Source organism: Hyaena hyaena, unplaced genomic scaffold, assembly GCF_003009895.1.
Source record: "Hyaena hyaena isolate Hyena2069 unplaced genomic scaffold, ASM300989v1 scaffold_102, whole genome shotgun sequence".
NCBI lineage: Eukaryota > Metazoa > Chordata > Mammalia > Carnivora > Hyaenidae > Hyaena > Hyaena hyaena.
This window is the reverse complement of record NW_024080734.1, coordinates 1,684,802-1,755,358: the sequence shown is the minus strand read 5'-3', so window position 1 is coordinate 1,755,358 and position 70,557 is coordinate 1,684,802. Positions and strand designations below refer to the sequence as shown.

The 70,557-nt window shown below is 52.3% G+C and overlaps 1 protein-coding gene and 1 long non-coding RNA gene across 2 annotated transcripts; one reads left to right on the top strand and one right to left on the bottom strand.

Annotated features, from left to right (window-relative positions):
* The first annotated feature begins 17,742 nt into the window (after positions 1-17,742).
* On the top strand, positions 17,743-23,319 carry LOC120234088. The gene is made up of 3 exons (XR_005528982.1): positions 17,743-17,826; positions 21,848-22,059; positions 23,199-23,319. It is a non-coding gene; the product is annotated as an uncharacterized LOC120234088 (long non-coding RNA).
* A 10,877-nt stretch (positions 23,320-34,196) lies between these two features.
* On the bottom strand, positions 34,197-66,453 carry FGF18 (fibroblast growth factor 18). The gene is made up of 5 exons (XM_039235741.1): positions 66,363-66,453; positions 66,153-66,189; positions 52,980-53,160; positions 42,048-42,154; positions 34,197-35,285 (listed from the first exon to the last, which is right to left on the bottom strand). The coding sequence occupies exons 1-5, from the start codon at positions 66,392-66,394 to the stop codon at positions 35,019-35,021; spliced, it is 624 nt and encodes a 207-aa protein (XP_039091672.1). The 5' UTR covers positions 66,395-66,453; the 3' UTR covers positions 34,197-35,018.
* Between the last annotated feature and the right edge of the window lie 4,104 nt (positions 66,454-70,557).

The following is a 70,557-nucleotide window of genomic DNA, read 5'->3' as shown; positions in this document are numbered from 1 at the left end:
GAGTGTGTGGGGGGATAGAGAGAGAGGGAGAGAAAGAATCCCAAGCAGGCTCCAAACTGCCAGCACAAACCCCTAGGGGGTTCGAGCTCACCAACCATGAGATCATGACCTGAGCCAAAATCGAGAGTCAGACCGTTCACCGCCTCAGCCACCCAGGAGCCTCTTCATTTGATACAACTTTAAGAGGTTGATATTCGGACGGAGAGTATAAGAAAACAGGACCTTTCATATAGTATTAGTGGGAATGCAAATTGAATAAACATTTCTGGAAGATAATTGAGCAAGTTCACACCCAGAGTTCATCTCAAAGTAAAACTTGGGAAAACACATGAAGATAAGAATTTTAATAGTATTTATTAGAAATTTAAAATAATACAAATGACCATCAAGAGAGGATTGATGAAATAAATGATGGTACAATATTCACCCATTGAAGAGAAAGAGGGGATGGTAATGGCGATGAAAAATGTTTGAAACAAAATAATGTTGTAGAAAAATCTACAGTGCATGTAATATTAATGTAGATAAAACGAAAATATTTTGTAAAACATTCCCGAAGAATATATGCTTCTCTTGATAGTTATTCATTGATGAAATGGTTTTTTAATTAATAAACATCATTATTTATTAGAGCAGTTTCAGGTTCATAGCAAACCTGAGCATGAAGTAGAGTTCTCATACACCCCCACCCTCCCCCATACAGGCACAACCTCCCCCACTATCAACATTCCTACCAGAATGGCGCATTTATTCCAACTGTTACAATGATGAACTTACATTGACACGTATTTATTATTCAAGTCCATAGTTTCCATTACAGTTCACTCTTGGTGTTGTCCATTCTATGGATTTTAACAGATCCATGCTGACACGTATCCACCATTACAATATCACACATGGTAGTTTTACTGCCCTAAAAATCCTCTGTGCTCCACCTGTTCATCCCTGCACTTCCCTAATTCCTGGCCATCATTAACTTCTTTACTGTTTCCATAGTTTGGGCTTTTCTAGAATGTCATATAGTTGGAATCACATGGTACATAAGCTTTTCAGAGTGGCTTCTTTCACTTAGTCATAGCATTTAAGATTCCCACATGTCTTTTCATGGCTTGCTAGCTCATTGCTTTTTAGTGTTGAATAAGTTCCATTGTATGGATGTACACCATTTAGCAATCCATTTGCCTACTGAAGGGCATCTTGGTTTTCTCTAAGTCTTGGAAATCATGAAAAAAGCTTCTGAAAACATTCACGTGCAGGTTTTTGTGTGAGCATATGCTTTCAGTTCATTTGGGTTAATATCAAGGAGTACAGTTGCAGGATCATATGGTAAGAGTATGTTAAGTTTTATGAGAAGCTGCCAAACTGTGTTCTACAGTGGTTGTACCATTTTGCACTCTCACCAGCAACGAATGAGTTCATGTTGTTTCCCATCCTTGCCAACACTTGGTGTTGTATTTTGGATTTTGCCATTCCCACATGTGTATAGTATTATCTCATTGCCATTTTAACTTGCAATTCCTTAATGATATATGATGTTGAATATCTTTTCATGTGCTTAATTGGCATCTGAATTATCTTCTTTGGTGAGATGTTTATTCGGTGGATCTTCTGACTATTTCTAATTGGTTTGTTCATTGTCTTACTATTGAGTTTTAAGAGTTCTTTCTATATTTTGAATAAAAATCCTTCATCAGATGGGTGTGTTACAAATATTTTCTCCCAGTCTGTGGCTTATCTTCTCATTCTCTTTACATTGTCCACAGAACAGAAGCTTTCATTTTAATAAGATACAGCCTATCAATGACTCATTTCATGGATTGTACCTTTGGTGTTACATCTAAAAAGTCATCGTCATACTGAGGTCATCTAGGGTTTCTCCCATGCTCCCTTCTAAGAGTTTTATAGTTTTGCATTTTACATTTAGCTCTATGATCAATTTTGAGTTGACTTTTGTGAAGGGTATAAGAGCTGTGTTTAGATTCTTTTTTCTTTCTTTTCTTTTCTCTTTTCTTTTTTTTTTTTTGCATGTGGACATTCAGTTGATCCAGCATCATTTGTTGAAAAGACTATCTTTGCTTCACTGTATTGCCCTTGCTCCTTTGTCAAAGGTCAGTTGACTACTGTCATGTGGGTCTATTTCTGGGTTCTCTGCTCTGTTCCATTGATCTATTTGTTCTTTCAACAATAACACACTGTCTTGATTACTGTGGATTTATGGGAAGTCTTGAAATTAGGTAGTGTCCGTCCTCCAAATCTGTTCTTCTTCAACACTGAGTTGGCTATTCTATTATTCTTTTGAACAAAGTGTTACCTGATGGATCAGTTAAGAATAAGAAAATAAAAGATTGCTATCACTTATTCACTCTCCAATGCTCTTCTTTTCTTTATGAAGATTGAGTTTCTGACCTCCATCATTTTCCTTCCCTCTGAAAAAGTTCTCTTAACATTGCTTGCAAGGCAGATTTGTTGGCATCAAAGTCCCTCAATTATTGTTTGTCTGAGAAAATCATTATTCCTCTTCGTTTCTGAAGGATAATTTCGCATGATGTAGAATTCTAGGTGGGCGGGGGTTTTCTCTCAACATTTAAAATTTTTCAGTCCACTTGCATGCATGATTCCTGAGGAGAAATCTGATCCAATTCTTATCTTTGTTCCTCCATAGGCAAGGTGTTTTGCCCTCTGGCTTCTTTCAGGATCTTTTATCTTTCATTTTGCAAAGTCTGAGTCTGATGTGTCTGGCTATAGCTTCTTGGCATTCATTCTGCTTCATGTTCTCTGAGCTTTCTGGATCTGTGGCTTGGTGTCTGACATTAATTTGGGGGAAACTCTCAGCCCTTATTCCTTCAAATCTTGCTTCTGTCTGTTTCTCTCTTTTCTTTCCTTCTGGCATTCCCACTGTGATATGGTATAACTTTTGTAATTCACCCCATGATTCTTGGATAACCTGTTCTGGGTTTGTTTAAATTTTTTTTTTTTTTGGTCTTTTTTTCTCTTTGCTTTTCAGTTTGGGAAGTTTCTATTGTCATAGTCTCAAGTTCAGAGATTCTTTCCTCAACAGTATCCGATCTACTAATGAGCTTCATTTCTCTTAGCATCTTGGGTCTCTAGCATTTCTTTTTCATTCTTTCTTAACATTTCCATCTCTCCGCTTACCGTATCCATCTGTTCTTGCATGTGATCCACTTTTTCCATGAAAGACCTCAGCATATGAATCATAGATTTTTTTTTTTTTTTTATCCCAACATCGCTGCCGTATCTGACTCGGCTTCTGATGCTTGCTCAGTCTCATCAGGCTGTCTTTTGCCTTTTAGTGTGCCTTGTAATTCTTTGTTGAAAAGCAGACATGATGTACTGGACAAAAGGAACTGCAGTCAATAGGCCTTTACTAATGTGGTGGTAAGGTGCTGGGGAAAGGGAAATATTCTATAACCCTATGATCAGGTCTAAGCCTGTGTCCCTGGACATGTGAAATTGACCAGCACCTCTCAGCTTGTCCTTCTTTAGTGGGACAGGAGGGCTTGGGGGACTCTAGTTGTATGTATTTCCCTCTCTTCACGCAGAAGACCGGAAAAAACAGAGTTAGAGATCTCCCTTCCTCTGAGTCAGTTAGGTTCTGATAAAATCCCAACAGGTTAAGCTTTGGTGAAATAATTTCTCTGGAGGGCACGCCTGTTAAGAAAAACATTCTAGCATATCTCAAAATGGTTCCTTTTCTCGTCCCCCTGCTGGAAGGATGAGGAGTTTTTCTGAGTTGTGAGGACCTCATAGAGCTCCTGGGGCCAACACTCACGAAAGTTGGGGGCCCCTCGGGGACTGAGTTCTCCCTGGTGTTTTAACGCTCAGAACTATCCACACTGAGCCCGCAGTCATTCATCGATTACAGTTCAGGTCTTACCCCAGCACCGGGTGCTGCGGAGACTTCAGTTCAGGGTTTTCTGCTCCAGCAAGTCGCGACTCTGTAGCCACCTGCCTGTGTCTCCAAATTTGGGGTGGCGGTTCTCCCTGTGGCCTCACTTCTCTGAAAGATCCAGGAGGAGTTGTTGATGGTCTGGTTTTTCACTTGTTAGGATGGAGTGGGGACTTCTAAACTCCTTACAGGCTGGGCCAGAGATTGAAAGTCCCTGGATGGGATGATTTTAAAGAGTATTTTTGCTTTCCATCTGTATTAGTCAGGGTTTTCCAGACAAACAGAACCAATAAGATGTATCGTGAGAGAAAGAGATTTATTTTAAGGAATTGGCTCACACGATTATGGGAGCTGGCAAGGCCAAAATCTGTGGAGTGGGATGGCAGGTTGGAGACTCAGATAAGAGCCAATGTTGCAGTTCAAGCCCAAAGGCTGTTTGTTGCAGAATTCCCTCATGCTCAGAAGCTCTTTCTTTTCAGGTCTGTGCAGGCCTTCAGCTGATTGAATGAGGACTGCCCACAGTACGGAGGGTATCTGCTTTATTCAAATGCCACCAATTTAAATATTATTAATCTCATCCCCAAAACACCCTCAGAGTAACACCCAGAATAATGTGTGACCGCATATCTGGGCACAGTGGCCCAGCCAAATTGACAATAAAATTAACCCTCACACCATTTTTACAAGACCGCATTTTCTCGAAACGTTTAGTGTGTCTGTTTCACTTGTAACCAGAAGAAGAGGAAAAAAGAACACAACAAAATTAAATAAAAAGCAATAAAATGTGGCGAAAAATATGTTGAAAATTCTAGGATGTGCTTGTAACATGCTGCTTTAAAATGTGATGTCTGGAAACTCAGTAAGAAATAATGCTCAAATCGCGTGTAAAGCGCGCGCTACGTGAGGATCCCAGGTGGGAAGACTCGCCAGTGAGTAAGGAACGTGAACTTGATGCCTTCTGTTCTGGTTGCCCAGACATCCTTGTTTTTGCTTCCATCCAACTTGCCCTCTGTGTCCAGATACATGAGGTGCCATGTTTCAGGGAAAATGTTCCATCTGGAGCTGGAAACTGCTGGTGGAGCTCAGTGGGGATCAGGCAGGAGGAGGAAAGAAAGAGGAGGGTGGTGTAAACACACGGGAAGCAGAGAGCAAGGGAAAGTATGGCTGAGGGAGGGAGGGACTGGCTGAGGGAAGGAAGGCAGGAAAGGGCGTTCAGTAAATTGGAGCAGACGGGAAGCTGCACCACACCTCACAGAGCTGGTGTGGAAGGGAGGGTCCCAGGGGTGCCAGGGCCATAGTCAGTGTGCCAAAGGATGTCCCAAAGACGTCCCTTCAAGTGACTCCCCAACGTTCTCGTTTCCCAGACGTGAGTCTCACCAGGTCTCAACCCCCTCCATTTTAAGACTTTTGCTGACTCTCCGTTGCTCTCAGAAGACAGCCTCAACCTCGTAGCCTGACACGCGAAGCCATGACGATGCAGCCCCAGGTTTCCCCAGCTGTACCTCCGGAGGCAGCTGATCTGTGAAAGCTCATCGGTCCCCTCAGCCTCGAAGTCTTTCCAACGCCCCCAACACCCTTGAGTGAGTCATCCCTCCCTCTGGGCTCAGCCCAAACTTTCCAGCACCGGGTGCAATGACTTGGGTCATTGTGTCTGCCTCCTCCTAACACCGTGCTCCTGAGGTCAGGGATCGGGTGACATTCATTCTGATGTCCCTGGAGGCAGCACTTGCCATAGCCATGTGCTGCGTGTTTTGAAGGCATTCACCCACCCCTGTCTCCCCCACCTACCCCCCACACAGGCTACACCCACCACCATGGTCACTGTCCGTGGACCTCACGCTTAACTGGGTAGCAGAGTGGAGAGAGGACCCACAAAATGCCGACAACACCAGCTCCCAGGTTCTGCCCGTTTGCCATGTGCCATGTGCGTTTCTAAACGCTGCATATGAATGACCTCATTTGATTTTCATTAAGAACTGTATAAAGTCAGCACCACTATGAAACCCTTTTATAGATGGTGAAATGGAGGCCGGGAAGGTTGTCTTTGCCCTAAATCACATAGGCGGGGCCAGGATCTGCACCCCTGCTATTTGACCTCCCAGCCCACACTCTTAAGCAGTAGACGCCATAAACTTATAGAATAACCCAAAGAAGATCTCATTTCTGGTCGCAACTTCACGAAATGATCCCAGAGTTCGTCTGGATAATTGTTCCAGATGAAGGATAATTGTGACGACAGCCATGAAATATTCGAGAAAAAAGAATGATTGGCATGGGGAGCGGTCTTGCTCTACCAGATATTAAAAAGCATTGTAAAGTCACAATACTTAAAATGGTGGCATTGAGTCTAATCTCGTAGACCAGCATTTGTGAGAATGGGAGCATATAAAAAAGAGGTCACTTTGCCTTCGCAGCATCTTGCAAGATAAACAGGGAGGAGGTTACTATGACTGGCAGCATTGTATTGCCCTTTTACAGATGTGGAAACCGAGTCCCAGAGGGTACGGTGAGTCATACGTGACAATCAGGCCGTCCGAGGGGGAAATGTCTGAAGTCTCAGAGGGAGGGGAACTGGGGTCAGAGCAAAAACAAGACCTTCTTTTCCTTCGGAGGTGAGAGCAGGCAGTGAGCCAGGAACAGAAATGGTCCCCACATCTGCACCCTTAGCAGGCGTCATTAACCCCTCTCTGTGCTCTTCCGGGCTGAAATTCTTATTAATGCAGAGTGGTGGCCAGTCGGCAAGGACTGACTCATGAGATGAAAATACTTGCCATCTTAATCTGGGTCAAACCACCTTCCCCTGCAGACGATGATCCAGGGTGTGGAATGGGGCTCTGTCACACCATGCTATGTCTGGAGCCCTCCCGGCTGCTCAACCAAACGTCATCTCATCCTGTGTGACCCTAAGTCAGCTGGGGCCGCCCTTCCCCTCAGTCTCCGGACGCAGCCCCTCCAGCCCCACTGCACGCGGGGCTGCAGGAGACCCGTGCCCTCCCGAAGGCTTCTGAGGACACCCAGAGCGCACGCCTCCCTTCCACCAGTCGCTCTCTGTCTCCTCCAAAAAGCCACTGCCCGCTGCTCTGGGTAGCTTTGCCTCTCTGATCACCTCAGCTGCCAGCCCCTGGCCCCTCTTCACCCCACTTTTGCACAAGAGTGGTCGCAGCCCCCTCTCCTCCAGTCCCCAAAGGTCCCCAAATACAGGTCTTTGGGCCGTGACAGAGGAATATACCTGCAAAGAACAAAGCTCAACTTAAAACTAGGGACAGAGAATTATTAGAGTTTGTTGGCCCTTTGTCCCAACAAAAGGCATCCTTGGCATTTTTTCTTGGGAGACCCTTCTCTTCCTCTCTTTTCCCCTAAAAAAAAACCCCAACTGGTGCTTTGGGGCAGTGTCCCGGGGAGGAACATTCAGTCAGGGCTCTGCCACGGACGGAGCCTGTGCCTTCAGGAAAGTGGCCGCCACACCGGGGCTCAGGCAGCTCCCCGTCCCCTGCCCAGCCCGAGTCACTAACTCTTCTATTGCTCCCTCTCCTCATCTCTTCTTGCCCTCAGGATAGTTTTCCCTTTCCCCGGGACCTTCCTAGGCTGAGTTAGGAGCCCTGCCTCGAGGACGTCACCGGCCACTTACGTTATCAGGTTGGAGTTGGAATCTGGGCTTGTTTGAACTGCACAGATTATTACTATCATTTGTTTTGTTTTGTTTTTGATTCTTTAACTTTTCTGATCTGCCTTTGTCTCTCTGACTGGACCGTGAGTTCCAGCTACTCACCTGAATCAAGGGGGTAGAAGTGCGGGAGGTCCTACGTCACGGGGTTGCTGTGACGATTCAGTACAGCCGTGCTAAGCCCTGGCCTGCTCCCCAGCGGTGCACACATTACTGGTTTCAGTGCCCCCAACCCCAGCCTGAGTCGCCAAACCTGCCCCAGCTGCAGGGGTCTGGTGTCCACACTGCAGCTGACCTCAGTCCCCCCATTGTCGCCACACAAGTGAGAAAATCCCAAAGATTCAGCTCTTGAAGGACCAAGGTGGACCCAAGGCTGACCTGGGATTGGGACGTTATTATGCCAGAAGGGAGCCTCACACAGTGCAGGGTGCTTCTGTCCTGCACACGCCACCGTGGGACCATCTGTTAACCCCACAGGACCACAGGCTGCTCCGCCATCTTACCCAGGAGCAGCCGTGGGGCTGAGGTGGGGCTGGGGCTGCTTGTTCGGGATGCTTTGGGAGAAAGACTGATAGGCATGGTGGGGGCCCAGGTCGCCATGCCCCAAGCCACTTCCACCTCTTAGCTGCCACTGCCTATGACAGTCCATGTGTCCCAGAGATCTCCAGTCAGGGCTGAGGGGTCCTCTCCATGGGAAAGACATTCACCGTTCAGTCACCAAGGCCCTGACCAAGACAGGACTCGCTTGTCTAGAAGTCAGTGCAGCACACAGAGCGAGGAGGCAGCAGGCAGGGGCCCAGGAACTCTGGGATCTTCTCCTGCTCTGCCCCAAACCAGGTCTATGCCCTTGGCCAAGTCCCTGCTCCTCTCTGGGACCCAGAGAAGAGATGCGTCCAATCAAGGGTCTTCCAACTGTGGCCTGGGATGTCTCAGGCTTCTGTGTCCCCACCTCTGCTTCCTTTTTCTCTCTTAACTATTGGGATTCTGGACAAGATAGGTGCAAATGAGCGAGTTTGGGCGAGTCTGCTGGCTTTGCTGAGCCTCAGTTTCCCCACCTGTAAAATGGAAATCACACTAGAACATATCCCCACTGGGTAGTTTCAAGAGTCAGGTGCACTCACGTATACAGAACACTTGATGTTGTCCCTGGCACATGGTAAGGACCTCATGGATGTTACCTACTGGCATAATTAATAAAAGACCCTGCTGAATGTTTAAAGTTTGCAGCCATTCACTTTGATGGTCTCTGATCACCTCAGTCCTAGCTCCTATCTCTGGTTTCCATCCCAGCCGCCATCCCCCACCTCAGTGAATGACCCTGGGAACCATGGAGCCCTCAGCCCCCGGCCTGAGACTGATCCATGAATGCTGGCCCCAGCCCTTCATGGTCTAGCTGGGTGACCTTGGGTAAGTAATTTCACTTCTGCCAACCTTAGTTTATCATCTGATAAGTGGGGATGATGGCACTGTGTACCTCTTAGTGGTGTTGTGGGGATTGAGATAGTACCTGACACATAGAAATACTCAATAAATGGCTGTTATCATTAAATGCAGTTGGGGTAAGCATTTTGCTTTTGTTTTTTAATCATGTTTTGGGGAGTGATGGGCGCCCTCTAGTGGTGGAGCCCCACACGGAGGGGTGTCTTCGCCTTCGGCCAGGGGGTAGGACAGTAGTGAAGGGAAGTCAGTTGGGACCTGGATCTTAGAGGAGGACCTTCTTGAGACAGGGGATGAGCCTCCACCCAAGGCCACCACAGGTGGGCCTGGGACCAGTGATCTGTAAGCTGGTGTGGCAGGGATGGCAGAGTAGAGAGGTCCAGGTTAGAACCCTGGGAAACCTCTGCAAAGAAAGAATGGTGCCCAGCACGGAGCTAGGGGACGGGCATGAGAGAGTGCAAAGGCAGTTCCCCTTCTTCCTTCCTCTACTGCTAGGTGCTCCATTGTACAGATGGAGAAACTGAGGCCCACAGGGGGCAAGGGACCCTCGTGAGGTCATGCAAGACATCCAAGGCAGCGGTCCAGAACCTGGACTCCAGGTCCAGTGCTCTCTTCCCTACAAGGTCAGCTTGGCCAAACCAGGCAATGGGAAGCAGAGGACATTTCACTGAATCATGGAGTGAGGTTTCGAAGGAGAAGGAAAAAAGAAGCAGCAGGCGGAGTTCCCAGGGCTGGAGCCCTGCCCAGCTGGTCCCAGGGCTCAGGGAGGGTGGGAATGACGCAGCCTGGGCCCGTGGCGGTCTCAGGAGCACCATTCGCCGGGAATCTGCCTGTGGCGGCAGCCAGAGGGCCTATAGAGGCTCCTGGAAGGATAGCTGAGCCGGCAGCCCAGACTGACTCCGCGGGGGCTCGGTGTGGGGGGCGCAGTGTGTGCTCAGGATCTCCTCACTCCTCAGCACCTCTCAGCACCCCACCCACCCACACACACACGTGCACACACAGGCACCCAGGCCCAGCAAGGAGGGTGTGCCTGCATGGGCAGCAGAACCCTCCTCAGTAGGGAAGGGGTCAGCCTACAGCAGGCCCATGAGAGGGGGCGGCCATGAGCAGGAGTCCAGGCCCAGCTGTCGGCTGAGGCCCAAGTCTGAGCCTGTGGATGCAGCCAGCTCGCTTCCCCCACTCCAAAGGGCCCCCATCCTGTCCTCCAACCTGGAGACCTCGCCCTCTGTGTGTCCTAAAAACTCTCTCACTCATTACAGTTCAGCTGAGATTCACACTGCCTTTGTCAGGATCTTCCCAGCCCACAGACAGGGAGACTGAGGCCCAGGAAAGGGGAAGGGACTTCAGGGCTCTGGGAGTTATTTCTACCGCCCCCAACTATCCATCATTCTTGAGATCTGTGGAATTAGGCCAGTGGGAGGGAAGAGTAGATTCTGTTCAGCCAGCGAGGGCCCCTGGCCTCCAGGACCCCGGCGAGAAGCCCACACTCACCACCCACCAGCTCCCGACGCATGCGCGATCCCAGGGCAAGCTATGGAAGGGTCCAGCACATGATGACAAAAAGAAAGCAGGCTTTGGCACCAGGTGGACCTGAGTTCAAATCCTGGCTATCAGTTATTGTGCCTGTTCTAATCACTGTAGCCGCAATCACTGATGGGATCCTTACAATAATCTGCTAATATAGTACCACCGATGGCTCCATTTACAGATAAGAAAACTGAGACACAGCTGGAAATGGGCAGAACGGGGATTTGAGCCCTGCCTGTCTGGTCCCTTCAATACAAGCTACGATGTCCATTTATGAAGTACGAAAAACAGACCGTAGATGTGAGATGTGCTATGGGGCTGGGAACTTTGGGTTGAGTGGAGGTGACGTCCCCAGAAGGGAAGAAGACATTGGGAGTGCGAGTGCTCAGAAGACAGCCCAACCTGGGAGCACACATCCCTGCCAGGATCCACTCTGACCACCAGATATGCTGGGTCTGGGGGACCAAAAGGAAACTGAGTCAGGGCAGGCCTCTGGTTGGAGTCTGGGGTCCCAATTCACAGCCCCAACCCGGTCCCTCACCAAAGTCCTCTCCTCCTTACTAATTACTGATGCACTTCTTTGGGCCTGGCCCAGGTCTGGACACTGAGGAGACGGCCGATGAAGGACCCTACACAGTGCCCTCTCAAGTGAGAACTGGTCAAGTGGGATGCCACTGTGGTGAGGAGGCAGGACACCACTGCATCTCCATGAAGGGCAGTCCCTCTGCCTGTGGGAAGGCCATGAGCTCTGACCTTAGGGCTGAGAGGCTGAGATCTCTCACCCCGCCATGCCCAACTCAAGAGTTGCCCCTTTAAAAGATCTGCCCCTGGGGCGCCCGGGTGGTTCAGTTGGTTAAGTGTCTGACTTCAGCTCAGGTCATGACCTCGCAGTCCGTGAGTTCCAGCCCTGCATCGGGCTCGCTGCTGTCTGCACAGAGCCTGGAGCCTGCTTTGGATTCTGTGTCTCCCTCTCTCTCTGCCCCTCCCCTGCTTGCGCTCTGTCTGCCTGCCTCTCTCTCTCTTTCAAAAAGGAAATAAACATTAAATAATAATAATAATAATAATAATAAATAACAGGTCTGACCCCATCAAGAAGAGAGATGGGCAAGGCCATTTCCCACCGTGCGCCCCATGGACTGCAGCTACAAAACTCCCGATGTCTACACCCTCAGGCAGAGCTGGGGATGGGGAGCCACTCTGCTCCTCCCTCAACCTCTAGGCCACCCCCCGGGTCCCTGCTGGCTGGCCCCGGCCTCTCGCCAGCCCTAGTTGTCCCATGTGCTCTTGATCCTGTTCCCTGGCTGGGGCTCCTGGCTGGGCTGCCGCAGCCCTTCCCTTCCCACTCCGTGCTTGGCAAAGGGGCGAGTGTCTGTTCTCGAGCCGGGCCCAGGGGGGATGGCCAGGGCCAGTGATGGGAAAGGGGGTGGAGGGCAGGGCCGTCCAGGGGGAACCCCCTTTCCTGAGGAGCCTGCTTCGCCCGCCACGGGACTGTGGGGTTAGGGCAGGAGGAAGGGAAATGAGCCCATGCTTGAGGGCTAGAGAGCACCTATCTCCACAGAACATGAAGCAAGTGGTTAGGCTTTGCGAACTGATTAACCAAGGTGAGTCCAGACTCCTGCGAGAACAGGAAGACCCCGTCTTCTTGAGCAAGCTGAGTCTTCTATCACCAGGAGCCCAGGTGAGCCCCACTCTGCCCCTGGGAACCTGAAGGCCCATTCTAGGCCTGACACCAGTCCACACCTGTACCCGCCACCCTTCCCTCCAGTGCTCACCCAACTAGGAAGACAAGTTAGAACCTGAGCTTTGGAGTCTGACAAATGCTAGCTTCAAATCTTGCTTCCACTACTGACTACCTGCGCGATCTTGAACAAGTCATGTCACTCTCTGGGCCTTGCTTTTCTCATCTATAAAATGGTGATTACAGGACCCATCTCAGGAGGCTGTCATAATGAATGGAGAATGCACTCACTCCATTCGTGTTCCTCTCTGTGGATCCGTCTGCCCTGCACACCCACCCATCTCATGGGTGCCCTGGAGCCCAGGCAAGGGTTCCTGACCTCTGCAGAAGTGGGGAAGTCCTTCCCCCTCGGGTCCACTGTTCCCCTGCCCGTGCACAGTGCATGTTGAGGAGGGGCGCACAGAGCTATACTGTAGCCTCTTGCAGGAAGAATTGCAGACCCTTGCCACAGAGGCTGCCGGGGGACCTGGCCCAAGGCCTCTGTTGCTGTCACCTAACTGGAAGCAAAGTGAGGCAGAGAGGGGTCACGAGAGGGGCATGGTTTTCCCCCAGTCTGAGTCAGAAGGCCCAAGGTCAAGGCTCTGCCTGCCACTCTTAGCAGAATAACCTCCCTTCCTCTGAGACTGGCTTTCCCATCTGCGAAGTGGAGCGCATGGAAAGGTCCCCAGAGACTCCAGCGTGAAGGTGGTTTGCGAGCCTCAGCTGAGCAAGGCCAAGCGCTGCAGTCTCAGGCCTCAAGGCTGCCCTTGCCTTTGTTTGCTTTATTGAGTAAAAGAAAATACTTTGAACATTTTATGGGGACTTGGGGAGGGGAGGAGGGGTCAGGGAGAGGCTTCATCCAAAAGAAACAGCCTCCAAGGAGGATCCTGCCAAGAAAACCCAAGGGCGGGGGCCAGGAAGGTTCTCCTCTGAGTGAGGCCAAGGATGGGAGCTTGAGGGGACACAGGAGCCAGGAGAGAAGACAGAGCGCTATCTGTGCATGGGGGAAGGGCCCCCACAGCCCACTGTGTCCTCCCCAGATAATTAGCCAAGGCAGCTCCTTTCCCCAACCCACTGAAGCCTCCTCTGCTGCTGCTGCTGCTGCTGCTGCTGCTGCTGCTGCTGCTGCTGTTGCTGCTGTCTCCGCCCCGGGCCCCCCACCTCAGAACCTCCCAGTTCACCCACTCACTCCCACCTCGGCAAGTTCATTCATTCCTTCAAGCCGTCACTGACTCTTTCATTCATTAGCAAAGGCAGCCACTTTTCTGTCCATTCATTTCCTCACTGGCTCATTCATTCACTCATTCATTCATTCACTGATGCATTTGCTCAAAGGTGAACAGCCACAACCCCTACCTTCAAAGCCTTCTTAGACTGAGACATCCCACACACACACAGAAAATCTCTGAGAAACTGTGGAAGGCCAACAGGTCAGCTGCGAGGGCCTCAGAGAAAAGGCTCTGGAAAGAGGAGGGGAGGGCACCAGGTAGTGAAAGGGGAGGGGACAGCAGGCCAGGAAGATGGCGGAGGTGGGCAGGAGCACAGTGTGTTTCAGAAAGGAGAGAGGAGGCAGAAAAAGGGCAGAGCTTGTCACCCACAGACCAAGCTAACCTCGGCTCCAGCAGGACACTTCAGTAACCCCCAAGACTTCTGTGTGCCATGGGCCTTGAACACTAACCAGGCCAGGATCCCTTGGAATTCCCCAGCATTCCCCACAGACCTTCTTTCTCCAGAGGGGTGCAGGCCCTTGATTCCCAAGGGACCGGGTGAGACACCGGCTGGGCCTCTCCCATGCAGCACGGGGAAACTCTGGAGGGCCCTATGCCCCCCACCCCTCAGGAAACCCCAGGGCTTCGTGCCATCTGGGTTGCAGAGCTAAAAACCTTCCTCTGGGCTCCAGTCCTCAGAGACCACAGGCCTTGAAAGTCAAGCTCAGAGATTGCCAGAGTAGCTTGACAACTGCTGTTTTTCCAAAGGAGGAGGAGGAAGAGAGGTAGAAGTTGAGGGGGAGAAAAGAGGGCCTGGAAAGTGGGCGAAGCTGGCCTCACAGCTCTGTGGTTTATAGGTCGATGCCTGACCCCTGCAACGAGGCACAGTCTAGCCCCTCCTGGTGAGGGCCCTGGTTTTAAGCCATGTCTCCCCTCTGCAGTATCTTTTAACCAACCGCATGACTCTTCCCCCGAAAGTCACTCAGGCCCTTTGCCTCAACTTAGCACCTGAAGGTGTTGAAAACGCTCAGGTCACCACTCTTGCCGGGAATACTGGCTGTCACCCAGAGCTCCAGGGGAAAAGCCCAAGATGACAGACAAGCTCTCTACTTAACTCCTCAAAGCATAGCAGCAAGAGGAAGATTAGAATGCAAAGGTCATCACTGCCCTTTACTGAGTGGTCTTGGGTCAAATGCTTTCTCTGAATTTCAGTGTCAGTGGGGACAATAATAGATATGATAATAACAAGAGTTTCATCGCCACTTTACAGATTAGGAAGCTAAACTCAGAGAAGGTAGGTAACTTGCCAAAGGCGATCCAAGAAGCAAAAGAAAGAGCAAAGACTCCTACCCAACCTCTTCAACTCCAGAGCCCGAAGACTGACCTATCACACCGTATCTCACAGTGTTTTCATGCATTCATTGAACAAATGAATATGGAGTGTTTCCTGGGCACTGAGCATGGAGAGAGAAAGCTTTTGCCTGCTTTCAAGGATCTTCCAGCCTATTGAGTGAGACAGTAAGTAACCAATAATAATGGAGGCTGATCGTTGTTATAATAGATTTATTACAAACTGCGGGTCATATTAGGGCATTCAATGTAAGCCACTTTAACAAACAACCCCAGCCTCTTGATGGCCTAACAAGATATCCCATGGTGCAATGCTTCTGGTCCATGTAATCATTATGAAATCCAGGCCTCCTTGGAGACTTCTACTGGAATCCTCTACTGGATGTCAGCCAACAAGCAAGAGAGAGGCGTCATGGAGGACCGCGTGGAACATTTTATGGCCTGGCCCCAGAAATCACGTACCTCACTTGCCCATGTTCCATTGGCTAGAACCAGTCACACTGCCCCACTTAACTGCAGGGGAGGCTGGGATTTGAGAAGCCAGGATTGGTGATCCTCTAGCAGTTCTCTGCACTCCCTGGGGAAGACAAGGGAGAGAGTAACTGAGCCTATCTGATCAAGCGGAGAAGCTCCCAGAGGAAGTGAGGATTGAAGCGAGTTCCGCCGTGAGGCAGGCAGTGAAAGGGCATCAGGCAGAGAGAGCGGCATCCACAGAGCTGAGAGATCATCTGTCCCAAAGCACTTTGCAATGAATCCTATAAATCGAAGTTCTCATGACTGGGTCCTTTCCTAGAAGGAAAGGGAAGGAAGGTTCTTAGGTCAGCCTGCCCAGAGAAGCCTCTAAGCTAAGTGTCTGCGGGCAAGTGATTTATTAAAGAGCTGGGTTCAGTGAGAGATTGGGAGAAGGAAAATAGGGAGGGAAAGGAGCCAAGCCAGGATACAAACTAGGCAAAGGCTTAGCCTCAGCCTCAACCTAGCTCACGCAGCGAGACTTGGGAGCAGACCTTATCCCTGAGGTTGTGTGGACTGAGACACGGGAACTGGGCGTCTGTATCCAGGATCAGCCAGTCAGTGGCCAAGGATGCTCTGGTACAGAGCAAAGGGAGAATGTAAGTTCTTGGGCACAACCATCTCTCGGCATCTGGGTGAAGCCTCTCCAGTCAGGCCAGTAGGCACAGAAAACACAGAAGCCTGGGGAGGAGCTCAGAGAGACAGGAAAAGGGGACAGAGTCAGAGGCTGGGTGGGAGAAGCTGGACAGAGCAATGGCAGCGTTGGCTGCAGAGACAGAGTGGCACATCCCAGTAAGTACCAACGACCATACCCTTTGGGCCTCTCTAGCTGGAGGCAGGTAGAATTGAGGAAGCAATGTGGATTCTGAGTTCTAATCCTGACTTTGCCACTGGGTGAGGCTAAGTGTGTGGACAACCGTCTGAAGGCCACCCCTTCCTCTTATTTACAAATAAGAATGAAAACACTAACTTGAAGGGTTGTGCTGAAGATTAGAGGCAGAGCCGGGCGTACACAGTAGGCATTCCATAAATGCTGACTGCCCTTGCCATTTTGCTCCTTGAATCCACCACCCTGAGCCTCAGGTGATCTACAGCAGTTAGCTGCATGGGTTATGAGGGAAATATTTCGTCTGTGTCCCAGGACATGATCTGATTCCCACCCTCCTTAAGGTCCCAGAGGGAGGGGGAAGGGAAGGAGGGACCTACTGAAAGCCTCTGACCCACAAGGTGCTTTCCCACCCAGTGACTTCAAGATCCACCATTCTCACACTGTTAGAACTGGAAGGCAGCTTACAGATCACTCGGGCCATTATTTAACAGATGGGGAAACCAGGACCCAAAGAAAGGGAGGAATTTTCCCAAGGCTCCACAGCCCCTCAGATAGGACGGGCAAATAGATTGTACCTCACGTGCCAACTCTGGGTGATTGGTAGTGGCCTTGAGGACTGTAATAAGAGGTCTGGGTCTTGAGGTACCTGGGTGTCTCCATCGGTTGAATGTCCAACTCTTGATTTCAGCTCAGGTCACAATCTCATGATTCAAGAGTTGGAGCCCAGAGTCGGGCTCTGTGCTGATAGTGAAGAACCTGCTTGGGATTCTCTCTCCTTCTCTCTGCCCTTCTCCCACATCCACTCTCTCTCTCTCTCTCTCCCTTTGTCTCTCTCTCTTTCTCTCTCTCTCTCTCTCTCTCTCTGTCTCTCTAGATAAATAAATAAACTTAAAAAAGAGAGAGAGAGTTCTGGGTCTTTATCTGGGCTCAGTGGGAAAGACCACCAGCCTCCATTATGCTGCCATGGGTAGAGTTGAGTGTATACAGTAGGTATTGACAGTCTTACAAGAGAAGATGAAAAAATACACTGACTACGGTTTCAAAATAAGTCAAAATAAGTCAAAAAAGACTGAAGGAGACAAAAATCTGATGTCCAAAATTGTGAAATCCCTTAATAGAAGCTGCAGTGTAGCGACTGTAACTCTTTTTTATTCTTCTTCTTCTTTTTTAATGTTTATTTATTTTTGAGAGAGAGAGAGAAACAGAATGCAAGCTGGGGAGGGGCAGAGAGAGAGGGAGACACAGAATCCAAAGCAGGCTCCAGGCTCCGAGCTGTCAGCACAGAGCCTGACATGGGGCCTGAACTCAGAAACTGTGAGATCATGACCTGAGCCACCCAGGCGCCCCATGACTTTAACTCTTGATGGTAACCCTGGCATCCAGTAAGTGGCTCAAGGGTCCTGAGTCAGAGCAGACATTGGTTGTTCCTGTTTCCCATTCCTACTAGAGTCCTAGTCTCCTCTTGCAGAATTCCCTGCTCTCCCTGCACACGGTCTTTTGTATCTGTTCTAACCTGCCTCCCGCCCCACCCAGGCCTGGAATTTGAACCTTACACAGAGAGACACAGAGACTGCGACTGTGGGGGTTCATCCAGCGGTGGCTTGCCAACCAGCCCTTCAGACTCCGAATGACCAGACACCCCATCACACATCACTCTACCGCCTGTGTCTCCTGCTGGTCAGTAAGTTCCTTAAGAATGAGATTCTGTCTTGTTTGCTAATGTATTCCCTGAAGCCTAGCAAGGTCCCTGAACACAGCAGTCTTTAATCATTTTTGCTCTTCTGGAATAAATGCATGAATATGAGAAAATACACGAGTCCTGAACCAGAGGACAGGGTTTAAACACTAGCCCTGCTTCTCACTAGCCATGTAACGTGGGGCCATCCTGTTACCTCTCTGAACCTCAGTTTTCTCATCTTTAAAATGATCCAATTACACACACTTCCCAGGATTGTTGAGAGGTTTAAATGAGATAATGAGTGTGAGAGTGATTTATAAATTGTAAATAATATGCAGAGAGTAATTATACTCATATCCCCAAACTGAGGATCTTCCTTCGGTTGGTAACAGGCCAGGATAATCCAAATAAAAGTCCACCCTAGCAGATGATTAGGGTCATGATGAAGCAGGCATTGTCCTTGCCTCAAAACAGTTTGTGATTCAATGTCTGTGTCAAGTTGAAAGCCACAGAAAATTTAATTCAAAAATAAAGAGAATCTGTCGACTGAAGACACTGGAAAACTTTTGGGGCTAGCTTCAGGTAAGGTTTCATCAAGTAGCCTAAATGGTATCACTAAGGACCCAGTTTCTAAGCAGAAAGACTGTGGCCAAATATTGATTGGTGGCCCGGTGGCTGAGTACACAGTAAGAATATGGGACATTTTTGTTGAAAAGAAAAATTGCTCTTAATCTCACGTATGGGATAAACAGAAACTTAGATGATTCAGGAGTCAGGGATTTGGTTATATACAACAGAAACTAACTTAGGCAAAGGAAATTCATGGGAAGAACTGAGAGGGAGGCCAGAGAATAAGGCTTAGAAATGGGCAGGAATCAGTGAGTGGCAGGGCCAGCTCAGAAAGGGCCTTGTAAGCCCCAGCAAAGGATTCCAAGGTCAAGGGCAAAGCAACCGGAGAGCTACACGCTTCTATTCGCATTTTGGAAAAGTCCCCGTGGCCCCAGCCCACAGGAAAGATGGAAGAGAGAAAGAGTTAAAGAGGAGGCCAGAGGTGAGGCTGTTGCCATGCGAGGCAATAGGCGACAGAGGCCCAGGCTGGGCAGTGGTGCAGTAGCACCGAAGAGTGCAAGGACTTCAGAAATGGTAACAATGGGAAACCAATGGGACATGGAGGCTGGTTGGATGCAGCAAGAGTCAAGAGGTAGAAGCGCATTCAAAGACTGCAGCTGGGTAGGCAATGGCACCATTCACTGCAAGGGGGGACGTGAAGAGAAGACAGCTTCACCCCACTGGGTCTTGAGTCAGAAGAGGTACAGCCGGCACCATTTGTCCTGCAGAAGGCCAGGGCCAGGCAGCCTGCCCAGGGAACCGGCCAGAGAGGGATGGGCTCGAGAAGGATGCCTAGTTTGGTATCGGACGTCAGGGTAATTCCAAACTCTTTTGGGTACAGCGATGGGCCTCCAGAGCCAAGTTCTGGGACGCTCTCTGCCTCTGGCTTCCCGCCACGGGCATCATCTGCAGGGAATATTCAAAGATGTAAACATGATGATTTCATCAAGGTCCAAGTGTCAGGGGACACATGTGCAGGCGATGGCAGCCCATCAAACCGTGGAAATTCTGACCCGGGAGGTTCAGACACAACAATGTGGAGGCTTCCCTCCCCCACATCCCCTCTGGCCTGCGCCCAGTTCTCAAACATGGTTAATTAATGTAATGAATTATGACAAACGTGTATGGCGCCTCTGATTTGCTGACAGCTGATACAAACAGAGGCAGTGGCCAAGAATCCCAATGCGTACATTACACACACACACACACACACACACACACACACACATACACACCACAACTCCACCAAAAATAGCTTCCACCCAGTTTGTAATTCAGTGACTTTTCCATCTGTACTGGAACATGGCAAGAAGTGGCTGCTAACGCAAAGGGTGAAGGGAAAAGTTGGAAATATGTTGCTCCCTATTTTCCACATTGTAAAGCCTTCCTTCTCCTCACCACTACCTCTCTTGTGACATACGTTCATTGGTTACTTTAGCCAACCCTGTATTCCATGAAGGAAGAGAACCACATTGACAGAGGACCTACTATGTGCCAAGGGTTTTATAAACTAGGTCAGAACTCCTTTGGTTGTAAGCAATAGCATTCCAGTGGAATCATCTTAGAGTAAAACAAAAGAGGGTGAGATGTAGAAAGGACTTTGAAATATCTCATATAATCAAACAAAAATATAATATTCAAACCATAAGAAAGACAGAGAAATGGCAAGAGCCATTGACTCAAACCCAGTGACTCAAACCCCCCCACCAGAGCTGATAGCACACCCTATTTGCCCCTCCCCCTCTCTCTTCTCTATCCCTATCCTTCTATCTTACAGCCAGTTCTCATTTTTCATGGATTCTCTATTTGTGATTTCACTTACTTGCTAAAATGTATTTGTAACCTCCACATCAATATTTGTAGCATTTGCATGGTCATTCATGGCCATGTGCAGAGTAGTAAAAATTTTGAGTCACCCAATATACACATTCCCAACTTAGGCTAAACAAAGTGACCCTCTGTGTTCTTATTTCAGCTCTCAGAAGGTGAACAAGTATCTTTTTTGTTGTTGTCTAGTCAGTGCCCCATTTTTCTCATTTTAGTGCTTTCTGGTGGTGATTTCATTGTTGAAAGTGGTCCCCAACCGTAGTTCTGAAGGGCTGCCTATCCGTACTAAGAGCAGGAAGGCTGGGCTATACCTTGTGGAGAAAACGTGTATTATCTGAGTTTCGCTCAAGCATGAGTTATAGCTGCTGGCCATATAGCCACAGTGTAATGTTAATGGATCAACAATGTATATTAAATAAGGTGTCTTTAACCAAAACACAAATAAAACAAGGTTATTTATTGATGAGTTAATGAAAATGTCATGACCAGGGGCTCACAGGAACCTTGCCCTCTATTTCCCCTAGGAGCAATGGTTCAGCAGTCACTAATTCAGTTTGTGGCCAATTTATAGGACATAACTACCATGAATAATGAGAATCGACTCAGTCTGCTCTTTTCCCTTTTCTTTGCCTGCCTCTGTCTCTCCAGGTCGATGTCGTTGGCAGGGTAAGGGGCGGGCCAACAGCCCCCAAGCCTCGTGTTTCATAGCATCTGCCACTAGAGTGGGGGTTTTCATGGTTGGGAAAAGCCTCACTGATTGAATACAGTGGGAGTAGGGAAGGTCATGTAAGTGTATGGTGTCTCCCGGAGAAACTGCATAAAGCAGAGAAACAGTAGTTCCTACAAAAACAGAAGTCTGTTCTCATACAATTGACAAAAAGACCAAGCAGACAAACATCACACACACGTGCGCGCGCACATTATTTCATTTGCATTGCACGAGTTTTACCATAGCCACACGCCACTTACAACATTACCAACTAGTTTTCCTCAAATTAACGCTTTTTCTTTTCTTAAATACATGCTAAAGGAAATTTTATATTTCTGCTATACATAGCAATTGATCATCAAAATAAACTCATAACTTACGAACATTGTGAGTTATGAGTGGCATGAGCTAGTTATGAACTAATGTTCACCCATGATGCTCGCCGCAGCCCAGCTAAAACCCTCTGCCCTGACACCTATCACATGTTTAGGGTCATAGGTTTATGTTTGCATCTCTGTCCCTGGGCCAAGAGCTCTGTTCAGCAGGGATCGTATCTTGTTCACCTCAGCCCAGCTCAGAGCCTGATACAGAGTGAACACTTGACACACTTCATATAGCGAGGCTAAGATGGTTGCTACCTGCATCTCCCTCTCAGGTACATTTGGAGAGGATCCTGGATGAAGAGAACCCCCTCAGGGGAATGGAAGGACAGAGGGACACAGAGTGGGGACCTGGGGTATTACCTAACATGGCCAAACCCTATAGGACCTCATCTCCGAGAACTAGGACTTCCATACGTTTACGATGTACATTTCTTGTTTTTTTGGCATCTTTGTCCATATGCCTTCCCTGAAATGCTCTTTCCCTCTCTTCAGGACACATTCTTCAAATTCTCCCCCCTCTTCTGTATCAGTTGGGAAGCTTTCAGCAACCCACTGAAAGCGACTTAAATACAAGAACACTTTGTTGTCTCGGACAATGAGAAGTCTCCAGGAAGGCCCCACGTGGCTGAATTCAGCAGCTGTATGATGGCGTCAAGGATCCAAGTTTCTTCCATCACTTCACTCTTCCATCCTCACTACAGCAGGTAGTTGTCCTCAGGGTTGCAAGATGGCTACAACAGCTCTAGCTACCACACCCTCACCCAAAATCCAGACTCAAAAAAGGGCCATGACTTCCTTATGACGTATGCTTACAAGAGTTAAGAAACTTCCCTAGAAACATGGCCCACCACTACCTCCCACATACTTCCCCTCGTAGCCCATTGGCCAGACTATAGTCACATGCCCCTTATGAAGCCAATCAATTGGGAAAGGAAATGCAATTCGTATGATTGGCCTTGATGACTTAAGACTCCCCCCATCGGCCGAGGATGGAGACAACACAAGGTTTCTCTGAAGTACATGACCCCACAGGGGAAGGGGGGTTCCCAAATCCAAATCTGCATTCTATAGTGAGAAGTCTGCCACATTCTTCTGAAAGAAGAATGGCACCTTTCGGGTCACTTGGATAAAAACCCTCTTTGGTTCACAGAAGCCTTAAGTCTAAACGGTTCAAATGTTTCCAGTCTTTTCTCCCTCCCTAGCCTCTTCTGCACAAAGACCACTCCTCCCCATTCAGCTCCTTCATTTAGATTTGTTGAATTACTTCGCCCTCATCACACTGCAGTAGATTTCGTGATTTATGTGTTTATAGGTCTGTCTTAGTCACCGGGCTGTGAGATCCTTCTGGGTCGGGTCTGAATTGTACTGGGATCTAAGAGCCTGACCCGCCTAATGCCTCCTGATGGGTAACCAGTAGCTACAGTGAATTTACTGAATTCAATTATGAGGGCGAAGAGAAGGGGTAAGAAGAGGGAGAGAGAAGCAAGGAGGAAGGAGAGAAGAGGCAAAGCAGTCAATAAAATACAGGCTTTGGCAGCAGACAAAACAGAGGATGCCTGAAGAGCCAAATCACTAACTGGGATGGAGATTCTATTGTGGGAAAGAATCATTTGTTAGCTTAAATAAACCCTTTTACCTCAATTACGTGTGCTAGAATACAAAGTATTGACTCAGCCTGGGGAGGAAAGCAGAAGTTCAAACCCACCACCACTTCATTAGCAGGCACTAATTGCCCCCAGGCTTAGGTCAAAGGTTATGACAGGATTAAAATTGACAGTGAAAACAAAAGCAAAGCCTTGACTCCTGAATTAGCTAATTGCTCCTCTCTTCTTCCTTTACCTAGGCTTTTAATGGACGTGCTCTCTCGTGGCTGGCTGGCCGGTCCCTCTACCCAACAAAGCCACTACTTGCAAAACTCCCCTTGGTAACCTGAACCCTCATTACGCTCAGGCCCCACCCCAGACTGTCTGGAGGTACAGAAAGCAAGTGCTGGAATGTACTGGAGATTGGGGGGAGGAAGGGAGTTGAAGCAACGTGGCAGAGAATCTGTCTTCAAAACCACGGCATTAGATGAGCACCCACTATGTTCCCCCGGGGCACTGTGCTTCATAGGAACCATTTCCTGTCACTCTCGGTAAGCCCTGAGTGTCTCCACCAAAATGAACACAGGCTCTGAGAGAAATAGCTGATCCCTGGGTGGGGGTGGGAAATGTACAAGACAAACTGGGGACATCTTGTCACACCAGGAAGCAAAGAAGCCATCAGAATATAGGGCAATAGAACACGAGAGCCACCAGAAGGAGCCCTCTTTGGCCAAAGGTGGAAGAACTTGACCTTCAGAAAGAATAATGACGGCTATAGATCGAGGGACATTAAATAAGTTATTTTTTAATGTTTATTTATCTATTTTGAGAGAGAAAGCATGAGCAGGGGAGAGGCGGAGAGGGAGAGAGAGAGAGAGAGAGAGAGAGAGAGAATAAGCGCAGAGCCTGATGCAGGGCTTGAACTCACGAACAGTGAGATCATGACCTGAGTTGAAATCAAGAGTCAGATACTTGGGGCATCTAGGTGGCTCTGTCGGCTAAGTATGCGACTTCAGCTCAGGTCATGATGTCAAGGTTCTTGAGTTTGAGCCCCACAGCATCAGGCTCTCTGCTGTCAGCAGAGAGTCTGCTCCTCTGTCTCCTTCTCTCTCCGCCCCTCCCTGCCTACATGCACGTTCTCTCTCTCTCTCAAAACTAAATTTAAAAAATTAAATTAAAAAAATGGAGTGGCTGGGTGGCTCAGTTGACTTCGACTCAGGTCATAGTCTCACAGTTTGTGAGTTCGAGCCCCTCATCCGGCTCTGTGCAGTCAGCTTAGAGCCTGGAGCCTTCTTCGAATTCTGTGTCTCCCTCTCTCTCTGTCCCTCCCCTGCTCACTCTCTCTCTCTCTCAAAAATTAATATATATAGTTATATATATATATATATAAAGTGTCAGATGTTTCACCGACTGAGCCACCCAGGCGTCCCCTAAATAAGCTTTTATTTTATTTTTTTTTTTTACAAATAGTTTATTGTCAAATTAGTTTCTACATAACACTCAGTGCTCATCCCCAAAGTGCCCTCCTTCATGCCCATCCCCCCCTCCCCCCCACATCCATCAGTCCTCAGTTTTTGTCAGCATTCAAGAGTCTCTCATGGTTTGCCTCTCTCCCTTTCCCCCACCATTTCCGCCCTTCTTCTCCCCCTTGGTCCTCCGTCAAGTTCCTCCTAATCCTCCTATACGTGCAAACATATGGTATTTGTCCTTCTCTGCCTGACTTATTTCGCTCAGCATAACACCCTCAAGGTCCATCCATGTTGCTACACATGGCCAGATTTCATTGTTTCTCATTGCCATGTAGTATTCCATGGTATAGATAAACCACATCTTCTTGATCCATTCGTCTGTTGATGGACACTTAGGCTCTTTCCATGTTTTAGCTATTGTGGAGAGTGCTGCTATGAACATTGGGGTACACGTGCTCCTATGCCTCAGCACTAAATAAGCTTTTAATAATTCCCATGGTGATACTAAAAATTGCAGTTATCCTTGAAGGACACCAGTTAACTATTTATTCTGAAAAGCAGTAAAATAGAGAAAGAATCAACAATCAAGCACCTGTATGAATTTCTGTATGAAATTAAGCCTCTTGGAAGAACTGATGAGTTGATGGAGGAAAGTTCTTAGTTCATAGAAGAACCCCAGTTAATAAACACAGCAGAAACGAGAGAATTAGAACATCATTATCTTGCTACCCTCCAGCAAGAAAGAATCTAGGCCAAGTTTCCTCAGCCTCACCACAATTGACGTTTGGAGCCAGATAATCCTTTGCCGTGGGCCCTGTCCTGTACATTGTGAGGCGTACATGCTTATTCCGCAGCACTCCTGGCTCTAGATACTCACTAGATGCCAGTAACAGAGCCCTGGCTGTGACAATTGAGTGTCTCTGCACACGACCAAGTGTCTGGGAGACAGAGCCACCCTGATTGGGAACCACTGACTCAGGCCGTGACGCTCAATGGCTGCTAAAACTACAGGGTGATGTCTAGGAGGAACGGAACCACGCCTGACTCTTTAGAGCCTCCAGGGGTACTTGCAGAAGGGGGGGTGCCCACCACAGTCACCGGTGTCCATCAGCTTGGGTCCCCGGCCTCCCCAACAAAACAAAAACCCAAGGTGAGTCTTGCAGCAACATCCCTGGGATTTTGCTCACCAAGTTGCCACTCCTATATTGAAATCATAAATCCTCTCCTGGCCCCTTTCTGTATTTTTCTGCCGGCTGTCCTCTCTCCAGCCAGGTTTTTGTACCTCCTGCTTCTTCTTCTACCTAGGATGCTTACTCCTAACACCCCCTTCTATTCCTGCCAACACCTTCTCATTCTTCAAGTCTCAGCTTCCATGACTCTTCCTCCAGGAAGCCTTCTCTGACTCTCCTTTTTTTTTTTTTTTAATTTTTTTTTAATGTTTTATTTATTTCTAGGAGAGAGACAGCATGAGTAGGGGAGGGTCAGAGAGAGAGGGAGTCACAGACTCTGAAACAGGCTCCAGGCTCTGAGCTGGCAGTCAGCACAGAGCCCGACGCGGGGCTCGAACCCACGAACCGCGAGATCATGACCTAAGCGAAAGTCGGAAGCTTAACCAACTAAGCCACCCAGGCGCCCCTCTGACTCTCCTTTTGTACTCTGCTCGCCCATTGTGTCACTTGTCATAGTGTGTGGTCGATGTGAATGGTCTGTCCCTCCCAGTAATACTTGCGGGGGCAGAGACCCTGCTTTATCCTGATTCATTGCTTTATCTCCAAGGAACCCAGTGTAGAGTGGGCACTCAGACAGTGCTGCAAGAAGGAAGGAGGGAGAGAGGCATGACCTTGCGCTATGTTAGTGCTGGTGTGTGCACTTGGCTGAGCATCAGAATGTGACGGTTCACACATGTGCAGATCAGGGTGCGCGTGAACACAGATGCACGTGTGCAGTTCAGGAGGGCCACACACAAATGGGAGTGGCCTACAAAAGCCACAGCCTTGACTATCTTTCTTCTCTCCCCTCCCAGCTGCACCTCCCACCACTGCGTGTCACGTTTCCTAGCTCCTGCCGCACCTTCCTGGGTGTTTGTTCCTTTCTGCCTTTGCACTACTGTTCCTTCTGCCTGGGCTGCCCTTCCCTGTTTTGCAGTCAAACCTCCATTCAGATTGTCAGAGTATCCTGACCCCTCACCCTTACCCAGTTCATCCCCTTGTCCTCTGGACCTCCATCTACACACCCTTCTCTTGCTTGCTGCGTTAGAATCTACCTGTTCGCAGCATTCAGCTGTGAGCTCCCCAAGGTCTACCTCTTGGGGCACCTGCAAGGGACTATGTTGTGGCATCTCTGGGCTCCCAGCGGCAGAAGATAGGCAAGCAGGCCAGTGTTTCAGATTGAGAGTGCACTGTCTGTGCACGGGTGTAGAGTGTACAGACGCATGGATTACTCTAGAACGGGGTCTTCACATTTTTTTTTTACTCATAACCCCTTTAGTAATTTTGAAAACTAGATCTTTTCAGTAGAATCCATGCCATGCACAATTAAATTCATCTACATTGAATAAAAATGCACTGAGAATGAATAAATGAACAAGCAACAGCAAGTAAGAGATTTACACCCAAGGAAAACATAAATGTGGATTTACAGTAGCTAGTAATCTTCCCGCAAAAGTTAAGTAAAAGTATTTCTCCTACGAGTCTGAATTGGTGTTCAAGAATATGTGAAACACTGACTTCCATCGAGACAAGATATTTTACTCAAAGGTGACCTGCAGGAAGTAAGTTTAGGACATTTCACCTACTCCTATTTGAAATTAGGCAAAAATACTCCACAGAGACAAGGACCAAGGAAAGAATGGATGAGGAACCCTAGGCTCTTTCTCATCACTGAGAATAGCAGCAACAGTAGGGATGCACTTGGCCTACACTTTTATTTCCCAGAATGCTTTTTCCAAATTATGAATGTTGTCATTCTAAGATGGTTTGGTAGACAGATAGGTAAATAGGCAGATACGTGGACAGATGGGTGGATGGATAGACAGAGAGATGGACAGACAGATAGATGGGCAGATGGAACTTATCTACGAGTTTGTGTTCCCTGAATAAGTTACTTCCACTACCAACATTTCTTTTGCTTTCACAAGACACTCCTTAGTCATGAGTGAATTCCAGAACAACATTTGTGGGATCAAGGAGGCAAAGTAATTAAAGAAAAATCGCCAATACACCCTGCTGTGCAATGTACCCAAATTCAGAATAACCCACCATGAACCAAGACAAAATCCACAATTTGCCCTGTTACAAAATAGATCAACATTGAGGCAGAGTATGAGGGAGAGTATGCCACGGATCCGTGGCACTATGATCAAAAGGAGGGAGCTCCCCACACTCTCATCCCTTCATTCCATGACATGAGCTGAGATCAAGAGTTGGACTCTTCAAAGACGTGCACCTTCTGCTAAAGTGGAGGAGGGACTTTGTAGAAAGGGTGGTGGGCAGAGGAGACTGCCGACCACAGGAACATTCTCCAGCAGGTCAATTTGGGGAAAGGGACTCAGGAAAGTTGAGCATCTGTACATCGATTCCCACAAGATGATTGTACCATGGACCTCTGGGAAAGCCAGCCCTCGTATAGCCTGGAGTGTATGGGTCCCCAGTCTGAAGTCCTGAATGGGAATACATAGTATATGGTGATGGTGGGGAGAATGAAAGCCAAGGAAGGGGCAAACCGATGGTCCTTAAAACTCCAGCCCAGCAGCATCAGCATCCCCTGGGAACTTGCAAATACTTGGGCCCACCCCAAATCTCCTGATGTAGAACCTGCAGGGGTGAGGCTCATCGATCTGCATGGGAACCAGCCCTCCTGGGACTCTCTCTGATGCACACCCAACCGGGGAAGCACTGGAACATATTTGTCTTGCTTTTGCCCCTTGGCTTCTGGTAAGAACATTTCCATATTCCTTTGGGAAACCACCCCTTCCTTGTGGACCGGCCCATGCCTCCCTCACTCCAACTCTAGGAGCTGGTGCATGACGTACACCTGGTCACTTAAATGAATTTGTCCCTCTGATCACAGTGATTGGTTCAAAAATATGCAGGAGAGAGAACTGATCTGATGAGAGTCAGCCCCAGGACTTTTACTGGAGCCTTTAGGAAAGTATGTTTTCTTTCCTCTGAAGTTACGACGCCAGTCAGATATGAGCTTGGAGCTACAGGGAAGCCCTTCTGAAAATGAAGCCAGCACAGAAGAAGGCAGAGAGAGAAGACTACGCACTCGGATCCAGCTTTGCCTGAAGCCTGACGTCTGTTCATATTTCTGTTACACGGGCCAATATTCTTTCTCACTGGCTTAAGTCAGTTTTCATGTGTTTCTGTCACTCGCAACCAAAAATATCCAGAATAACACAGGGATAGAAACAGAGGGTTGGGAGGAATGCAGAGGTAAGATTCTAGAAAACAACAGACCTAGTTTCAAATCCTGGCTTCACTACTTAGGAACTGTGTGACTTTGAACAGGTCATTTTTCTGGTCCTCTATCTTTGTGTGAACCAAGGTGACCCTCCTTAGGGGCTGCTTGGGGGCATACTAATTGTCATGTGCAGGATTTGGGAAGTCAGATGACCTTGACCAGGTGACTTCTCTTCTCTGAGCCTCAGTTTCCTCACTGGTAGAAAGCAGATAAAAATAGCTCTCTCAGGCGATTGGGGTGAGAAATAAGAGAAGTGGGTAAAGTGCCCACACCCCGCTGGTGCCCAGTGGACGACATTTAGCCCTGCGTGGGCCAGGCAAATGAGACTTCAGTCTGTGACAGCCTTTAAAATCAGCCTGGGCCTCTGACCCAGCCCAGACGGTGACCCACGGCCAGCAGCCACAGACTGCTCAGCCTGGGAGGCTGGAGCATTGAAAGAGTGGCTTCTTCCGCAAGCAGAGGAGGTGGGCAGAAATTCTAGCAAGTGCTAATTAGGCCCAAGGAGCTCCCCTGAAGGAGAGGAGGAATGTCTGATTAACCACTGGCCTGCTCTGCAGGGGGCCACACACCCGGGCTACCTGCAGCCTTCCCTCCTGACCAGAGCTGGAAACCTCAGCCAGGAGGCCAGGCAGTTCTGGGACAGGACAGCCCAGGGTGAGCCTTGCCGACATCTGGTCCCAGCTCCCCGCCTAATGTTTGTAGCAGACCCACTACCTAATTGCATAGTTGGGGAGCAGCCCTCACATCTTTCGCACCTAATTCACCATTGTTTCTTTGGAAGCCCCACTCCTACGCCTGGGGAGGGAGGGCTCTGCCCAGTTTATGGGGCTTTCAAGCCCCGGGCACCCCAGGCCCGTCTGATTAGGCTCCAGCTGTGCAGGCAGCCAGGAGGCATCTCCACCCCCAACTTCCTGCACTCAGCCTGGGGCTTTGCCGCCTCCCCCTGCCCAGGCTCACCTGGGTTGGCAGGAACACCCCCAGATACAGCCTCTCCTGGTTGTCACGCTTCCCACGCACACAGGAGGGACACTTTGTCTCCCTTGCTCCAAGTTTTGGGGCTTTATTGCCCTCTGCACTCCCAACAAAGGGATGGAAGGAAACGGTGGGGAAGTGGGAAGGGAGAACAGGGAAGCCTGCGTTCAAATCTCATCTCTGTCACTTTCTACCATGGGACCTGGGGCCAATCACATTCTTTTATAGGCCTCAGTTTCCCCGCCAACAAAATAGGCCTCTTGACACTTATCTTGCCAAGTTCTTGTACCAATTGAATGAGATCACAGTAATAGCTAGGGCACCAAGTGCTCACTGTGCACCAGGAACCATCTCGACAGACAGATCATGAGTCCATCTAGATTAGGTGCCCCGTAAACATCACTTCCCTTTCCTTTGCCAGTGGTCGGGGGATGGGTGGCCATAGAGGGAGAAGACTGAATCCCAGCGGTGGGGCAGGTAGAGAAAGGACCATCATCCTCAAACCCACTTCTCTCCCTTTTGGGGGCCAGTCCCACTATTCCTGCATGCTGACCCCCTGAAATGCTGAAGTAAGTCCCCGTCTTTCCTCACCTCTGGCACTTGGTCACATGGAACCACTATGGGGTAAAGAGCAGAGAGGTAGGATCCGGGACCCAGAAACCTCAGCCCTTTCCTCCCTGCCCTCTGCTTCCTTGGGTCAGAGAAGCAGATTTGGGAAGGATGCTAAGAGGGACCTGGCTGGCCACTGAACTTGCCTTTGACTCTCTAGAAGAGCCTTCACTCATCTCTCTTTGCCATATTCCACTGTGTTTATTAACTGCTACCATTACTATTCATTGGTCATCTAATGGGCTCTGCCATGAACTCACTGGGTGCTCTGGAGCAAGTCGCTCTCTGTGTCTGTGTTGTGATGGTTTGCCCTCTAAAGCAATGGGGTTGAAAGGAATGGAGAGAAGACGGCAGGTAAAACACCAGCGCGGATGCCTTCCAGCTCTTACGGGGCTGGAATAATCCCCAACTATTTCCTCTGCTATCTCCTTTGAACATTACATTGGCCCTGGGAGGTGAAAACAGTTGGGCTGATGAGGGAATACTACTCAAGGTCACATAGCTGGCAAAGGGCCAAGCTGAGAATAAACTCAGGTCCCTTAGGTCCCAGATCCCTGTACCCTGTGACACTGACATCCTGGAAAGGATCCAGGGACCCGGGACTGTGGTATAAATCTGCCTCCGCCCTCTGGTGGGTTGGGAAATGATGAACGCCAAGACAGGAGTGGGGAGGCAGGAGGGAGGGGAAAGACTAAAACCCTGGACAGGTACCGAGAGCTCCAAGCTCTAGGAATCAGATAGACCTGGGCTCAAATCCCTGGTCCTTTATTAACTATCTGTGTGAGCTCAGGTAAGTGACGCCACTTCTCTGATCCTGCTCTGTAAAGTAAGGCTAAGAATGCCCACCCCAAAGACTGTGAGGTAGATTCAGTAAGATTGTTCTTGGTACATAATAGGTGCTCTGAAAAAGCTCCTTACTCAGCTGGTCTGTGACTTCCATCAAGTGAGCACCCTCAGACATTACCCGTGATTGGGAAATCTTTCCACCAGCCCCCTGTGCCTGTCATTAACATATCTCTCATTGCTCAGGATATATCCAGAAAGCTGCGTCTAGAGTAAACAGAAGCTGGGCCGACACCTTCCCCTCTAGATGGGCAGGAGATGAAAATAACCACTGGACCAATTGTTCCATGAGATGGAGCAAAGGCAGGGTGCTGGGTGTGGGAGACGCCAGCAGCCTGTGATGGGTGGGCGGAGCCAGCAGCAGAAGGCAGCCCAGGGTATGGTGAGAGCCCGGATTATGGCATCAGGCAGCCCCAGGCTGGAAACTGCCGACGTCCTCCGCACAGTACCCAGAGCAGCCCCTTGACCGTGTAAGGCACACAGCACGTGATTCCCCATCTCACTCTGAATAAAAGCCCGTCATGGGGCTCTTGGGTGCCTCCATCAGTTCCGCATCCCAGTCTTGATTTTGGCTCAGACCATGACCTCACGGTTTGGGGGCTCAAGGCCCACCTCGAGCTCTGTGCTGACAGCTCAGAGCCTGCTTCGGGTCCTCTCTCTCCATTCTCTCTGATGCCCCTGCTCATGCTCTCTCGCACACTCTCTCTCACTCTCTCTCTCAAAATAAATAAATAAACTTAAAAAACAAAAAAGCCCAAATCAAGGTCTGGCCCTCTCCAAAACTCTGCCTATTCTCCCCCATTCACTATGCTCTACCCCCCTGGCCCCTCCTTTTTTCACGACAGGCCTCCAAACCTTAGCACTCCCTGTTTCCTCTGCCCGGAATGCTCTTCCCCTCAGTGTCTGCCTGTGCCCCCCACTCCAGAGGTCTTCCCTGAGCACTCTATCTAAAATAGCATCCCCATCCCCTCTATCCCTTTGCCCTATTTTATGATATACCACTATCTGACATATTTTTATCTATTTGATTTATTGTTGACGTTCCCCAATGGAATGTAAATTCCATGAGGACAGAGGCTCTACTTAGTTCACTGCTGTATCTCTAGCCTCTGGAACAGCATCTGGCACAGAGTAAACTAAACACATTTCTTGGATGAATAAATAAATGACCGAATTCTGACTCCCCGATTTTCTACCTTGAATTGCTTTGAGCAGGTCATTTCACTTATCTGAAACTTCCAGTGCAAAAGATAGTGCACACCCATCTCATAGGGTTAATGTCTAAATTAAACAATAGGATATGAAAGGAACTGACACAGAGTAGGTGCTCAATAAATGACAACTACCATCACAATTATTATCACCAGGTGTCTCAGGCTCAGTCACCCACTCACTGAGGCCTTGGACACATTGATGGTCTCTCTGGACTTCAGTCCAGAGTAACCATCGCCCACACCAGGATGCCCAGGTGTGTAAAGTACCCAACAGGGCATCTGAGACACAGTAGGCATTCACCTGGTGGCAGCTACTGCAATCCTAGAGAAGGTAGGATTTGGACACCAGCCCCAGCGCTTTCTTATTCTGTGATCTTGAGGAAGCTGCTAAATGTTTCTGAGCCTCAGTCTCCTTCATCTATAAAATGGGTATAACGATAGTATCTTCCTCGCAGCTTGTCCTGAGGTTGCAATGAGATCGTGCACCTGAAAGGGCTTCACAAAGCCCTAAGGAAATGTGCTGTGACACACAGGACAGGACCCAGGGAGGGGGAGGGACCCTCATAATGCAGGGAGGAAGGACAGAACCAAGTGTTGTGCTTGGCCCGAGCTCTGACGTGTGTTGCAGAGGGAGCCGTTCAGGAGCCAAGCCTCGGTCCAGCCAGGAGCCCTTTGCCGAGAAGATGCTCCCGCCCCACTCTTTCCTTCTTCTCTGTAAGGCTCACGGGGGCTTCTCCTGGTCAGTTTTGGCAGGAGGCTTCAAGGAAGGCAGGTGACAGCAGCAGGACCCTACAGAAGGCACCTTCCTCCTCAGTCAACCTCCTGCCCAATCTGCTTCCTACTCCTGAGGCCAAGCCGGCTCCTCCCCTTCACCCTGGCCAGGCCCTGGGGAAGGAGACCTAGATGAAAGGGCCCCTGGAAGTTTTAGAGGCAGACAGACTCCTTACGCTCCAGTGCATGAGCCTCTAAGGAGAGGGACACCAGGTCTTCAGTGGACCTGGGCCCTGTGACTCCTCTGCCATCAGACACGGAACAGGGCCCCACCGCCTTGCTCAGCCTGTTCCTGGCAGAATCCAGACATGGGCTGCACAAACGACTCAAGCAATAACTCCTAGACTGCAAGCTCCATGATTTTTGTCTCTTTTGTCCTTTGATGAATTCCCAGTACCTAAAACAGTCCCTGGCACTCAGTAAGACCTTAATAAATAGACGTTGAATAAGTAGTTCCATCAATAAATGAATGAATGAAGCAATGAATCAGTGAATACCTGACGTTCTCTGCAGGCTGGAATTTTTCTGGTGTTATCTTTGATAAATGCCCAGTACACAGAATAACAGGAGGTACGGAGCAAATGTGTGTGACCCTATGACTGAATCAGTCATCCAATCAGTGACTCGTTAGAATGTAATCTCTCTGAAGGCGAGGATTTCCAGAAGTAAAGATCTCTTTGGCTAAGGCTGCATTCCCAGGGCCTAGAACAGTGCGTGGAAGCACGGTGGGGTGGGGATGGGGGAGTTGGCGGGAAAGGGGGGAGTGAATCAGCGAATGAATGAATGAGTGAGGTCCCAGCTCTCAGCACCAAGACCAAGAAGACTGAAACACAAAGGGGCCACTCTGTCTGAGCTCTGTATGTGCCCCTCCCACCCCCCACCACCACTCACCTCATGGTTTTTTAAATAATTTGTCGATTGTTTTTAATTGTTGAGGCAGTAATACTTGGTTCATGAAACTGCAATATACAGAGAGGTGAAATAAATAGCTTATATATATATAATATATATAATATAGCTGGTTTTAAAATATTCCCTTATCATTGGTGTACTAGGTCATGTGAGTCACGGAAGGTCCATAGCAGCATCCTCCAGAACTGCGAGCAATGCAGGGTCACTTGATTGGACGAGGCCGTCTGTCGTCGGAGGTCGAGGCGCCGAGAATTCCAAGGGGCACGCCTTCCCTGCGCGGTGTCTGAAGACAGCTTGCAGCAGACAATAAATAAATGACTGCAAACCAGAGAGCGATTTTTGTTGGAGATTGGGACAGGGAGAGGGGACTGGAAAAGAAGGGGAGTTTGGGGGTGGGTACTACTTTCTCTTTGTTTTTCTCTTTTTCTCTTTTTTTCTTTTTTTTGTTTTTGTTTTTGTTTTTGTTTTGCTTTCAGAACCTTTGGGAAAAAGGACTTTGGTTTCTCAAGAGTGTCGTTTTCCTCATTCAAATTCTCCTCTGGGGACGAGTTTAGAGTTGTCGGTTCCTAGAGAGAGCCAAGCACCTGTGCGTTGACAACAGTCCCTTTTCACGAGTCTTTTGTCACAGACGGGGTTTCAAGTCAACAGTAAAATCCTTATCGCTCCCCCTCCCCCAAGAGTTTTGGTTCAGTTTTTGTCTTCTTTTAAACACAATGTACAAAAATAGAGCTTCTTCCTAATTTTTCATGTAAAAATATTCCTCTGATGCAGTTCTTGTGAGTGTGAGTGTGGGCCTGGGAGCAGCCTGGGGGGCTGCAGTAGGGCCAGCCTAGCCTGGGTGTGTGGGGCGGATCCGCCGGGACCTCTTGGTCACCGTGGTGTACTTGAAGGGCTTCTGCAGCTCCGTCTGCCCCTTGGGGTAGCGTTTCATGAAGTGCACATCCTGTTGGTTCTCCCGGGTCTTGGGACCCTTCCGTGGCCGCCCCTTCTTGGTGAAGCCCACGTACCAGCCAGAGTATCTGGCGGACATCAGGGCTGTGTAGTTGTTCTCCAGGACCTTCTCAATGAATACACACTCCTTGCTGGTGCCATCAGGCTATAGGAGGCAAGAGAATAACGATGTGAGACAGGGAGGGTGGGTATGAAGGGCAGAGCTATGTGGACAGCGTACAGACAGGTGACTGAGGGTTGGCTCGGGAGAGTAGAGAGGGCCTGACCTAAGCTTTGTCCTCAGCAACTTTACTTCCTGGATCTGTGGAGTAGGCTCATCGTATTGACGCCTGCCTTCTTCTCTACCTGCCAATTAGGTAATAGATTCCCATCGTCATTCAGGAACCCATCCGTCTACCCTAGAGCCAAGGGTTTCCACCTCAACTCTACTAGTACAAGAGACCCAGACCTGGCCAATAAAACATTATTCCCAGGACTGGTGCAGAGTTGGGCATGTGGCATGAGTCATCCAATCAGAATGTTCCTAAGGACCCTTGTAGAAGCAATCCCCAAAAACATAGGCTGATTTAAACTTGAGGAAAATGTAAGGCTGAAGCGAAGGCAGCCATTTTACCACCAGGAGGAGAAACGCCATCTGACAACAAAGCCAATACAGAAAAAGTAAAACCAAGACAAAGAGAATGAGAGAAATCAAGTTCTGGTCACATCCTTTGGGCTCTGGACCAAGCAGCATCTGCAGCTCATTACCTCACTGTGATGTGGGCCAATAATGTCTCATTTCCTTTAAAGTAGTTGAGATTATGTTCTGTCACTTGCAACAGAAAGGAGTCCCTGCACATGTGCACAAAACCTGATATAAAGTCAGCTACTGAACTGCCACTCAACTCTACTGCAATATAGTTAAATTCAAATCCCATTTAATATGGGATATGGTGCATTTTAAATGTTTGGTGTGAAGAGGGGTGGGGATCTCTGAAACTAAGGGTTTTTGTATGGCCAAACCCCGAAGCCTATGCCTTTGGTTCTGAGATGGCAGGCTCCCAAGCAGATGTGTGAATTCCCTAGGAGACAAGGGATGCCAGACAAGGAGTACTAGATTTGGAGTCAGATGCTGCATCGACTCTAACACTTCCTTATGTGACCCCAGGCTAGTTAATTCCACTCTCTAGACCTCGGATTCGTCATCTTACCAAACAGGGACAGTGACCCCTGCATCACAGAAAATGTTGGGAGGAATGTAGCTTACAAAGGAGTCTCGTGCATAGCAGGAACCTGCTAAACTATTTCTGAAGAGCAGGTGGTTCTGATGGTTCTGGCCTCCCTCCCTGGATCGGATCTGGACAAAGGATGGTGGGAGGCAGGGCTTTGAACCTCCCCTCCCCCGCCTGCCCGGGGACAGCCGAACTGCTCCATGTAGAAGAGTGGGAAGCACACAGAGGTAGAAGGCCTGAATTGGCAGCACTTGAGTTTCCAACTAACGTCTCCAAATTTAGGCCAGGCCCACTCCTCGTTACGGACGGACACCCGGCCAAGTCGGAAGCCCGGCGGTCTGGCTGTGCGTGGAGACTGAGGTGCGAGTTCCAGCCTTTTGTTTGAAGTGGAAACCAGGCTGGAGCTTCCAGGAACGTTCACCTTTGAGTGGAGGGCAGGCTTGGGTCCTGCAGACAAAGTGCTGAACTTTGCAGAAAGGGACAGGCAGGGTAAGAAAACATTGTCTGGAGGCTGAGATCTTTCAAGGAGGCTGCGGAGGTGGCAGGGGGTGGGACTGGAAGGCACATAGGCCCCAAAAGACAGTGCGTGTTGGGCAGCACGGTGTAGGGGTGAGCAGTGAGGGACTCTTGTGAGGGGAGCAGGGCATGTGCGCAAGGCAGAGGGGAGGGGTCTCTGGGCCCCCCATGGATGATTCTGGAAGCTGCCTATCCTACCTACCTGGGCCCAGGTCCTCTGGCCAGTCTCCGTGGAACAGTCAGAGAAAACTGAACAAAGCCTTGTCCCATGCTGTTTCCCCACCCTGGAGTGCCTGCCACTGCCTGGAAGACCACTTTCATCCTTCAAGGTTGCGCTCAGTAACCACTTCCTCCGGGAAGCTTTCCTTCACTGCCTTCTATCTCCCTGGGTATTTCCTCTTCTTCCTTTAAGACTCCATTCAAGCATCCAGAGTGATTGGATTCTGTGCTCCATCTTCTCCCTTGGCACCCATTCCTCCTCCCACCCCCCAACAGGGCAATTCCTTATCTGCCTGCCTTCTCACTAGCCAAGGGCTTGAGCAGGTCACGACCACTCATCAGCTGCCCTCAGGGCTCAGCACAGGTCCGGGCGCCCAGAGCATTTGTGGTTGAGCGAACGAAGGGTTCTGGGATAGAAATGGTGGCGGTGACCCACCAACAGGCTTTCCTCTGAAAGAAAGTAGGCTCTGCTTCCTGGATCCCTCACTAATGTCCCAGAGACAGTCGTGAGCTACGACAGGCCCTTCTGGGGGTGTGCTAAGAAGGGGACACAGCAAGCAGAGGGCCAAAGTCTCTGCTTGACCCACTTGGTCTCCCTACTCATTCATTCGCTCACGCATTCAGCGTTTATCAATGGTCAATTATAGGCCAGACATTTCCACATGCATTATTTCATTGAGTCCTCTCAACTTGCTGACGTAGATGCTCTCTCCGCGGGAAGAAAACAGAGTTCAAAGAGGGCAAAAGGGTTTGCCCAAGGTCATGGGGCTTGCAAGAGGCAGAGCCGGGTTTTAACCTGCATGTGCCACCGTGGCTCATTTCTCCTCTGTCCAGAGAGGTGCATGAGGAGAAAGGCCGTAGAAGAGTGGGAGCGGACTGTCAAGGCACCTCACCTCCCCAAGGCCCACGCAAGGTCCTGGACGTGCAAGGAGCTAGCACAGTGCCTGGCACGTGTGTTTGTATGTGTTTGGGGCTACTTATGAGAGCTGAAATTCCCAGCACCCGAGAGCCCGGGAGCCCCTCATGAGGAGCCATGGCACCGGTGACAGTCATAAGCGCCCCCATGAACTCAGATAGCACATACGAAGTTAAAGGCAGGCTGCACCTGGGTTTGACCCATACCTCTGCTCCTGACTGCCTGTAACGGCCCTGCATATTATCTGCAAAGGTTTTTTAAAAAGTGAAAAAAAAAAAAAAAACCTGTGCTGGGGCCTCACCTCTGGAAATGCTGACTCAACTGGTTCGGGCAAGGCAGATCGTCAGTATTTACAGGATGAATATCCCATCCTAGAACCTTGGTGATTAGGTAGAACTTGAGCATCTCTCCCTCCCCCCGCCCCATGACCTCTAACCTCCTCCTTTCCCAACCGGAGTCCCATTCCTTCTATTTGATCTGAAGACTGAATCCTGATGGCATCATTCAGCCCCCGGATCCGGTCTTACTTGAAACTGTAACTACCCCCTGCACATTTTAAGTTAGATGAGCCAAAACATTCTTTTTTTGCTTAAGGCCTTTTGAGTTGGGTTTAGGTCACTTACAACTGAAACAGTCCTCACAAAGTTGGGGTGGTGGGCAGGGTACCCCTCTGCCCTGAAAGGTCTGGGGCCCTCGGTTGCCCTGGTCCAAGGAAGGTTCACCAGGGCTCATATAGGCGATTGGATTGAATAGTCAGAGATGGGGACAGGGGGCGCTTACTTAGCACCAAGGGCTCCATACCCAGCACCTGTTTATGTAATGAGAGGGTGTACTCCTTCTTGGGAGTGAGAGGGATGTAGGGTCCCAGAAAGGTGGCAGGAAGAAGAGGGGCTGCCTGAGAATGCAGGGGCTCAGCGTAGAGCCTTGGTATGTGATTGTGACAATGCAGCAGAGAAGTCGCTACAGCCGGGGCCCAGAACATCTGAAAAGGCCTCTGCTCGAGGCTCCATGCATGTGACCAGCCAGGGCCAAAGATGTGTAAGGTTGGCACCCATGGTCAAGACCGCCCAAGAAAGCTATCCAGTTAGGCCACTCCAGAGCAACCAAAGCCTAAGCTGAGGCCATGAAGTTACTCCTTCCCACAGGCGAAGGAGTAACTTCGTGGCCTGCCTTCAAAGGGGAAGGGAAGGAATATGTAACAAGTGCCCACTAAATGCCAGCAAGATCACTGCCATTCGGCAGATGAAGACATCGAGGCTCAGCAGTCAGGGCACTTGACTCCCTGGCCCGACGTGAATAATTCTTGCAGTAGGTTAAGACCATCCTCGGAAAGCAAGAACTATTTTTCTACTGGTTTGGTGGGTGCTTCTGCAGCTCTCCGTCCGGGAACACAGAGAATCAGCTCTCAGTGAGCTCTTGATCTAGTTGGGAGGCGCAGGCACACAGGCAAACGTGACAAGTCAGGTCAGTGACAGGCGACAGAGGACCGTGGGGGGGACTGTGGGCTCCAGTGTGGGTGTGCTGTCCGAGGAGGGGTCAGGGAAGGGAGAAGCTGTTGAAGGCTGAGCAGGACTGGGGACAGACAGGGAAGGGCAATCTGGGCAGAGGGAACAGCGTGTACAAAGCCCGCTGAAAGCCCCATCCAGGGGGGTGGCAGTTGGCAGTGTTATGCGTCCGTGGCTTCAGAACCGTGAGGATGGGTGGCAGGGCTTTGAGGCCAGGGAGACCCCCCCGCCCCCCGGGGCCTTGTGTGTCTCCCCAGGGAGTGTGGCCCTTCTCTGGTAGATAGTGCGGACCCAGGGATGGGTTTTGAGATGAGTCGGGGGTGGAGGACAAGGGATGCGCTTTAGAACATGGATGGTGGGTAGTGGGCAAAGGCAAAAAAAGCCTGAGGCTGGCAGCCTTGGGGCAGCTGGGGCAAAATATGAGATGAGAACGGAGACAGGAGCAGCAGTGAAGGACGGAGGGGTAACCCCAGGACCTTGGGGCCTGACTGCCTAGGAGGCTGTGACAGAACAGCACCCCAAAAGCCTGTGGCTTCTTGCTGCAGGGGCCAGAGACAGTAAGGAGCACTGGGCTCCGCAGAGGCCAACAGGGGGCCTGCCCGGGGCGATCCTGGGGCAGGTGGATTTGGGGGGCATCCCTGGGCCCCCCGGCCAGCCCAGAAGCCAGGCGCCTGTAGGGAGATGGGGGAGCTGCCGCGAGGGGAGCGGGAAGGAGGGGGCCCTCCCTGGGCTGCGCCGAGCCCAGCAAGCTCAGCGCCAGCGCCAGCTGAACCGTCCCCAATATTAATGACGAGAGAGAGGGCGAGGGGGCAGGAAATCGGAGCCGGCTCCTGTGGAAGCGGTGACTCAGCGGCCAGCCGGCGGGCGGGCGGGCGGTGGGCGGCGGGGAGCGGGGCTGCTCTTTTGACCCCAGCGCGGCCCTCCTGGGGTCAAGCTGCCGGGAAGCGCGCAGACGGGACGGGGAGGGCGGGGGGCGCGCGGGCACCGGGCACGGCGGGCTGCCGCGCGCCGCTTCTGGAAGCCGCGAGAAAAGGAAGCCGAGCGGCCAGCCGCAGGCAGGTCGGGCCTGGGAGGCGGCCCGGGCGGGCAGGAGAACAAAGCGCCTGACGCGGGGCCGGGCAGCGCCGCCACAGGAAACGCACGGCCAGGCCAGGGGACCCGGCGCCCGGCCCGCCCCTGCCCCGATCCCCTCGCCGGCCGGCCGCCCCGGGACGCGGAAAGTGAATCACTAATTAAAACCACTCCTCGGCGTCCCAGGGCCGCGCTCTGCCGATTACTGAGATTGTGCTCGGCGAGCAGCTTCAGGCGGTGTGGGCAGTGTGGCTGGGATCACTACTGCCTTCCGAGCTGGGCTTTGAATCCCGCCCAGCTCTAATGTGGGACCCGGGACAAGTGCCTGGGCCCGGGGCCAAGCCTCGGCTTTCACATCTGCGAAATGAGCATGGTAGTGGTACCGCCCTCGTGGGATTACTTGGGAGTCTTTTTTTTTGCACAGCGCCTGGCAGAAAGTAGGTGCTCAATTAACAGAAGCTTTTGGTACTGTTATTATTAACAAATAATAAGCAACGATACTCTGGCTCAAGTCCCTGGCCTGTTAAACTCTCCCCAGCCACTAGGGTGTGGAGGAGGGAAAGAGGGATAGAGTTGGAGGATTCAGGGAAACGGAAACTATGTGTTAAACAGGAATTGGAGGGGGGGGGAGAAATAAACAGAAACTGGGGCTGTGCTTCCTTCTCCCAACAAGGTATAATAAATGCAGATCAGCAGCCAGGCCGCGCCCCCAAGCGGGAAAAGCCATCCTCTTTAGAATTAGGACCAACCCCACCCAGCCTCACTCTACCTGCCCAACAGGAAGCATCATACAAGTTGGCTATGGGGGTGAGTAGGGTCCCTGCAAAGGGAAGGGTCCATAGGGCAGGCCGAGCAGGCAGCGACTGCCAGGAACACCTTCCACTGGAACATCCAAAGGAAGCAAGTATATGAACTTCACAAACAGGCATGCCCAGGACAAAGGGGGACACCAAGCAGCCCCTGGGGGAGCTCAGAGCCCCAGTTTTGTGGGTCCACCCCCACCCTTATTTGTTACATGCAGCTCTGTTGCCTACTCCAAAGGAATATAATCTTCCTGAGATGCTAGAGCCATGAGGCCCAGCGCTGATGAGGCGGTGGCTTCAGGACACTGTACCTCTTGCAATGTTAGAACAGTGCTGCTGCCCCAGCCCTTGGCCTGCTGCATCCCTGGTCCCAGACAGCAGGCACACGCAGGCAGGAAGCCCCCCAAACCCCGCAAGGGCTACATCCAGCAGGAGGGACCGGGACCCTACATGCTCCCCAAAGTCCCAGCCATGGATACCCTTGCCTGGCAGGCTGTGATGTGGTGGCAGAGAAGGGGCTAGAGGAAGAGCATACAGTTGGCATCTCTCTCAGACACACACATATTCACTCGGCCTGTTTTCCCTTTCGGGCACCCTGCGCCAGCTCCCCAGAGTTGCCAAGGGGATCCCACCCAAATACCCTGGGAGTTCCCAACCATCACTCACCTTCCCCACGAGCTTGCCTTTCCGGTTCATACACAGGTAGAATTCCGTTTCCTTGCCCTTGATCCGGACTTGACTACCGAAGGTGTCTGTCTCCACTAGGAGCTGGGCTTCGAAAGGCAGAAGGAGAACAAGACACATTTGTTTTACCAGGGGCAATGATCCTTGACCCTGTCCCTGGACCCCTCACGGCTCCAACAACAGGCATGGGTGAGGTCTCACTGGAGCACCCTGCCCCTTCGGGAGATGAAGCCATCCGTCAATTTGTTCTCCATCTCCAGCCTCTCTTGACTCCACTGGGACCTACATGGCTCCAGCTGGAGGGTTGTTCTGCCACCTGTGGCTAAACACCAGTGTGCCCTTGTCCCCTCATCACCCAGCCCCACCGCCCCTCACCTCTGTTCCCCAAAACGGGGCGGACAGCCACATGAATAACCTCAGAGAAGTAGCAATCTCTGGACACTCGAGTTTGCATGGGTATGCGCGCACCATGCCTTGGGGACATCACCCTACTCCCTCCAAAATGTAGGCCAAAGGCCCCTTCCCCTAGGGCAAACATCTAGAACCCCAGCTACTGTCCCGTCTACACTTTTGCCACTTGAAGTAGGGGAGGTCCAGGGAGGGGAGGGTCAAGGCCCCTGGGATCTGAAGGCTCTCTTCAGGATATTCTACTTTCCTCGGTCAAGGCCACCAAGGCTGCAAGGAGGATAACTTCCAGGAGCCCAGAAGTCCCAATCAGGACCCAATATCCCCTGATCTGGAGTAGGAGACCCCACACTAAACCACCCATTCTCCACAGAGCCTTCCTCAGGAGATGGGTGTCCAGAGCTAAAGCCCCAAGGCCTGACTAAGAAAATCAAACAGTCAAAGGGTGACTGTCCCTTGAATAGGCAAACCGTGTCCAGACCCCTCTCTGTCCCTCTGCCAATTCATATTTTCTCCCCAGTAAGGGGCTGTGTGACTTTGGTAGGCCATGTCCCCTCTCTGAGCTCTCTCTCTGGACTTGAATTCCTGTGCCTGGTTCCCTCCCCAGCACCTCCTCCCACTGCTGCCTTCTTTGCCTATGACCCCCCTCCCCAATTCTCACCCTCCCATCTCTGACCCTTTGCTTCCCAGCACCTGCCCCTCCCTCACCCACAAACTTTTAATTTCAGTGACAAGGGACTTGCTTCTCCATAACAAAAATCATAGCCCTAAATACGGCATCCTTGGAGCCACAAAGAGTGTACCTCAGTGCCCCTAAAATACACTAGGTATGATTTTAATAAAAAAATTTAAAAATATATACCCTGGTGCCCTGCTGTGAAAATTAAAACCATCTGGAACTCAGGATTTCCAATAATTAATCTAGCCCTCCTTTGACACCACTACTAATTAAAATATGATACCCCACCTTTCCAAGGAAAATAAGAAGAATTTACATAAAATTTAAAGATCTAACAAGAATTTAGTAATTCTAGAAACAGGGAGGGAGGGGGAGGCACATTCTTCTCTCCACCTTCCCCCATCCCTAGTAAACACTGAGTGGAGCATATTAAGCAACACTGAGATAGGGGGTTATGAGCCCTGCATCCTCCCCGCTCCCCTTTAATTCAAACTCCCTATAAGTCTCCCTGGGAACCCAGGGTCAAACATCAGAGCGGCCTGGGGCTTGCTTTCTGCATCTGCCCCACACAGGCTGGAGCTCATGGGGTTCAGGCAAGTCTCCAATCCCAGGAGCTTCTAAAGAAGACAGCACATGTAAGGCAAAGGCGAGAGCCCTGGAATGGACAGAGCTGGGTATGAATCCCTGGCCCTACTTGCCAACTGTATGACCCTGGGCCTCAGTTCCTCACCTATAAAATGGGTATAATCAACCCTAGTCTTCAAACGTTATTGTGAGGATTCCACAAAATGAAGGCAGAAAGGGCCTAGTCCCTTGTTCTCAGAGGCCAGGTAAGGCAAGTAGCTGGTGTTTAAATTTCTTAATAACTGCAAAACAAAACTGTTTTTGCCTAAAATATGCACTCACGCGCATACACACACACTCCCCATAGTGGGGGAAACAATCAGATGTGTATAAAAGGGCAGAAGTAGAGCCAGACTTGCCTCCCCAGGCCAGCCCCCTGACCTGAACTTCTTCAGCATCCTCGAGGGTAGCAGGCATCCCACATTGAGAAGTGAGCTCATCAGAAAACGCCTTGGGCTGGATTTATGGGGTCTGATCCCATTTCTGGCATTGCCATGCCGGGCTGTGTGACCGACCCTGAGTGAACCACAGCCCCCTCTGAGCCTCAGTCTCCTTACCTGTGCAAAGGGGAGGGGGAGGCTCAAGCCTATTCTGGGACTGGGGCAGAGCCTAGGAGAGGGATAGAAATGGGAGACTGCCTGTAAGAAGGGCATTAGGCCCCAGGACCGCAGCCCAGGCAACCCCGAGAGAGTCTGAGGGGGAGACCGCTCTGTCTGCCCTTCTCCCAACACGTGCCTAGACCTCTGTCCTCAGAACATTTCCTACCGTTCTTGCTCCCACGTGAGCCTTGTGAAGTCACACATCACCACGAGCGTGAGTGTCTTTGTCCCCATTTTACAGTTTAGGAAACTGAGGTTCCAAGGAGCAATGCAGCAAGTCTATGTGACTTTCTGCAGGGGCCTGGGCTCCAGGGGAGGACCCCTAACTCTGGGGAGATGTCATTCCCTGCCCTCCAACCCTCAATGCTCGGAAGCCACAGCCCACCCCAGGAAGCCCTGGCCTTTTCCTGAGCTGTCCCAAGGGCCTGGGGCTGGGGCTGGGCTGCACCTCCACCCCCGCAAGCCTCGCTGCCCCCACCCCAGTCTGGGGAAGGCCTGCCCCAGGTGCCATGCCAGGGAGCCAGAAGGCTGTTCGCTCCGACCACAGCAAGCCTTGCAGTGACCTAGACTCCACTCAGCGCATGACATAATGAGGAGGGAGCTGGGCCAGAATTATGTAAAGTCTGCAGGGAGTAATAGCAGCAGCAGTTCTCATAAAGAGAGAGAGAAAGAGAGAGAGAGAGAGAGAGAGAGAATGAGAGAGAGAGAGAGAGAGATGGAGAGTGAGACCCAGCTGCCCAGGCCAGGTTTACTCCAGAGCCTACCTCGTGCTCAGCAGCATGCTCCCCCTTCTCATGACCCAAGTCCCCAACATGCAGCTCTCAGGAGCTAAAAACCTCATCTGGGCTCAGTTCCATTCTCGAGGCCTGTACGAGGCCAGGCAGGAGGAGTCTGGAACTTTATCTGGCTCCACTCCTCGTCAGACCTCCTCTCCAAGCATCCCCTCCAGACTGCACAACTCAACAGCCTCCTCCCTCTGCCAGAGAGAGCCTTTAAAAATATAAAATTAATTCTATCTCTTCCCCGCTAAAAGCCTCCTAGTGATCTCCAACTCACTTAAAATCCAACCTCTTCATGGGGACCCATATGGGGCACATACTCTGGCCCTTGTTGACCATTCTTACATCCCAACCTCGCTCACAGCCCTCCAGGCAACAAGCCTCCTTGCTATTCCTCTCTGAGTGTACCAAGCACACTCCCACCTCAGGACCTTTGCACTTGCTGTTCCCTCTACCTGGAGCTTCCCCTAGTAGCTTCTCATCTCTCAGGTTGCCACTCAAATGTCACTCCCTGAGAGAGGCCTTTCCTGGCCACACTGTCCGATGTCACACCACCCTCCCTGGTCCAGCTCTACCCAGCCCCTGCTCCATTTTTCTTAGAGCTCTTCTCCAAATTGTCTTAGTTGCTACCTTTCTAGGCTGTCTGTCTCTATTCACCGGAAGGTAAGCTCCACCACAGCAAGGACTTATCTGTCTTATTCACCACTGTGACTTCTAGCCCAGACTCAGCTCAGAGTAAATGAGCAACAAGTACATTTTAGGAAATGCATAAATGGCTCTGTGAAGGAGATACGAGGATACTATTTAAGCGTTAAAGAAAGCGAGGCTCAGGGAGGTGTGGGGACTTGCCCAAAGGCACCTGGCTGCTCAAAGCAGGGCAGATGTTGGGAGCCAGTCTGTTCCCCACGGGTACTCTCCGGTGCTGCCCCTGCTCTCGCTAGAACCCGGGGCTCCCAGCCACCCGTCTCTAGCCTCAGGATTACCAAGGGAAAAGCCCTGCTCCTCTCTGGGCCAGGCCTGGGTGGCATCCGAGGTGGCTTTCAGTTCCGCCCCTCTGGAAAGTATCAGTAACTTACATTTATCATGTAGCGTCTCACGACATCCTGACAATAACCTCCCGAGGTCAGACCTGTTATCCTCATCCCTATAGGACAGGTGAGAAAACTGAGTGCCAAGGTTACACGGTGACGGAGCTACAACCCAGGCAAGGCTAATCCGCAAGTCCCACCCTGTCCAGCCCTCGCTTAGCCTTCCGTCTGCAGCAGTCCCGGTCTCGGGGGAGTGAGTGAGTAAACGAAGCCGGGCCACTCTTTGCTTTGACCTCACTTCCTTGAGGCAGAGGACTGTGGGTTGACATGCCCACAGAGCCCTTCTATTAAAAAAAAAAAAACATGCTTTTTTTTCTTCCTTGTTTTCCTTAAATGCTTGAAGTAACAATGGTAATTTAAAAATAACAACTAATACTCACTTGAGCATTTACTACCCGTCAGGCACTGTGCTTAGTCTAAATGTGCAATGCCTCATTTGATCCTCACAACAACTCTATGAAGTAAGGACCGGCACACCTATTTTACAGATGAAGACACTGAGCTGGTAAGTTGTTTGCCCAGAGTCACACAGGAGGGCCAGGATTTGAACACTGGCAGAGTAACTCCAGGGCAGTCTGGGGCAGACAAGAGATTCAGAGGTAGGCAGAATGGGACAGACTTCACGCACACCAGCCATGGTAGAGAAAAGGGAAGTGACGCTGATTGACTGATCGATTGACTGACTCCAGTGTGATTCCTTAGCGGGTCCTCCCAGCATGTGATCTGGGGCCTCACTTTGAAGACTTTTGGTTCGAAGGGTGGGAAACAGCAGGGAAAGACACAGAGATGCAGCCAGAGACCAGAGAGAAACACAGTGCAGAGACACAGGAGACAGGAAGCAGGGAGAGGAAGCCCAAGAGAACAGAGCTAGAGAATGGGGATGTCTTTGCCCCCCAAGCCTCAGGCCAAACCACCCCCCTCCCAAGACCTGCAAGAGCAGTGTGGGAGCCAGGAGTCACCTGGGCCCTGCATGAGGTGACCGGCAGCTGGCTGGCCGCTACGGCTCCAGTGCTGACTGCGTGCTGGCCCCTTGCCAGGTGTCCTCCAGAGATGAAATGTCCTTGCTGCAAAAGGCACTGGGAGGTCATAGCAAAGCAGTCCTCCCTTCCTCCCCTCTGAAGGTGGACCAGGTTGACAGGAAGGGGTGGGGAGAAGGAATGCTTTCTGGAAACGTTGCCACACACACACACACACACACACACACACACACACACAGCCTTTCTCCCAAACTCTCCTTCTCCAAAAGTCCCCCAAGGAGGTTTGCAGGCCATGTGGGCTTGCTGGAAAGGAAGAGGGGAAAAAATCAATAGGATTGATCAGGAGCTATATTTAATCCTAGCCATAGCGCTAGTGTGGCCATTTCAGCTGCAGAGTCAGCGAGGTGTGGGGGATCACTCCTCCCTGGGGACCCAAGTTATGGGGCATGAGCTCAGAGGGCAGGGGTTTTAATGCCCCTTCCCTGCTGCAAAAGCCCTAGGCGAAGCCTGATCTGTGGCTCGCTGTGTCTCCACTGCACGATGTGGGGCTGGCAGGCTGGAAGGGTGGGGGGTGGATGAGAGGACAGTAGACCAGAGGCAGGGAGCACTGACCGCCAAGTATCTTCTGAGTGCCTGAGCTCTGCGACGGGTGCCTGCCTGGGGGGAGCACCCCCAGACGCACGCATGGCTCGTCCGTGCGTTCACTGGGCTCAAGCGTCTACTGAGCACCTGCTTGCGGCTGGCTCTGCGCATCGTGATTCAGCCGCGGACAAAACAGACAAAAGCCCCTACCTCAAGGGGTTTGCATCGTAACAGGAGAGACAGAGAGCAAATGGCCAAATACATACTCCACTCTCTAGTAGCATTGGTGCTAAGGAAGAAAACTAGGCCCCTGAGAAGACAGAGACGGGAAGTCTCTGATGAGGAGAAAACCGAACAGAAGCCTGAGTGGAGGCAGGGAGCAAGCCCTGAGGGTGTCTGGGAGAAGAGCATCCTCAGGTCGCGAGGACAGCAAGTGCAGAGGTCCTTAGCCGGGCCCTGTTTGGCGTGGCCCAAGGATGGCAGGGAGGAGCTGGGGCTGGAGCCGTGTGGGCAAGGAAGGGGCAGTGCAGCCACGGCTAGAGGGGTAGCCAGGAGCCGGGCCATTCGGGCTTTCCCCCCATCCAAGAATTGGGGCTTTATTCTAAGTAAGACAAGCGCTCTGACAATGCGCTGACATGGTCTCACGTTTGGTACGGCTACGTGGAGAGGGGCGTTTGGCGCCAGCCCTTGCCCGCTTCTCTGACACAGCCCTCCAGCTGGTGCCGGAGCAAGGGAGATGCAGACCAGAGGACCCCGCTTCACCCCGACTCTTGTCATTTGCTCTGCAAAAGCTCTGAATCACCCCATGTCTTTTGATCGGAGCCACACACGTCAGTCCCTGATTATGCTTCGAGTTGCCCCACAATCATTTTATACATTCATCCAGCAGCCTTTAAGTGGGGGCCTGCTTTCTGCCAAGCCTTGTATGGGACACGGGGACATGCAGAAGGGTCACTACGCTGAGGGAGCTCACATTCCCAGAGGGGCAAGGTGGAGCAAGGGATGCAGGAAGCTGGCCCGGCGGAACAGGCCTATGGAGGGACAGGCTGGGTCGTCATGACCCCGCACAGCAACACCACGGCTGCAGTGGCAGACTGATCCGTGCCTGAGCTCTCGTGGAAGCCCTCGGACTGCTACCTCCACACCCCGCCCCCAACCCCCACCCGTGGTGAGGGAGCCCAGGCTCAGGGAGGGAACAAGGAGGACCCCAGGTCACGCTGGAGGTTAGAGAACTAGACTCTTCCTACTCAGAGTCAGCCCCTGAGATGAGGCAGGGTCCCTGGCCTGGGAGCGGCAGAGGGCTGGGACCAGGTGTGTCTTCCCACCGATCCCAGGGCTCTGATTCTGTGCTGAGTAAGGGGTCCCAGTTCAAACTGAGAGGAGACCAGGCCACACCCACCAAGAGGGTCCAAAGACCTTGGCCAGACAGCAGCCCCAAAAGGCAGTCCTGCTGCTTGGAATCGTGCTGTGAAGCCCCTGAAGCCTGCAGCGGACGTGCCAGGGCCCCACCGATGAGAGAGAGACACGCTTCCTTCTGGAAGCGCCAGGAATCAGTTCCTGAGACGGAAACGGGCTCTCCCCCAGAGCCCAGGATGGCACCCCTGCCCCTATACAACAGCAGTGAGTTCATGCGGTTATTATTTTCGTTTTTGCTTTGATAATCATACAATCTTTGAGCTTTAGATATGTTCTCATATCAATCAGCCCATTTCACAGGGCAGCAAACGGGACCAGAAAGGCCAGCTCAGATCCTAGGTCTCTGGCTCGCAAGCAGTGGGGCTAGACTGAAATCCTGTCCAACTCCAGAGTCTACCAGCTCAGCCTCTCCAGAGCTCACCTCCCTGGCTAACACAGGCCTGCCCAGCGCTGTTCCGAGCACAGTCGGCCCTGGGCGCCTGGCCTGCTGCAACACGTTGGGTTTGTGCTTTCTTATCCGTTTTCTTCTCAAGTAGAAAAAACCTTTTGTCAAGTGACAACTGGCAGGACTATCCAATCATAGTGCATATCAAAGCAGCGTCATCCCCACGCCACCATCCCCGGGGCCAGGGTCCCCACCTGCTCCTGGAGCTCAGACTCAGGCCCTAGGCCTCCCCCTTCTAGAAGACTCCAGTTCTGTCACTGGCAGTCTTGCTTCCCACAGCCAAGAGGACCCAGGGCCTCCACACCTGGCGCTTCAGTGCCTCAATTTCAGAGGCAGGTGCCGTGTGGCTTCTTCATCCACACTTGGCTGAGGAAGCTGAGCCCGGAGCCAGACACGCGTGTCCCGAGCTCCGCGGGCTGCCCAGTGGCATGGCTGTGACAAAACCCAGGTGTCCTGCACGGTCCAGTGCTGTTTCTTCAACATGGTGACTGCCTATGAGGCAGAGGTGGCCAGGAGCGAGGGCCGGAGGGGCGGGGCCTTGCCCTGAGCCACCGGCCTGGGCTGCCAGCTGTCTCACTACCTAACTAAACCTCCAACTTCCTGGCTCGCACACTTGACCCTCCAGAGCCTGGCCCACCCTCAGGGCCCTCAGAGTGCTCCGGGAAAGCTTTAGGGAGCCATGGGGAGATCCTCTGGCAGAACAGCACGGTGTCAGGGTCCTGGGCAGGGCACCCGGACCAAGGTGGGCCTGCACCCTGTGCCTGCCCCTGAGTCTGAGACCCTGAGTGTCTGTCCGGGTTCCAGACTCCAGGTGTTTATGGGGATTCTGTTTTTACTTGGGGTTTGCTGCAAGTCCCTGACTGCATTATAACTGGAGGTGGAAGCAAGCCTTGGACTGCATCATTCTTCCAGCTGCATGGAGTCCTGAGAAGGAGGGAGCAGGCTTTTGGACTGTCTGGGGTGCAGTGGGGTGGGGCGGGGGGTGCGCCTGGCCTGACTGGGAACTACTGGCTGCCCATCCCCCCACAGGCAGGGCAGGCCCCTAACGCAGCCCCATCCTCCAGGCTGGCTTGGCCACATAAATCACCCTCCCAATAATATTTGTATTGATTATCTAGATTGGAAGCCTCAATTGGCTCCATTGTCTCACTTCCTCTACCAGGGCTCACAGATGGGGTCCCTTCGCCTCATCTGCGTTTCTAATGCGACACTTAAATGAAACAGCCTCAGCAGCCAGCAAAGCCCCGCGCTGCCCTGGGTGTCAGGGGGTGGAGGAGTGATAAACATATTCCTTGAGAGAGAGTGATTAAAGCAGGGATCTGTAGGGCTGCAGAAGCCAAAATGGGCTAGTTCCTGGATTCTCAAAGTGTGGTCTACCTGGGCATGCCACCAGGGCACGGGTTAGACATGCGGCGCTCAGGCCCCTCTCCGGATCCACCAAATCAACATCAGCATTTCACAAGATCCCTGGGTGATTCACAGGCGCGTTCATGTTTAAGAAGCACTGCTCCAGTCCGACCCTTGTACTGTACAGACGGGAAACTGAGGCCCAGAGGAGGCGAAGGGCTTGCCTGATGTCACACAGCAGGTGAGATCCCCCGAGTCTCTGGCTCAGGCAGAGGAAGCGAGAGGCAAGTAACTTCTGGAGTGAGGGGATGGCCGTTTCTGGGCTCCTCTCCCTCCCCAGCTCCTACCTCCTGTCTCAGGGCGTGGACAGATGGCTCAGACCAGAGTCCGACCCCCCTGTACTCTCCCAGCCTGGAGGGGCCGGTGAGAGCTCCGGGGACTCCCCAGGAGGGCACCTCCCTCCCGCCCTGGCCGGCCAGCTGCCCCTTCCCTGGCAGTAAGAGGACAGCAGATCCCAGGGAAAAGCACCACCTGGGTCTGCCCAGCACAGCAGGGGGCACGGAGAGCCAGAGGCCCCGGAGAGGCAGCCAGCAGAGGACCTGGGAGAGGTGGGGCGGAGGCACTGGAGAGCTGTGGTCTGAGGGAGGGAGGCAGGGAGGGCAGGAGGGTGGGGAGGGGGAGACAAGAGGTGGACCGAAACAAAGAGGGGAAGGGGTGAGTACCGCGAAGGAGGGGAGCAGGACTCAGAGAGAGGAGCCGGGATAAAAGCAGCAGCAACAACAAGACTTAGAAAGGAAGAAGGGGAAAGAGGGCGGGAGGGAGGGGAACGGAGGCAGTAAAGAGTGATGGCACAGAGAGAAGGGAGGCAGCTGGCCTGGAGACGGGGAGCCCAGCCCGGCCCAGCCCTGCCCGGCCTGGCCGGCCCCAGCCCCCAGTGACGGTGCAGCTGCCGCACTTGGGCCCTACCATGAGGTCAGTCCTGCCCTGGGGCGGAGGGAAAATAAATGGTGTCCAAGATAAAAGGTCCAAGAAATTATTTGTCTTGTTGTCATGTCTTGACTGCAATGGGCAGGGGCCGGCGGGCAGGCGGGACACCATCCCAGAAAAGCCTAGGCTTGCAGGCCCGCAGTGCTTACACAGGACCCCAGCCCCAGCCCCGCGCCGCGGCCACCCACAGCCCCAGCTCCCCTGCCCAAGGCCGGGGGCCCAGGACACCTCCCGCCCAGATCCCGGCCGAAGAAGGCCAGACACGTGGGGCCAGGTCAGTATTTGCTCAGCGCCTCGCCCAAGACCCGCTCCAAGCTCCGGGAAACTGGAGTCCTGTCTCTCTCACTGCTGAGGGCCTTTGTGGGCTGGGGGCCTGGGGAGGGAAGGGAGTCAGTGTGTCTCATTCCTCCAGGCCCCCTTGCAGAGGCGGCATGAGGTGAGCAATGGCTCCCAAACATCTCAGAGGAAGGCTAGACAGTTCCAGGGTCAAGGGCAGGTCAAAAGGCCCATAGCCCACGGTGCTCAGGGCACCACCGTTCCTCATAGGTGTACAAGCTCAAGCTCGCAGAACACACACCCATGCGCACACAGGAGCACCCACCCCTCACACCAGGCCACTTTGTAGCACCACTGGCATCATCCAAGTAACACTGCCTAGAGGCTCCCACGTCTCTGAGCATGTGAACCTGGGGCCGGTGAAGTGATGCCATGGGAGCAGCTACCTGCTTTAGGCTATGCCTAGGTCACTGGTACCCACGAACCACTGGCATTTACCAGCAAAAGACTTTAGAGTCACATCTTCAGTCAGTACTCCCACGAAGGCTCTCAGGGGTGCACTGCTGCATCCCCATTTTACAGATGAGGAACCCGAGGCCCAGCAAGGCTCAATGCCAGGTGCAGGATTACACAGCCAGGACATGGCAGAGCTGGGACTTGAGCCTGAGGTCTCAGCAAGGCCCCGTAGGGGTTGGGGGGCTGGCACCTACCATACTTGTCCCCGTCCTCGCCGCGGGCGCTGATCCTGCGGCCCAGGACCTGGATGTGCTTCCCGCTGGTCCGGCTGTAGAGCTGGTACAGCCGCAGCTGCTTACGGCTCACATCGTCCCGAGCCCGCGTCTGGTTCTCCACGTGGATGCGGAAGTCCACGTTCTCCTCGGCCGCCAGCACCTGAGCAGGGAAAGGGGCATCAGTGGCCTGCCCGGGAAGCCCGAGGTGCTCTTCATCTAGGACCCCCCTCTGCGCTGGCTCTGCACGAGGCCTCGGCACACACTCATACCTGCCCTGTTACCACCCCCATTTCACAGATGAGGCAACCAAGTCTCAAAGAGGTGAGGCCCGCTGTCCGAGGCGGCCCAGCCAGGAGGTGGCAGAGCTAAGCATCAGGCCTCCGTCTATGGGACAAAACGCACTTTCCACCACAGCACCCAGTTAAAGGAAGCAGTATGCAGCAGAGGTCCCTCATTTGACCGTGGGCACACCCTGGGAAGGAATGGGCCAAAATCCACTGTCACTTGGCCCCAGGGGCTGGAGCTGGAGGCTCTCCTCTCCATGTGCAGAGAGTCCCCTTGCTCACCCACACTCACCCAGCATTTGCCCACATCCCTGGCCTCTCTTTGAGAAGACTTCATTTTACATCTCCCACCAAAAGTCTCCATGTCCCCAGAGGCTTAGTTCATTTCTGACCACATCCTCCAGGAAGCCATCTCTGGCTATGCCAACATGTAACTCTCCAGTCTCACATCCTGAACATGGCCTCTCACCTGAACAACTTACAGCCGCCTCCTCACCAGCCTCCCGTTCCCACTCTTGCCCCCGTCTTCCACCAAACCAAATCACTTAGTGCAATGCTCCCACTTCACACACTCGAGAACTTCCCATCACATTTAGACCAAGGTCCTCACCACAGCCTCAAGGGCCTTCATGATTAGCACCCCCCTCCCGCCCCCGCTTCATCTTTTGCCACTCCCTCACCGCCAGTTACACTGGCTGCCTTTTATGCTGCTGAGGAATCCAAACACAAAGCATACCTGCCTCAGGCCCTTTGCACTTGCTTCCCCCTTGGTTTCCATAATCTTTCCCAGACTTCTACATTCTGGCTCCTTTACTTCATTAGGGTCTCTGCTCAATGTCACATCCCGAGACAGGCCTTCTTTGACGGAAGCAGCCGCCACACCCCTGTCACTCTCCATCTCTCTACCATGCGTTGTTTTTTCTCTCTAACACTGACCAACCTGACATAACATCTATTTATCTGGTTTTTGTCTGGCTCTCCCTGACTAGGCTGACAGCACCATGGAAGCCGGAGCTGTCTCTTTCTTGTTTATTCCCAGCATGTAGCACAGTAGAAACTCAAATATTTACTGAATGCATGAATGAATAAACAAATGAACACTGAAAAGATGCGGAGGTCTGCCATTCCATTTAATATTAAATTGGGTTTTCCTATGCTTTCTTCTCCTAAATGTATGTTGGCTCCGTCCCATCTGAACTGAATAACCCTCGAAGCCCAGATGGCATTCTTGGTTTGTGCTGTGTGCCCATGAGGTCCGACATGACGTGAGGCATGTAGGACCCCAGCATGGCCCCACTCAGCCTGTGGCAGAGATTCGGGGACCAGGGTTGCCCAAGCAACTGCCTCACCTCTCAGCTGTGAGCTCCCAAAGGCAGAAACTGTGTTTTCCTCATCGCTACATCCCCTGCCCCTCCCGGGTCTCTGTCCCCCAGCTGACCGACACACATCCCCCGACGCTAGCCTGGGCCCCACGCACTTCGGCAGGACCACGGTATTTAACCCTCACGGTCATCCTCAGGGCCACATTACAGGTGAGAAAACGGAGGCCCCAGAGCCAGACTGACAAGATCACAGTACAGGCGAGGGCACAGTTAGCTCCAGTTATGGCTCCTAAGCCCTTCCTTCAGCCCCACTTGCCCTACAGGCATGATCTGAGGAGGTCCCGGATTCAACACCCTGCCTAGCTAACACACCGGAGGCACGTCACTAACCCCTCTGGACTTCAGGTTCCTCAGGTAGGACATGAGAGGGATGCTAACGGCCCCCACCCACGGACTGCGGTGCAGATTAAACACAGAAGTCTTAGAACAGGGCCTGGCACCGAGTAAGTACTCAGTAGGCATAACTAAGAGGATACAAGGGAGCCCTTTACGAGGCTCACAGTGAAGCCCGCAAACAGAAGCCTCTCTGGAAACACCAGTAGATCACGGTCCTCGTCCCTACAGACAGGGCACTTCTCGCAAATCAGTTTGGGAAGATGCTTTGCTTCTGATCCTCCAGACAACCTGCCACATAACCTACCACCCCCATTTAACAGATGTAGAAACTGAGGCTCGGAAAACTCAGCTGCTTTGAGCCGCACAGCGCATGGTGCTGGCTGCCAGCCCACCACGAGTGCACATCCTTTACTTCCATTATTCTCGATGGCCAGCCCCTGTCACCATTCACAGCCAGGGCCTGGCACCTGGGACCCAGCCCCTTCCATATCCTGATGCTCAGGGAGGGAATAGGTCCAGTGGCCCCTGAGGTTCACACCTGGTGGGCGCAGGTCCTGAAGACCCCCACCCATGGCCCTCGACCTTCCTGGTATGACTTCCTGAGTCATACCCGCCCTGTCCCCTCCCCCAAGGGCGGGCCTCCGGCCTCCTTCCCTGTCCTCCAACTCTCCTCCAGCTCACAGGAGACCTTATCGACCAGAGGTCAAACCAATCTCCTTACCCTGGGTCCCCAAGGGGAGCTGCCCTGCCCCAGAAGCCAGCCTCCCATTAACGATTTTCTCCCTGGCCCACTGGACAGAGGCAGGGTGGGTGACCCAGGGTCAGCAGGGGCTATCCGGTGGCCCTTCCCCAGGATGTGGGGGGAACAATCCATCTTGCCCAGCTTCCACCATTTAAGCCACATTCTGTGGTCACATCCTTCCCAAGGGAGGGGGTAGGGGTGGCCTCTGACACAGAAACAGAGCCCATCCTTCTGAAAAGGCAGAGAGACCCCTGGGCTCCCTGGGAAAGCCCTCTGGGGAGCCCCAGGCCTTTGCACAAGTCAGGTCCTCTGCCCAGGGCTGACACCTGCCCTCAGGTACCTCCTCTGGAAGCCTTTTCTGCCCCCCAGCCCCCCGCTGGGTTAGGGCCTGTGGACACTACTGTAATGGCTTATTGTCCCCAGTGTAGCCTGTCCCGCTCATCCTGGGCTCTCCAGCTTTGGCCCCAAGAGGTGCCTAGCAAATGTGTGCTAAATGATTGTGGTGAGGATGAGGGAAACCCAGAGGCCGAAATCCGCCCCACCACCAACCACCCAGACAGGCAGAATGCCTGACAGAGCGGTGGCAAGGGGCGCTCAGGCCATCAGACTTCCCTCCAGGCACTGTGCTAGGCAGCCGCCTAGACATGGCGCCTCCTATGATTCCCGCAGCCACTCTTGGAGGTGGGTGCCAGGGAGAGTTCCCTTCACAGCCTGGACTCTTGGGGCATCTCTCTGGGGCCACAGGGCTGGAATGTAGACATACAGAGCTCCAGAGGCTCTCAGGAACACTCTCTCCCTCCTCCTTCCCTGCTAACGGGGCAGCAGGCCCCGTGGCCTCTGGGCCTAAGAGGAGGCCTGCCTTCTAGGCCTTCCGGGAATAGTCAGAGCCGCTCTCTGCTGGCTAACGCCCCTCCGGGTGCACAATCGTCTGTTGTAAAGCTGCAGGGTGAACAAAATCAGACTGGCACAGCTCTCACCAGGTGAGCAGGGCTGGCACAGACAGGATGTGTCCGTGGGCACAGGAAGGCACCTTCTGCCACTCTGCCTTCCCCCACCCCAGATGATCTTTTTGGTCCAAGTAGCTTTTCCCACAGCAGGATGGCATATAGTGGTGTCCCCGTGCTGCCTAAAACCCCCAATTACCACCCCCCTGCCAGCCCCTTCCCTGCCCGGAGAGCTTGGGCTCTAGTAGAAATATTCACTCCCCAATCCAAGGACTGCACAGGCCTGACAGGTTCAAATCTCCCCCCGCCCCTCGGCTCCACCGAGGTCGCAGGCCCTGGCACAGAGCACACGAGGTGCCCGGTGGGGCAGAGCCCGCCACCTTCCGCCTGGCCCGCAGTCTTCTTGTGGAGCCCGGCTCTCTAAGACACCAAGCGAGTTCGGCTCCTACTCCACACTCTGCCCCCCACCCCCACAGCACCCACTCGGGAGCCTTTACAGTCTAGCCTCTCCTACCTCCCATCACGCTGGGGTGAACCTTCCATGGGGTGAGCGCGGTGCCAGCTTCCAGACATCAACCCAGGTCCCCTCCTCCCGGGGCATCCCTCAGTCAGCCACAACTGCCCCCTCTGGCTGAAGCTCTCGGCTCTGAAGACACATGTGGGGGCTTCCCGTGTCTCCCTGGGCCCCACTCCCACCTTCCACAGGCATCATCACACATCACGTATGTACACACACTACATGAGTATGCACACACCACACAGATTCAACAACAAAATGACTAGCACTAACTGACCTCGGGGGTCACCTGGCTCTACCCTGAATCACCACTTTCATTTGATTGCTTTTTTTTTTTTTTTTTTTAAGTTTATTTCGGGGGCAGAGGAGGGGCAAAGAGAAAGGGAGAGTGAGAATCCCAAGCAGGCACCTCACTGCAGACCCTGACGCAGGGTTTGAACTTACAAACCATGAGATCATGACCTGAGCTGATACCAAGAGTGGGACACTTAACTAACTGAGCCCCCCAGGCGCCTCAGTTTGTTTTCTTTAATGCCTCAGTTTTCTCACTAGCAGGATGGGGATTATTTATAATATCTATCTCAGGGGCGCCTGGGTGGCTCAGTTGGTTGACCGTCCAACTTCAGCTCAGGTCATGGTCTCCCAGTTCCTGGGTTCGAGTCCCGCACCAGGCTCACTGCTGTCAGCACAGAGCCTGCTTCAGATCCTCTGCCCTCCTCTCTCTCTGCCCCTCCCCTGCTTGCGTGCATGCTCTCTCTTTCAAAAATAAACATTAAAAAAAAAATCTCAGAAAAAATTACAATACTAGTAACAGCAGCCACAACTTTTTTCTTTTCCTATTTTCTTGTGTTTTGTTTTCCGAACAGCCACGACCTACTGAGTGCTTCCCTCTGTGCTAAGAATCATTTTAGGTCAACTGTTTTATGTGATTCCCAGGGTGGGCCTATGAGTTCTATGATTATTATCCCCACTTTACAGATGAGGCAACTGAGGCTTACAGAGGTTACATCGCTTGTCCAACGACCTGCACCACTGAGACAAGGAATCAAGATTCAAATCCATCTCAGCCTAGAGCTTAAGCTCTCCACCACTTCACCCTTGCATGCTTTCACTCTCTCCTCTCTCCATCCCCTCTTCTACCGCTATTCAGGATGGCAACTGGTTCTGGCCACAAGCCATCGTTGGGGCAGGGATTGGAGCAGGGATTAAACATGAAAGGGTTGAAGGCCTTGAGCTCACTCCCCCTACTCAAGAGGAGGACGGGGTCACACTGCCCCCTCCCGCCCGGGTCCCCATCCTTGAGGCCTCATACAATCCATGCCCCTGTCTCCAGGCAGCCTGACCAGAAAGGGAGGGTCTCCCTGGGCCCAGGAGGGGCAGCCCACAGACTTCCAGCCACATTCCACCTCCTGCCTTCTCCAGCAGCAATGCTGCCAGCCTCGCTGAGGGCCTTCAGAGCGTCTCCAAAGTCTCAGTTCACCCCTCCAGGAGGGTCCCCTATAAAGTCAGCCCTGCTCTCCATCCCCAAATGCAGCTTCCCCCAAACTCTTCCTAGAGAGCAGGCCTGGACTCAGGCCCAGGAGTGGCTGCCAGCCCCAGTGCTCTGTGGATTCTTATTATTCGTGAGGGCAAAACTAACGTTGGCTCCCACTTGCTAGGTGCTTGCTTTGTGCCAGGGCCTGAGCTAAGCACTTTGCAGGCGTGGTCTCCTTCCTCCTCACAACCTGGGCCCAGCGGAATGATTCCCATCCCGGTGACAAAGGGAGACACAGAGAGGCCAAGGGACTCACCACATTGTACACAAAGCGACAGAGCTGAGATCTGAACCCATCTCTGGCTCTGGAGCCCATGAATTTCCCCCAGCCGGCATCTGCAGACGGAAAGGGGAGGAGGAAGGCGGAGCCCACCTTTGGATCTGAGTTTGGCTCAGATTCACGCTCCCACCAGCCCTTCAGCCCCAGGCTTTTCCCTTCTTTCCTGTCACAGTTCCTACACTGAACTCAGAACAGTGACGTTGTAAAGGGCCCTTCCCTGCCCCCAAGCCTGTCCATTAAGCTCCCAGGGCTATCGAGGTATTGATTGGCAGGGCGGAGCCATCAGCATGGGGGGCGGGGTGCTGCCACCCAAGGGGGCTGATTAGAAGCCCCTCTCCCCACACATCAGGCTTCTCCACACAGATCGCCAATACGAGTACCTCTGCTGGTCGACCCTGGAGCCAGCGTGGGGAAGGAGGTAAGAACCCTAAAGGCCCACACTCCCTTCTTTTATATATTTTTCTCTTTCCTCCAAACCCTGTCTCAATTCCCTGTCCCTTAAAGCATGTGGGTGGGGAGAGTGGTCATGCATGCCAACGAGGTAAGAAACAAGCCCTTTATTCTGGCATTCAATGCCTACCATGGCCTTGTACATCACCCCTCTTCCTAAACTTGATGGTTCACCTGGCTTAGAGTCCCCTGAGTACATCAGGCTGTTCCCTGTTTCCATCTAGAGATATTCCACATGCCTGCAATGGCTTTTACACACACACACACACACGCACGCACGCACGCATGCACGCACGCACAGGTTCACAGCATCTTCACCTGCCTTATTCTTAATCTAAGATTCAAACTGAGCATCTCTGGCCAGGTCCTCTTGCCCCCAGTCTGGTTTCATGGCCCTTCACCCTTGAGCCCATGTCCCCCTGAACAGATTCCCTCCGATTTCTCTCAAGTCCCCAAGGGCTGGGATAGGTCCTAAGCCCCCTTGCCCCACACCTGGTGCCAGAAGGGACCTGCCCCAGAGAAGCTAGGGCCCCTCCACTCACAGACTCAACATTCACCCCACGTGCCAGGTCTGTGCTATGTGCCGTAGGGCTCTCGGGATGGGTCCAGCCTCCCTTGACTCCCTGGAAAAGGCCTCTAGAAGCACCAACGTCAAGTGCCCAACTGTAGCTCATATCACCTAACGTGTGCAGTGATCAGGTCCTGGGCCACGCACGCCCCCGGGTGATCACTCTCCACCCTCACAGCAACCCCGAGGGAGGCTCTACCCTGATGCCCACAACAGAGATGAGCCACCGCAAGGCCAAGCAATCTGCTCAATCCACGACCACCAAGTGGCCAAGGCAGGGTGTCTGGTGGGCTGGATCTGAAGCCTGCGCGCCTATGCGTCCCTGTGAGCCCCACAGAGAACACACTGGGTCGTGTGACAGTGACAAAGTGCGAAGAGGTTACAAGGCAGAGGCAGAATGGGGCTGAGGGAGGCAAATGAAGCTGCCCGAAGCATCAGCTCATAGTCTCTTCACAGGGAACACTTTGAGGAAAACACTGAAGCCTCAGACGCCTCCTTGGCGTCCCCTCTAAAACCCAGGCCAATGCCACCCAGGCAGCGGGTGTCCCATAAATGTCTGTAGATTGCTCATGAGGAGCAGCACCGTAACTGAGTACCTGTTGCATACTTGGCCCAAGACATGATTTCAATTACACCTCCTGGGAGTGGTATCATCGTCTCTATTTCTCGTGTGATGAGGAGGTAGAGACTCAGAGAGGTTAAGGATCTTGCCCAAGACCACACAGCCCGGGAGTAGTGCAAGGAGGATTAAAAGCAGACCTAAGTCCAAAGTCTGTGCCTTGAACTTGGACAAGAGGAGCCCTGAAGGAGGATATCCTTCCTAGCCTTGCTCAGCGCCATGCAGCGTGGTGCCCCTAACACACACATGCAGCGTGTAACTGACTGAATGATTACGGCTACTCCTGGGAGCGCCAGCCACTGTGCTAGCTCCTCTGTGTTCATTATCCATTTAGTCCCCACAGTAACCCTTAAGAAGTAGGTATCTGTCGGGGCGCCGGGGTGGCTCAGTTGGTTAAGTGTCCAACTCTTGATTTCAGCTCAGGTCATTCATGATCTCACAGTTTGTGAGTTCAAGCCCCACATCAGGCCCTATGCTGACAGCACAAAGCCTGCTTGGGATTCTCTCTATCCCTCTCTCTCTCTTTATTTCTCCCCTGCTCTCTCTCTCTCAAAAATAAATAGAAAATAAACATTTAAAAAAAAGGAAGTAAGTCTCTCTCATTACCCCCACTTTACAGACGGGGAAAACTGAAGTGCAAATTGTTGAAGGCGAAGAAATTTGCCCAGCAGCACACAATTCAAACCTAGGTCTCTCCTAGGCCAAAGCCCACGTGCTCAAGCTCCACAGAAGTCCTCTAGCTCACCTCACTGATACCCAGGTGGAGAAACTGGGGCCCAGGGAGGGAAGTCCTCCAATGAGCCAGTGACAAATCCAGGACTGATCCCACGGGTCCTGGGGGTGTTTCTGCTCTGTGGCCCACAGGAGGCTTGTCCTTAGCCCTACCTTTGGCACGGGAGTATTTTGAATGGCCCATGGTACGATGTCATTTAGATGTCGAAGCAGTAATACCCAAATACCTCCTGGTCCCTGCCAGCAAGCCTGATTAAAGCCTGCAGGGCCCATTTACCCACGGATGTTCCAGAACAAGTTCCCGACTCAGGCCCAAAGTGGAGGCGACAGGCCTCAGCCCCTCCTGAGGCCCGGTGGGTATCCCCCGGCCCGGGCCACCCTGGCAAGGCGCTTGGCACTGCCCTATCCCTGAGCGTTCTGCTGGCCTGTGAGTGGGGGGCAACCGGACGTAGTAAAAAACGCAGAGCACACAGAGATGGACCAGAAAGCCCGCGCCCTCAGAAAGGAAACAACCCACATCTCCCCTGTCCTAGTCACCAGGAGGTGACAGCACCCTGGGGAAGGAAGGGGAGCTTACTACACTGACCGGGGTGTGGGGGCCAAGGAGCCCTCCCCAAACAAGAGGCACGGGGGCTAGAGCCCTGGGCAGAGGACCAGGCTCTGCACTGGCCCCCGCTCGCACCCTTAGGAAGAAGGAGGGACTGTTACGTTGGTTGTTTTCTTCCCATTCTACACGTGCAGAAGCTGAGAGCCAAAGGGTAAGAAACTTGCCCAAGGTCGTCAAGCAAAGGTAAGGCTGTGCGACAAGAGGGGAGCAGGCTGGCGGTCTTCCTTTCAGTCCAGAACATTCCAGGAAAATCACCGCAGATTCTGAGTCAGGTGCCCTCCACTGGAGACACCCACTCGGGCTCTGACCCTCCGGGATGATGGAGACCCTATCATGAGGATCCCAGGGGAATCTCTCACTGAGGAACCCTACCTAGCATGCCTCTTGGTACCCCACTTCCCCACCAGTATTCTTTCTGAATAATTTCCTTATTCTTTCTGAAAAAGTCCATCTGGTGCCGTGGAAAGAATACAAGGTCTTGAATCCAGAGTCTTGAGTCTTGACATTGGCCTTGGACAAATTCCTTCCCCACTCTTTGCCTCAGTTTCTCCAACTGTCACGTGGAAATATCACCCCTCCTACTTCAGGAGGAAGAATAGTAGGAAGAAGGAAACAAGCTTCCCGACGCAAGAGCCTTGGAGTCTTCCTTGGTTGGATACGCCAGCCTCCCTGCACTTCTCAGGAGGCAGGATTCAAGGAATTCAGGGTTCTCTGGCCCTCTCCCCTCCAGACTGGGTGCATCTGGAGACCAGAAACTGACTAGTGGTGTTCCCAGGGCCAGCAAGAAGCAGGTGTCCGGCAAGTATTTGTTGAATGAATACCTGACTGGATGGGCAGATGGATAATGTTGCTGCCTTAAGAAATTAAAAGTGCTAACCAGCAGAATAGCTTCCCATCACCCTCACGTCCCAAAGGACTCTCTGGCTTTCCTATTCTAGCCAACTAGAAGAAAGGTTCGAAACCTCACTGAGGAAGCCAGGTGTGTGTGTATGTGTGTGGGGGGGGGGGGCGGTCAGCCAAGAGGGGGCGTGGAAGGAAACTTCAAAACTTGAACACATCATGCGGTGAGAGAGGAAGTGGTGCTGTGAGAGTGACAAGGGATGGGTGGCAGAAGCCCCCCTTCCCTGGCTTGCCTTGAGCCTGGCCTGTCTGGGGAAGGCCAGGACCTAGCCGAGCCTGGCAGTAGGAACAATGTCAGGCAGGTGCCGGCCAAGCTGCGTGAAAGGCCCAGCCCGGTGTCATTGTCGGCGCTCAGCCAAGTGCAGAAAAGCAATTTACTGGTCACGCCGCCTGCTCCCCTCGGAAATTTTTAAAATTCTTCCGATTTGAGCTATCCGTGGTGTCCCAAGTTGTATGGAGAAGGGGTTTTATTAAATTCCCAGCTTCCCGCTTCCTGGAGTGGCCAGCAGGGGGGAGGGGGCAGGGCGGGGCTCACCACATGGTAGAGGGGAAGGGGTGGGGGAAGGCAGTGTCTGGCATTGACTGTGCTCTCTTGAAAATGCGGCTGGAGATGGGGGCTGATGGATGGGGAGAAGGGAGGAGCCCAGAAACTCTAATTGCTAAGACTGGAGCAGTCCCCCAAAACACAGAGGCGGGGCAGGGAAGGGCATAGGCGCATGCATTTCCCAGCAGAACAACACACCCTCTTGGGTAGGTTAGAGTTTCCAAACCTTTTCCCACACCTAGCATGTATCGCTTCAGCCTCAAAGCCACCCGTTTCCCAAATGATGAAGCTGACACTCACGGCGGTCTGCAAACAAGGAAAGATGAAGCTGGGACTCAGGTCCAGTCTGCCAGCTTGTAAAGTCCTGAGCCCTTCCCGCCCTGAAGGAAGGCCTCCCCTGACCCCTGCTCACCAAGGGAGCCCTCGCCATCCCTGATAAGTACACCCTGTGGGCATGTGGCTGCTCTCCTGAGCCCACCCAATGCCGCCTCAGCAGGGGGCGGACCTCACCACTCCCAGCAGCCAACACTCCCACCCCTCATCTCTAAGGTTCATGGCCACTCCCTAGAGCATGAATGGGGACAGAAGGCCACCGTTTCTTTATTGTTTAGGAATCCTAGGTGCTTCTGAAAATCGGCAGAGAGCTGAGAGTCCTCTGGAAGACATAAGCGCACTTAATCCCATCGTTAGATGCTCTCTGGGTGCACGGACCATGGGTTAAATGCATCAGCCTTATGGCAGTTCGGATGGGGAAAGGCTGCCAAGAAGGGATGAGGTATGAGAGTGGGGAGAGGAGGCTCCATCACCTGCTGGAAGCCCTAACCCAGATGTACCACCCAGCTCTTCCCTGAGAGGCTGGCTCTGGCTCTGGCCAGGAGGTAGGATGCAGAGTCCCAGTTCCCTCCTCATGCTTCCCCAGAGAATACAAAGGCCACACTGCAGCCCCTTCTGAGCCCTGCTTTAAGGACCAAGGGGCAGCCAGCAGCAGGAGGCTGGGGCAACAAAGTCCACAGCCATCCCTCTGCCTCCAATGCCCGTTTCAACATTGCCCCATCCCAGGGCACAGCACTGAGGGAAAGGAGCTCCCATCCAGGTAAGACCAACAGATCCCTCGGGGTGATCCTGGGACCTGCCCTCTGCTTGGGGACTCAGCTGTAAACCAGGCAGGCCATGCCTGGCACTGGCCTCTCTCTCTGACACCAGCTACTCCCCACCCCTGCCCCCCACCACCAGAGGGTCACATCTGCTTTGGCAAACAGCCAGTTTTAAGTTACTGACTCCAGTTATATTGATTCAAGGAGTCACTGGGGACCCCAGCCTGACTAACAGGAGGCAAGAACCCAGCAGTCCGTCTGTCTGTCCATCCATCCATCCTTACAACCCCCAGCCCCACCTAGCTGCCTCCAGCCCAGTGTCCATCCTGATGCTAAGGATCCCCTCCCAGGAGTGGAAGGGTAGGTAAGCAGACCCGCCACCACACCAAACACTGAAAGAGGCTGCTGAGTCTCAACAGCACTCAACACTCACAGCCCTCCTTAGGCTGTAAAGCTGGGAGAGCCACCATTTTCCCTGCTCAAGGCTCTTTTTGGGCACCTCCGGAACCCACAAAGCTATAAACCTAAGCATCTTCTAGAACCCTGCGGACACCTGCCTTCAACCCAGGGGGTAAGGGGCAGATAATCTCTTTTGGCCCCTATCCAGCTCCTTCTAGGGCCCTCCCTTGCAGCTCTAAGTGGGGGGAGGGGGGGGCTGGGGCAGCTGGCACTTCCTATTCCCTTTCCCTTTGCCCCCCTCCCCAACCATGCTGAGGCAGCCCTGGTCTGGTTCTAATCGGGGCTGAAGTCGCTCCCTCTTTCCCTCTTCTCTTTCTCTGCCCCCCCCCCTTCCTTCATTTCCACGGCTTTGGAAGCCAGAGCGTTCCAACTGTCTGCGTGCCAAGACCTTCCCGAGTCTGAAAGCTGCTGAAGTAACAGATCAGATTTTAGCAAGTGCTTTCCAGGCTGAGCGCCAAGCCCTCTTCTGATTCACAGAGAGCGAGCAAGCGAGCGAGCGAGCGGGGAGCAAGGCGGGGAACAAGCCGAGAGCTGCACCACCTTGAGCGAGGGTGTGCAGAACGGTGGCCAGTTCCGTAGAGGCTTCAAGGGCAACGGCCCCTCAGCCCAATCGCCGGTATCTGCTACCTCTCACCCAGTCTCCTAGCACGCTCTGTCTCTCTCTGTCTCTCTCTTTCTCTCCCTCTCTCTCCTGCAAACGCCTCTGAAACCACAGAGTAATTTACAACTGAAGCTTTCTCCCTGGACTCAAAATCCATTCGGCTGAAAGGAGCCTTTTTGTTTGGAAGAGCGAGCGGAGATATTAAGGGACGGTTGGCAGAAAAAAGCGCCCAGGTCCCAACTCCTCGCCGATTGTGGGCATGGGGCTTGGAGCTGGGCACATTGCAGCGGCTGAGTCCGCCGGCTCCGGGGATCCCTCCCAGCCGAGGCCGACAGGGGCCGCGCCAGTCTGAGCCCTGCAGCACAGCCCCTTGCCCTTGGCTGGTCCCCCGCCGGCGCAGGGCGCGCGCGGAGCCGCCCTTTGGCGCCCTGGGAACAGGTGCACTGGCTCGGCGCCCATTAGGGGTGGGGCACAAGGAGGGGGCGCGGCCCGAGGTAGGGGGGTCGACCTGTACCGAGAGGCAGGGGCAGGGGGAGGTCAGAGTCAGGATCCCACATACCTGTACCTGGAAGCACAGCAGCAGGAAGTGTAAACACCTGCGGAAGAGAGATGGAGAGGTGGTCAGTGGGACTTGAGGAAGGGGGGCGCGCAGACAGACAGACCGATACGCAGTCAGAAAGTCAGACGAACGGCCGGGCGGGCAGACAGAGTCACAGGCACACGGACAGACGGCCAGGCAGGGTAGGCGGCCCCGCGCGCGGGCGCTTACAGGCAAGTGCAGGCGGAGGGCGCTGAATACATCGCTGGGCGGGGGGGAGGCGGCGGCTCCTAGCCCAGCCTGCACATGTCCGCTCCGCGCGGCCGGGACCGGGCGCCTCCGCCGCCGCCGCCGCCGCCGCCGCCGCTGCTGCTGCTCCCTCCTCGCCGGCTGCTGCTGCTGCAGACTCTGCTGCTCCGGGGCGCTCCGCGGCGCGCCCTGCGGCATCAGCGCCCCGCGCGGCTCCTCCCGAGCGCTGCGCCCTCCGGGCTGGCGCGGGGGCTACGGGGTGGCCGCCGCTGTGCAAGAGGCGCCTGGCTGGTGCGGGGAGGCTTGCTCACTGCTGGCCGTCCGTCCGTCCGGGCGTCTGCGGGAGGCTGGCTGCTCGGCTCACTCCGGGGGCAGCATGCGCGGCGGGGCTGGAAGCTGGGGCGCGCTCTCCGGCCGGGGCGCGGGGCGGTGCGGGGCCAGAGGTCAGCGCTCCAGGGCCGGGGCGCGCGGCTGCAGCAGGAACGCGTCACGGCCGCACCGTCTGGGCGCCCGCCGGCTCATGTCTCCTCCTCCGCGTCTCTCCGGCCGTGCGCATCGCCGCCTCCCACCACTGGCGGCGGCCGGGGCGTTTTCTAAGCGCGGGCGGCGAGGGGGCGGGGGGCCGGGGGCGGGCCCGGGCCCGAGTCGGCACAATGAGGATGCGGGGCCCGGGGGCTCCCCCCTCGGGGCGCGGCCGGACGGGCGCTCAGCTCGGCTGGGTGCGCCGCGCCCACATCAAAGGCGGCCCAGCCTGCTTGCCTGCCTGCCGCGGCCTCTCTACTGCCTCCGCCTTCTCCTGGCGACTCTGGGTTGGAGGGAGGCGCTCAGACTCTCGGCGACGGGACCGGCAGCTCCGAAGGGGCAGAGCCCGCGAGGCTGGGGCTGGTGGGCGCTGGAAGCCGTCGGAGCTCTGCGCCCAGGCGCAATGACCCGCGCCGCGGCGCAAATGCTGCCCGAATTGGGAAGGCTGCGGTGCCCAAGAACGCAGTTAGGTGCGGGGCGTCCTCACTCGCCTATATTCGCTACTAGCACTCACTCACACCCGCTAGCGCAAGAGTGGGGAGCCAGGAGGGGGCGGGTCAGGCCCAGCCCCCGGGGCGGCACCGCTTAAGAGGGTTCGTTTTAACCCGCCCTGTGAGTCCACGCAGGAACGTGGCGTGTCTCAGATGCCTACTCAGATGGCTGGCACTCTTCAGTGAGACCCCTTCGGATCTCTCCGTCCTTGCTCCTGCGGGGAAGGGGGTCTCCAGGACTTCTCTCCCCCTCACCCCCCTCCAGGGCTCTCGGGTCGCTTCTCCGGCTCCCAGCTGCGCTCCCGGATAGACGAGCCAGCTTTGGAAACGCGCGGCTGCCACCTAGCGGCACCGAGGAGTCCCTGCAACCCCCGCCCCAGAGGGCTGCAGGAGGCAACCAGCAGGACTCTGGTCAGCGACCACCTGGCTGAGACTCGCTTCATTTGCACTCTAAGCAGTTTAGTTCCTTTAACCAGGACACCAATGAGGACATCTCTTCGCACTGCCTCTCCCTGCTTCAGAGGCGTCACTCCCGTCCTCTCCACAAAATTCAAAATGTAGATGTTCTGGTCATGTACAACTGCCTCACTCTCCAGTGAGGCTTCTACTGGCAGGCTTCCTTTGGCCTGATGCTTAGGGAAAAGAGGTCACAGTGGGAAAGACACCGGAGAACAGACTCAAAAAGCAAAATTCAGAAATCCATGCTATTTGGCTAAATACTTCCGGGTGTCATTGGTGGTTAGTTGATGTTCTCACTTCCCCTAGAGCATAAACTGAAGTAGCTGCTGTCAAACAGCGCTATTTCTCAGTTATGGAATATGAAATATCAACCGTTCCAAGAATCAGCCCTGTCTGCAAACTCAAAGCTGAGGCTCTTAAACAGGTCGCCTCTATTTCAGCACTGGACACAAGAGCAGAAAACCTTTTGAAAACTAGGTACTGGGTGAAAAGGTCCCTGTGTGAAGCACTGGACTCAATATACTTAGACATTCTCAGTGCAAATATTGTTCTTTCTATACTATGATTAGTTACTTCTAAATGGAATGAGTATACAACTATGTTCTATGTAAAATGCCTGCCACTTTTTTCAGTATTCAGGTAAAGTATATCTTTCAGCTGCACAAGTTAGACTATCACCCAAGTAAGACTGACCAAAAAAGCCCAGTCAAGAGAACAGTTCTGATTAAGAGCATAAACTCAAAAGTCAGAAATCCTGCATTTGAATATTGCCTCCAACATTTACTTACAAATTCCAGCAAGTAACAGTCTGAGACACTGCTTCCTCATCTACAAACTGTGGCTAAGAACAGTAACAACTCAAGAGTTGTTTTCAGTTACTAAATGAGGTCAGTCTGGCACATAATGAAGGCTCCAAAGGTTTTAGCTGTTATTAATAATCCTAATTATGATTCTCAGATTTTCACTTCTTTGATTTCATGCAGTAGGTAGTATTATTCTCCACTTCCAGTTGAAGAGGTGTCTAACCAGAATGTCTTGACTCCAAATTCACACCTCAAATCTAGTTTTCATATGCCTTTCTAGTTACTACATAATCTTATAGGAGCTTTTCCTATCTGAATTTGACATGTTCATATAGCACTTAATATGTACTACTAATTTGGTAGTCACTTCTCAATTCATTCAATCACAATTTATTGAGATCCTACAGACAGTCCAGGAGGGAAGACAGACAAGTTCTTGCCCTAAAATAAGCCACTTCATTAGGGCACGTAGGTGTCTCAGCCTGTTAAACATCTGCCTCTTGGTTTTGGCTCGGGTGATGCTCTCCCAGTTTGTGGCACAGAGCCTGCTTGGGACTCTCTCTCTGCTCCCTTCCCAAAAATAAACTTAAAAAGAAAAAAAATATTAAAAAGCCACTTCACTTCTAGGGAAGATGGGCACTAAGCAAGTTAAGTCAAAGAAATTCTAGCTTGTTATCAGTGCTTTGAAGAAAACCAAAGGCATAGAAAACATTTCTTAGTAATACTTGAGCTAAGACACAAAGGTGGGGAGAGCCAGCCATGGAAAGGAATATTCCAAGCAAAAGACATCAAGTGCCTGCAAGTAATAAAAGACTAGGTGACAGGATTAAGCCAGAGGTGAGTGGCAAAAGTTGATGCTAAATACAGGCAAATGGTCAATCATGACTTGCAGGTTCTCAGAGGCCAACAGGTAGCCAAAAGCCTTTTTTTAAGCCATTATTTATGTACATTTTTTAAGTGCATCTGTGTTGTGTGTTCAGTTTGACAAATGTTTCTATCTATGTAAACACCTTTCTAGGAGCACCTGAAGGCTGTCAGTGAAGCATCCGTCAAGCATCTGGATTTTACCTCAGGTCATGATCTCAAGGTTCAGGAGTTCGAGCCCTGCATGGGGCTCTGTGCTGTGTGGAGCCTGCTGGGATTCCCCCTCTCTAACCCCCCGACCCACATTCTCAAAATATAAACAAATATACCCCACCTTTCTGAGCCATCGGCTCCCCACATCCATCACTGGTCCCAAATTAACAGTAATTTGTTGGCACTAGATTCTAGAGTAACATAAACTAAACCACATATTATGTGACATTCTGTGTCTGGCCTCTTTTGCTCAGCCATGTTTTTGAGATCCATCCTCATCCATTGTTGCTTTTACCAGTTGTCCGTTCTTAATGCCAAGTAGTACTCAACAGTGTGGACATACCATTAGTCTGTCAAAGCCTTTAAAACTAAGGCCCGAAATCCATTTTTTCAAGTTTACTGTAGGTGATAATGAATTGGAAATGTTCCAATTGTGGCAGTGAGGAAGGCCAATGCAGGCCACTAGTTTGGGGCGCATGGCTGTGCTAATTACACTTAGGAGGTGTACGCTAATAACACCTCCTTGTTGTCTTACACAGAACTGAAAATTTAAAGGGAGTTGAGAATGTATACTGACTGCTAGTGCAACGGGATGGAAGTCCTACAGGGCAGTGACTGCTTTGCTTACTAATCCTAGACACTTTGGGACACAGTAGGTGTTTATAATTACTTCATTTTAGATTCCTCCTCTTTTTCAAGTGTGAAGGTAAATTAACAGCACTACAATCTGACATTTATTTTCCACTTCTCCCCAACATAAGGCTGTAGAAAATAGAAAGATGGGAGCACCTCCATTCCTTGTAAGAACCCAAGTCTTCAACAGAA

What these genes read in the sequence shown, in the direction of transcription:
- FGF18 (XM_039235741.1), bottom strand. Translation starts at nt 66,394, where the DNA reads ATGTATTCAGCGCCCTCCGCCTGCACTTGCCT. An exon ending in TGCTGTGCTTCCAGGTACAG is followed by an intron (nt 53,161 to 66,152) that starts GTATGTGGGATC and finishes TTCCCTGCTCAG; the next exon opens with GTGCTGGCGGCCGAGGAGAA. An exon ending in AAGGCAAGCTCGTGGGGAAG is followed by an intron (nt 35,286 to 42,047) that starts GTGAGTGATGGT and finishes TGCCTCCTATAG; the next exon opens with CCTGATGGCACCAGCAAGGA.